At 35.1% G+C, this 72,089-nt stretch overlaps 4 protein-coding genes and 1 long non-coding RNA gene across 15 annotated transcripts; 3 read left to right on the top strand and 2 right to left on the bottom strand.

Moving 5' to 3' along the window:
- Nucleotides 1-39,648: 39,648 nt before the first annotated feature.
- LOC107630730 (uncharacterized) lies at nt 39,649-42,344 on the bottom strand. The gene is made up of 8 exons (XM_016333948.3): nt 41,908-42,344; nt 41,643-41,812; nt 41,438-41,540; nt 41,145-41,261; nt 40,887-41,057; nt 40,618-40,741; nt 40,411-40,533; nt 39,649-40,106 (listed from the first exon to the last, which is right to left on the bottom strand). The coding sequence occupies exons 1-8, from the start codon at nt 42,184-42,186 to the stop codon at nt 40,084-40,086; spliced, it is 1,110 nt and encodes a 369-aa protein (XP_016189434.1). The 5' UTR covers nt 42,187-42,344; the 3' UTR covers nt 39,649-40,083.
- Nucleotides 40,067-40,804, top strand: LOC110270247 (uncharacterized). The gene is made up of 2 exons (XR_002359560.2): nt 40,067-40,195; nt 40,286-40,804. It is a non-coding gene; the product is annotated as an uncharacterized LOC110270247 (long non-coding RNA).
- Nucleotides 42,345-43,177: 833 nt separating the features above from the next.
- LOC107630735 (uncharacterized) lies at nt 43,178-48,648 on the top strand. 10 transcript variants are annotated; one of them, XM_088507806.1, is made up of 12 exons: nt 43,925-44,207; nt 44,638-44,716; nt 44,826-44,897; nt 44,964-45,116; nt 45,397-45,438; nt 46,074-46,141; nt 46,259-46,371; nt 46,977-47,190; nt 47,450-47,495; nt 47,602-47,929; nt 48,025-48,112; nt 48,286-48,648. In XM_088507806.1, exons 1-4 carry the CDS (start codon nt 44,110-44,112, stop codon nt 45,075-45,077), a joined length of 363 nt encoding a protein of 120 aa, XP_088363932.1. In that variant the 5' UTR covers nt 43,925-44,109; the 3' UTR covers nt 45,078-45,116; nt 45,397-45,438; nt 46,074-46,141; nt 46,259-46,371; nt 46,977-47,190; nt 47,450-47,495; nt 47,602-47,929; nt 48,025-48,112; nt 48,286-48,648. The 10 variants fall into 10 exon arrangements, 8 of the variants coding, with proteins under 8 accessions (XP_088363928.1, XP_088363932.1, XP_088363931.1 ...); XM_088507802.1 differs by adding an exon at nt 43,178-43,522 and having other exon boundaries at nt 44,014-44,207; nt 46,977-47,929; XM_088507805.1 differs by having other exon boundaries at nt 47,450-47,929.
- Nucleotides 48,649-59,056: 10,408 nt separating this feature from the next.
- Nucleotides 59,057-60,451, top strand: LOC107633413 (uncharacterized). The gene has a single exon (XM_088508852.1). The coding sequence runs from the start codon at nt 59,412-59,414 to the stop codon at nt 60,288-60,290; it is 879 nt and encodes a 292-aa protein (XP_088364978.1). The 5' UTR covers nt 59,057-59,411; the 3' UTR covers nt 60,291-60,451.
- A 1,129-nt stretch (nt 60,452-61,580) lies between these two features.
- Nucleotides 61,581-63,990, bottom strand: LOC107630732 (V-type proton ATPase subunit E). Of its 2 annotated transcripts, XM_016333949.3 has the most exons (6): nt 63,610-63,990; nt 63,425-63,525; nt 62,747-62,903; nt 62,425-62,621; nt 62,085-62,184; nt 61,581-61,926 (listed from the first exon to the last, which is right to left on the bottom strand). In XM_016333949.3, exons 1-6 carry the CDS (start codon nt 63,709-63,711, stop codon nt 61,891-61,893), a joined length of 693 nt encoding a protein of 230 aa, XP_016189435.1. In that variant the 5' UTR covers nt 63,712-63,990; the 3' UTR covers nt 61,581-61,890. The 2 variants fall into 2 exon arrangements, with proteins under 2 accessions (XP_016189435.1, XP_088364977.1); XM_088508851.1 differs by having other exon boundaries at nt 63,425-63,861.
- Between the last annotated feature and the right edge of the window lie 8,099 nt (nt 63,991-72,089).

Below are 72,089 nucleotides of genomic sequence, written 5' to 3'. Positions count from 1 at the left end.
TCCGATCTAAAATGTCATGAGATAGAAAATAAATCTCTAAAAGTTGTTTAAATACTAAACTAGTAACCTAGGTTTACAGAAAATGAGTAAACTATGATAGATAGTGCAGAAATCTACTTCTGGGGCCCACTTGGTGTGTGCTGGGGCTGAGACTAAAGCTTCTCACGTGTCTGGGCTGTTTTGAGTGTTCAACACCAGGTTGTAACCTGTTTCTGGCGTTGAACTCCAACTTGTAACCTGTTTTTGGCGCTGGACGCCAGACTGCAACATGAAACTGGCGTTGAACGCCAGTTTACGTCATCTATACTTGAGCAACGTATGGACTATTATATATTGCTGGAAAGCCCTGGATGTCTACTTTCCAAAGCAATTGGAAGCGCGCCAATTGGACTCCTGTAGCTCCAGAAAATCCATTCCGAGTGCAGAGAGGTCAGAATCCAACAGCATCAGCAATCCTTTTGCAGCCCGAATCAGATTTTTGCTCAGCTCCCTCAATTTCAGCCAGAAAATACCTGAAATTATAGAAAAGCACAAAAACTCATAGTAAATTCCAGAAATATGAATTTTTCCTAGAAAATAATGAAAATATACTAAAAACTTAACTAAAACATCATAAAAACTACATGAAATTAACCCCAAAAAGCGTATAAAATATCCGCTCATCAATAGTCGTGTGTATGCACGCACCAAAAAGATTTATCCGAGTGTATGTACGGATGACGATGTGCGTACGCACGTACAAGATGGTTTTCCCGGCTTGTGCGTATGCATGATGTTGTGGACACGCACAACTTGCAAATTCCCAAGGTGCGTACGCATGATAGCTTGTGCGTACACATGATGTTGTGCACAAACCAGAGTTTCTGGCTCTCTGCAACTTTACAGAATTCAGGTTTTTGTATCTAACTTTCAATGTTCATAAGATCCTCCATAAAACTCTGATTTTCCTCATCTTTATACCATTTTAAAGCTCTCACAAGCATCTTTAATTTTAGACGTAGTTCACTCAATTCCAAACTTTGAGGGTGATGTTATGGCTTGCCGAATTTGGTTCAAATCATGATTTTACCAATTTTGCAAATTCTCTAGTTTTCCAAACTCATAAGTCTTATTTCAATTCAACATACTCAATTCCAATCCTACTCATTCATACACATTACCAATTACACTTCCATCATTGTTCAACCATACAACACCTAACTATTTAGTTCCAAATCATCAATTCTTTCCACAATTTCCACTCATAAATCACCATTCTCAACAAATAAATCACATTTACACTATTCCAAAACCATCACAATCATTGTTGATCAATTTATCATTATCGATTCACATAATTCTCATCATTTATCATCAACATCAATAACCATCATCAATCATCAACAACATCATTAATCATCATCAATCATCAACAACATCATTAATCATCATCAATTCAATCTTATCCTAAGGTCTACTAGCCTAAGTTGCCATAACATTACATATTATTTAAAAGAAATCGAAACCATACCTTGGCCGATTCCCACACAAGCACAAAAAAACCTCTTCCACTAGCTTTCCAAGTTCAATCAAGAAACCAAACTTATCCACCACTTTAACTCATATTCTAAGCATACCAATAATCAATTCCACTACAAACAACATCAATTCAAGCTAGCTATCATACAAACTACTACAAATCAATCCTAGGGTTTAATAAATTGACAAACCATAAAGGTTAAGAGCTTTCTTACCCGCACTGTAGATTGGGACAAAACCCAATAATTTTTCAATGCTAGATACCACCTAAACAACTAAAAACACAAAATTCTACTTAACAACCAAACTCAAAATGAAAAATCTATAAGGGCAGTGAACTGGGCAAGAAATTGAGAGTTTCTTACCACTTTGTTTTGCTAAAAATGACGGACTCGGTGAGAGTTTTACGTGGCCACAAACGGCACGCAAATCAGAGCTACATAGCTCAAGTTATGGCATCTATAGGAACTTAGAATTCAGATAGTGTTATTGATTCTCCTAGTTCAGTATGTTGATTCTTGAACACAGCTACTTTTATGAGTCTTGGCCGTGGCCCTAAGTACTTTGTTTTCCAGTATTACCACCGGATACATAAATGCCACAGACACATAATTGGGTGAACCTTTTCAGATTGTGACTCAGCTTTGCTAAAGTCCCCAATTAGAGGTGTCCAGGGTTCTTAAGCACACTCTTCTTTTTGCTTTGGACCTTGACTTTAGCCGCTCAGTCTCAAGTTTTCACTTGACACCTTCACGCCACAAGCACATGGTTAGGGACAGCTTGGTTTAGCCACTTAGACCAGGATTTGATTCCCTTAGGCCCTCCTATCCACTGATGCTCAAAGCCTTGGATCCTTTTTACTACCCTTGCCTTTTAGTTTTAAGGGCTATTAGCTTTTTCTGCTTGCTTTTTTTTTTGCAAGCTTTGTATTCACTGCTTTTTCTTGCTTCAAGAATCATTTTTATGATTTTTCAGATTATCAATAACATGTCTCATGTTCATTATTCTTTCAAGAGCCAACATATTTAACATTCAAGAACATCAAATTCTAAAGACATATGCTCTGTTCAGGCATTCATTCAGAAGGCAGAAAGTATTGCCACCACATGTAAACAATTAGAATTTGTTTTATTAAAAATTCGAAAAATATTGCCTCCTTATTCTAAAGAAAATCTTCTATTTTATTCATGTTTAATGATGATGAGAAAAATAAATTATAGCTTAATTGGAGATAAAATAACTACTAATTACCACTATAACTTCTAAGGTAAAACTAAAAATAAGAACAATTATCACAGAGTTAAGGTTAAGATTAGAGCTCAACAACCTTGAGTTTGGGATGTGGATGTTCCTCTAGTCTGTGGGGTGCTTGGTCCTTCAAGAGATAACTTCTGACGCTTCAGTTCCTTTAAGTCACGCCCTTGCTCTTCTTATTCTCTGAGCAGTTTGCAGAGCATACTGTTTTAATTTTGCTGTTCTTCCTTTATTTGGTCCATAGATTCTTGCAACTTGGTGACAGATGCTTCAAGTTGTTCCCAATATTCAAATTGAGGGACTTCCGGGAGGAATTCTTGCGCCCTCCTCTTGATGGGGTCATCCTGCATTTGTTGTTTTTCCATTGTGGTTTTAGTGATTGGTTGCTCCACTGAGATGTACTCCGTTATTCCCATCCTTACTCCAGCATCTTTGCAGAGCATAGAGATTAGGCTTGGATAAGCCAACCTGGCATCTTTGGAGTTCTTGTTTGCAAGTATGTAAAATTCAGATGGAATCAGTTGATAAACTTCCACTTCTTTTTCCAACATAATGCAATGGATCATCACTGCTCTTTTGTCGGTGACTTCAGAACGGTTGCTAGTGGACAATATAGAACGCCCAATGAAGTCCAGCCATCCTCTGGCGACTGGTTTGAGATCTTCTCTCTTGAGTTGATTTGGGACACCCTTGCTGCTGGTGGTCCACCTGGCTCCAGGGATGCATATATCCTCTAGAATCTTATCCAGGCCCTTGTTTATTCTCATCATTCTCCTATTGAAGGAGTCTGGGTCATCTTTCAGCTGAGGTAGCTTAAAGATCTCCCTGATTTTGTCAGGGTGGATGTGAACAATCTTTCCTCTGACCATAGTCCGATAGTCATAGAGGGCAGTTCCAGATATTCTCTACCTGTCTGTTTGCCACAGATTAGCATAGAACTCCTGAGCCATATTCCTTTCCACTTTTGTTTTAGGATTAGCTTGGACTTTTCAGTTCCTGTTTCGAATCTGCTCTTGGATCTCCGGATATTCATCTTCCTTCAGATCGAACTTGACTTCCGGGATCACTGATCTTAAGACCCATTATTTTGTAGTAATGGTCTGAATGTTCTTTGGTTAAGAACTTCCCTTGATTCCAAAGTGGTTTTGGAATACTCTCTTTCTTGCCTCTTGGAGTGGTTTATTTTCCTTTAGGAGCCATGATCTTAGTGGGTATAATTTAGTGATCACGGATAAACACACCAAACTTAGAGGTTTGCTTGTCCTCAAGCAAAAGAAAAGAAAGGAGAGGGATAGAAGGAGAGCTAGTGTCGAATGGTGGATGAGAGGAGGGAGGCCGAATGTGGATTTAAAAGGGAGGGGGGTGGGTTTTCGAAAATTAAAAAAAAAAAGATAAGATAGAAGATATGATTTAAAAAAATAAGTATGATATGAAAAGATGTGATTTAAAATTGAAAAGATATGAAAGATATTTGAAAAAAGATAAATTTGGATTTTGAAAAAGATAATGTGGAGATTTGAAAAAGATATTGATGAGTTGAAAGGATTTTAGAAGGAAAAGAGATAGATTTGTTTTGGAAATTTTTGAAAAAGAGTTGGATTGGATTGAAAAAGAATTTGTGTCTATGGATTAAGATACAATTGCTATTTTTAAAGTAGGGTTATTAGAAATTAGGGATTTTAGAAATCAGGGTTTGTAACATGTTTATGCAAGAAATCATGAATTGAAACATGAAAATTAAAATTAAAATGAAAAATATGAAGTAAAAACGAATTTACCTCCTCCCCACCATCCTGGCATTAAACGCCCAAACGCTGCATGTTTTGGGCGTTTAACGCCCAATTGCTGCTTCTCATGGGCGTTCAACGCCCAGCTGTTGCTTCTTTCTGGCGTTGAACGCCAGGAACTCCTTTGTCACTGGGCGTTTTTCTGAACACCCAGGACGCTGTAAATCTGGCGTTTAACGCCCAGATAGCTATCCTTACTGGCGTTCAACGCCCAGTGAATGCTTCTTTTGGGCGTTGAACGCCCAAAACAGACTTTTACTAGCATTTTCTTGCCATTGAGCTCTCTTTCTCTATTTTGTGTGCTGAATCCTTCTGTAACCCTGTGAACTTATACAATTGACTCTTTACCTTAGTAGCAATGAACTTTATATAAACAAATAAAATCAAGAATAGGACAAAATAACAGAAAAAGTCTTCCCAATGGCTGGGTTGCCTCCCCACAAGCGCTTCTTTATTGTCTTTAGCTGGACCTTGCTGAGCTTTTAATCTAACTTCAGCCTTGAGCACTCTTGCTCAACATTGCCTTCAAGATAGTACTTGATTCTCTGTCCATTAACAATAAACTTCTTATCAGAATCAATGTCTTGAAGCTCCACATAACCATATGGTGATACACTTGTAATCATATATGGTCCCCTCCACCGGGATTTCAGTTTCCCTGGGAATAGCTTGAGCCTAGAGTTAAACAACAGAACCTTTTGTCCTGGTTCAAAGATTCTAGATGACAGCTTTCTGTCATGCCACCTTTTAGATTTCTCTTTATAAAGCTTGGCATTTTCGAAAGCAGTGAATCTGAATTCCTCTAGCTCATTCAGCTGGAGCAATCTTTTTTCTCCAGCTAATTTGTCATCAAAGTTTAGGAATCTGGTTGCCCAGTAGGCCTTATGTTCCAGTTCCACGGGCAGGTGACAAGCCTTACCATACACAAGTTGGTACGGAGAGGTCCCTATAGGAGTCTTGAATGCTGTTCTGTAAGCCCACAGAGCATCATCCAAGCTTCGTGCCCAATCCTTTCTATGGGTACTTACAGTCCGTTCCAGGATTCTTTTCAGTTCTCTGTTAGAAACTTCAGCTTGCCCATTTGTCTGTGGATGATATGGAGTTGCCACCTTGTGGCAAATCCCATACCGGACCATGGCAGAGTAAAGCTGTTTGTTGCAGAAGTGAGTGCCCCCATCACTGATTAGTACCCTAGGGACACCAAACCTGCTGAATATATGTTTCTGGAGGAACTTCAGCACTGTTTTAGTATAATTGGTGGGTGTGGCAATGGCCTCTACCCATTTTGATACATAGTCAACTGCCACCAGAATATAAGTGTTTGAGTATGATGGTGGGAAAGGCCCCATGAAATCAATTCCCCATACATCAAACAACTCAATCTCCAAGATTCCTTGTTGAGGCATGGCGTAACTATGAGGCAAATTACCAGCTCTCTGGCAACTGTCACAGTTACGTACAAACTCTCGGAAATCTCTGTAGAGTGTAGGCCAGTAGAAACCACATTGGAGGACCTTGGTGGCTGTTCGCTCACCTCCGAAATGACCTCCATATTGTGACCCATGGCAATGCCATAAGATACTCTGTGCTTCTTCTCTATGCACACACCTACGGATTATTCCGTCTGCACATCTCTTAAAGAGATAGGGTTCATCCCACAAGTAGTACTTTGCATCAGAAATTAATTTTTTCTTTTGTTGCCTGCTGTACGCCTTGGGTATTAACCTTGCAGCTTTATAGTTTGCAATGTCTGCAAACCATGGTGTTTCCTGAATGGCAAACAAATGCTCATCCGGAAAGGTTTCAGAGATTTCAATAGAGGGAGAGGGCTGACAAACCCCAATTTGACGGTTTATTTTGTATTGATTTTTGGGGATTTTATCACCTTTTACCCATATTTATTCAAGAAATAGCATGGTTTTGTATATTCTCCTTTAATTGTGCTTGAATGTGAAAACATGCTTTTTAGGACTCAAAATAGCTAAATTTAATTCACCTTGATTCTATTAGATGCCTTGATATGTTTGTTAAGTGATTTAAGGTTTAGGAGGCAAAGATTGGATCAAGGGAATGAAGAAAGAAAGCATGAAAAGTTGGAGAACTCATGAAGAAATGAAAGAACTGGAAAGCTGTCAAGCCGACCTCTTTGCACTTAAACGACCATAACTTGAGCTACAGAGGTCCAATTGATGCGGTTCCAGTTGGGTTGGAAAGCTAACATCCGGGGCTTCGAAACGATATAAGATTTGCCATAGTTGCTACACATATGGTGGCACGCACGCGCAAAGTACGCGCACGCACCGTTGCTGCCACCTAGTTCACTTAAAGAAAAACGTGGCCAACGAATTCTAAAGCCTTGTGGGCCCAATCCAACTCATTTCTGATGCTATTTAACCCAAGGAGTGAAGAGGGAAAGGGGGAGTTAGTTACCAATTAGCTTAGTTTAGCTTTGTAGTTAGTTTCTAGAGAGAGAAGCTCTCACTTCTCTCTAGAATTAGGATTAGGTTTAGTTCAATAATGTTAGATCTAGATTTTAATTCATGCTTTCACCTCCTTCTATCTCTCAATTCTTTGTTGCTACATTCATCTTCTTCTATTCTTTTATTGTAATTTCCTTTATGTTGTTCTTATATTTTGTTGTAGATCTAGTATTGTTCCTTCTACTTTCTTCCAATTCAATAAGAGGTAATTCATAATAATTGTTCTTCTTTGCTTTTCTATTGTTGATCTCTTGCCTTTGTAGTTGTAGATTCCTTTAATTCTTGCATTTAATAATGTTTACTCCTCTTGCACTTTATGTGTTTGTTGAAATGCCTCTTTTAGTTTTAGTGTAGATTTTGTTCCTCTTGGCCTAGGTAGAGTAATTAGTGACACTTGAGTTATCTAATTCCTTTGTTGATTGATAATTGGAGAGATTGCTAATTGGTTTGGAGTGCACTAAAGCTAGTCTTTCCTTGGAAGTTGGCTAGGACTTGTGGCTCAAGTCAATTCATCCACTTGACTTTCCTTTAATTAGTAAGGGTTAACTAAGTGGTAGCAATGAACAATTCTCATCACAATTGAGAAGGATAACTAGGATAGGACTTCTAGTTCTCACACCTTACCAAGAGCCTTTTATAGTTGTTAGTTTATTTTCATTGCCATTTATCTTTCATGCTTCATATCAAAACCCCAAATATAACTCACAACCGATAACAAGACACTTCATTACAATTCCTAGGGAGAACGACCCGAGGTTTGAATACTTCGGTTTATAAATTTTAGGGGTTTGTTTTAGTGACAAACAACTTTTTGTATGAAAGGATTAGTGATTGGTTTAGAAACTATACTTGCAACGAGATTTCATTTGTGAAATTCTATACCATCAAAAATCCATTCGTCAAAATGGCGCCGTTGCCGGGGAATTGCAATGGTGTTATGTTATTGGTTATTGTACATATGTGAATAGTGTGAATATCTTGCTTTTTTGCTTTATTTGCTAGTTGTAGAATTTTGTTTCTTTTGTTTTCTATTAGCTTTTGTTTTTATTTTATCTTTTCACCATGAATTCTCATTTTGGCTATGAGTGTGATTATAACTATGTTGTAGGTGATGGGAGCTACAATGAAGATGTGTGTCAAGGATGGGATAACCAAAGGTGGGAAGAGCCATATGCTTATGATCAATCCTCTTGGCAACAACCTCCACTAATGCACTATGAAGAAGAGCCATTCTATGATGCATATCAATCCAATGGCTATGGTGAATCTCCTTGTGACTTTCAAGAACCACCACCATATGCCTATGAGTCATATCCTCAACATGAACCTCAACCACACTCACAAGCCTATTTTCAACAAACACCTCCATATGACCATGATCCTTACCTACCATACCAACCTCCTTTTGAACCATATGAGCCATACATGGAACCACAATTCCAAGATTACTACTCCCAAGAACCACCTCAATACGCACCACCACCTTACCAAGAAGAACCACCTTCCTATAATGAACTCTTTCTCCAAGACAATGAACCCTCTTATCCACCCCAATTCTCAATGGATGAAACCCTTAGCCTTATACTTCAAGGGCAAGGAGAAATGCTAAGGGAGACACTAGAATTTATGGCTACCTTGACCAAGGTAGTAAGCATTTTAGCCTCCCAATGCTTGAGCACTCAAAGCACTCCCATGGTCACATGTGGAGAACCAATTAAAGAGCATAGCATGAAGGAAAGATTGGAAACTCCGGTGGAAAAGGAGGAATGCTACTTTGTGTTAGAACAATTAGAGGAGCCTATGATTATTAAAGAAAAGGAAGAAGTGGTTGAAGACTTAGGAGATGCGGAACCTCCATGGGAAGCTAAAATCAAAGAAAATCCTTCCAAGAAGAGTAAATTTGATGTTGAGGAGGAATGTGCACAACCTCCGAGGCATATTCTATATGAAGACTTGGAGAGAATGAAGCAAGAATTGAGTTCCCTTGGTGATGAAGATCATGCACCCAATCTTCTTGGTGAAGAATCCTTTGAATTTAAAGAACCTTCTCCCAATGAATTTAAAAGTGATGTGGAGGTAGATTTCTCTCAACCTCCCATTTATGACTTGAGTGATGTTGAAGAGTTAGAGGAAGTTGATGAACAAAGGATTGAAAATGAAGAAGTTTATGAAGAGGTGGAAATTAATAAGGAAGAACACAAGGGAGTAAAGCTTGTTAGCACGTTAGAGATACCTCTCCCCAAGCCACCACCATCCATTCTTTCATTCAAGTGGGTAAATTTCTTATACTCAAGCTTTATTATTCCCCTTGAATATGGTTTGCTTGAGACGGATGGTCAACTTAGACATATTTGTGGCTTTAAAAGCAAAAAGGAAATGGCTAGTGGTTGGAAACATTATTCTAGGCTCATTATGGTTGCATGTTCAAAGCTTAATTGCACGGTTTGGTATGGAGCTAGATTGTTTGGGTCTAGGAGAATGTTTGGTCACTTTATTGAGAATTCTAATGTCATGCCACCCAAATGGAATAATGATAATCAACTTGAAGATGGGTGTGGAAATAAGATATGGGATTCGGGAATATATGAGGATCAATTTTGGGAGCCCATGGTTTGTGAAGAACTCCATCAAGGCTTGAAGATATTAAAATTGAAGAATGGAGCTTATTGGAGATTCAAGCATTGGTGGATGTTCAAGGATAGCTTCAAGCACAAGCCACCTTGAGAGGAGCTCCCCATAAGTCCAACTTAAGGACAATAAACAAAAGTGCTAGGTGGGAGACAACCCACCATGGTAAAATTCTTTCATTTTCTCTTTTGTATATATTGGTAGAATTAGTTTAATTTCATATTTTGTTTAGTTAGTTAAGTATGTTTGGTAGTTTAAGTATGTTAAATAAGGTTTTATGGTGTTTTGGTAGCTGTTTGGAGGTTTGGAATGCTTGGATTGGTGCAAAAACATAAAAAAAAAAAAAATTGAAAAACAGAGCACCATCCACGCGTACGCGTACATGGCGCGTACGCGCACTTCCAGCATTTTCGACCATCCACGCGCGCGCGCCAATGCGTGCGTACGCGCGGATTGAGAAGTTCCAACCTCCATACATTTTCCAGAGAGTTGTGCCTGCGCCGCGCCAACGTTGCGCCTCTGGCACAAACCCCACTTGCGCACACGCGCACACGACGCGTACGCGCCACTACCGAAATAAGCCAACGACGCGCGCGCGCCATGTGTGCGTACGCGCGGATTTCTTTCTCCCATCCACTTTTCTTTTCTTCTCCTCTTTTCAATTCTTTCCTTCAACTACGGTCCTTTCTTCTTCCCTTCTCCTACCCCTCATCCAACACTTCCAAACACCATGGATAACCATTTATTTTAGTTAGTTAATTAGTTCGTTGGTTAGTTGATTAGCTAGTTTTAGTTTAGTTTTCATTTTATTTTCTCTCTTTTCATCATAAGTGTTGGAGTATTGACTTTGTTTACTATACATTGCTATATCCCTTATTGCCTAAATGCTATTTTAGCATGAATGTTTTCAGATAATCTTTGTTGGATTCTATGATTGAGGTTATATTTTGTTACTTGGTTTTGAGTTCTTCATGCTTACCTTTTGAAAAAATACCAAGTGATGAGAATTGTCTTCGAGCTTATAACTCTTTTGAATTGCATGTTGTAGCTAGCCACCATGTGATTTGGATCCTTTTCCCTCGATTAGGCAACCTCTTGATGGATGATGTTGTGCATTTACCTTAATGCATTGTATTTCATGATTATATCCATCCATATGCTTTTAGCTTGAATGCTCTCATGCTTCTTTAATGCTTGTTTTACCTTACAAGTTTACTTAAAGCATCTCAAGCACACTAGGATGAGTGATGTACATGCTTCTTTTGTGACATAACTTTTTATGCTAATGTGTGTTCTAAAAGGCGCCTAATTTAGAACTCACATCCCTATTCTCCTAATATCACACTAATTCACTCACTCAATTCTAGTGATTAATACCTCATTCCAACAATGTATGCTTCCTTGTTTTTGTGTTCTCTCATCTTATGGTGTTATATTTTTGTTTTTCATAAATAATGCACTGCAAGCAGAATTGGAAGCAAGAGAAAGAACACACAGCAATCCGGAGAGTCGCCGTACCCCCTTGCTCATCTTTGAGTGCGCCGAGGACGGTGCAAACTTTTAAGTGTGAGGAGGTCGTCCAACCGGTCGGCGATTTTGGGTGACAAATTTCTAATCCCAACACTTTTGCATTTCATTTTAGGATTTTAGGATTTTTACTTGCATTTTCTTATTTTTGCATATGTATACACAATAAGCTTAGTCAAAATAATGAAATTTTTCAAATAATGAAAATTTTCAAGATTTCTATCTATAGGGCATCTCAATTGATTTGAGTGAAACTTTTCATAGAACTTGCTTGAATTATATATTTTGTGGAACATGATTTTTGAGCTAAGAACACAAGCTTGTGAGACTTGAGCCTAATGATGTGGTTACATCTTATAACCACTTATTTTTCCTTCTTGTGTGCATTATTCTCTTTCTATGATTGTAATCTTTGATTTGTTTGATTCTTTATGTCCATTATTTTGTGTATTCATGCATTTATGTGATTGAGGCCATCATTTCATTTAGCTCACTTACCCAAATAGCCTACCTTTTATCTTCCATTGTTAGCCAAATTTGAGCCTACGATTAACCCACTTGTTCTTAATTTAGCACATTACAAGCCTTAAAGCGAAAAACAATAAATGTCCTTATTTGGATCTTTGATTAGCTTAGGCTAGTGTGTGTGAGTATCATTCAAGTGTGGGAACCTTGGGACATTGGGTGAATAAAAGGGTATTTTGTATTGTTATTGAAAATATTGGGAATTGGGTACATACTCATGTATTGATCAAATGTAAAACCTTATGCATTGATGCTCTTGTATATAGAAAGAAAAAAAATGAGAAAAACAAAAGAAAAAGAAAAGAAAAAGAATATGGAAAAGAAAAAAAAATAGAAAAAAAAAGAAGAAAAAAATAATAAAAAGGGGACAAAATGCCCCAAGGCAAGGTCCAATAAAATCAATGCATAAGTGTTGTGAAATGAAAAAGAAAATGCATGAGTATGTGGAAAAGTGAAGAATGGGTAGCTAGATTAGAACTTAATTGTATAGGATGTCATAGGTTAAGTGGGAAGTTTAAGCTTATCAAAGATTCAAATTTCAAGCTCACTTGACCAAATATGCATCCTACCTTGACCCTAGCCCCATTACAACCAATGAAAAGACCTCATGATACTTGTATGCATGCATGAAATAAATGTTGATTGTTAGAAGAAAAACAAATCTTGGAAAGCATGAAATAGAGGAGAATTGAGTGAATCAACCCTAAACACTTGAGCGAATAGAGTGCAAACACATCCGGTGAGGGTTTGATGCTCAATTACATGTTTTCACCTATGATCATCATTCTTCATGCAAGTTTGTAAACATATTTAATAACTCAATTCAATTGTGGATTAGACTTGCTAGTCCTTAGCCCTTGTGCATATATGTTTCTTGGGAATTGATTTATTTTGACCAAGCACTTGCATTCATTTAGATAGTTGCATATAGGTAGATTGCATTTAGTTAGTTTCCATTGAATAAATGCCATACCCTTACTTCATTCTTGGTTTAAGCATGAGGACATGCTTGGTTTAAGTGTGGGGAGGTTGACAAACCCCAATTTGACGGTTTGTTTTGTATTGATTTTTGGGGATTTTATCACCTTTTACCCATATTTATTCAAGAAATAGCATGGTTTTGTATATTCTCCTTTAATTGTGCTTGAATGTGAAAACATGCTTTTTAGGACTCAAAATAGCTAAATTTAATTCACCTTGATTCTATTAGATGCCTTGATATATTTGTTAAGTGATTTAAGGTTTAGGAGGCAAAGATTGGATCAAGGGAATGAAGAAAGAAAGCATGAAAAGTTGGAGAACTCATGAAGAAATGAAAGAACCGGAAAGCTGTCAAGCCGACCTCTTTGCACTTAAACGACCATAACTTGAGCTACAGAGGTCCAATTGATGCGGTTCCAGTTGGGTTGGAAAGCTAACATCCGGGGCTTCGAAACGATATAAGATTTGCCATAGTTGCTACACGTATGGTGGCGCGCACGCGCAAAGTACGCGCACGCGCCGTTGCTGCCACCTAGTTCACTTAAAGCAAAACGTGGCCAACGAATTCTAAAGCCTTGTGGGCCCAATCCAACTCATTTCTGATGCTATTTAACCCAAGGAGTGAAGAGGGAAAGGGGGAGTTAGTTACCAATTAGCTTAGTTTAGCTTTGTAGTTAGTTTCTAGAGAGAGAAGCTCTCACTTCTCTCTAGAATTAGGATTAGGTTTAGTTCAATAATCTTAGATCTAGATTTTAATTCATGCTTTCACCTCCTTCTATCTCTCAATTCTTTGTTGCTACATTCATCTTCTTCTATTCTTTTATTGTAATTTCCTTTATGTTGTTCTTATATTTTGTTGTAGATCTAGTATTGTTCCTTCTACTTTCTTCCAATTCAATAAGAGGTAATTCATAATAATTGTTCTTCTTTGCTTTTCTATTGTTGATCTCTTGCCTTTGTAGTTGTAGATTCCTTTAATTCTTGCATTTAATAATGTTTACTCCTCTTGCACTTTATGTGTTTGTTGAAATGCCTCTTTTAGTTTTAGTGTAGATTTTGTTCCTCTTGGCCTAGGTAGAGTAATTAGTGACACTTGAGTTATCTAATTCCTTTGTTGATTGATAATTGGAGAGATTGCTAATTGGTTTGGAGTGCACTAAAGCTAGTCTTTCCTTGGGAGTTGGCTAGGACTTGTGGCTCAAGTCAATTCATCCACTTGACTTTCCTTTAATTAGTAAGGGTTAACTAAGTGGTAGCAATGAACAATTCTCATCACAATTGAGAAGGATAACTAGGATAGGACTTCTAGTTCTCACACCTTACCAAGAGCCTTTTATAGTTGTTAGTTTATTTTCATTGCCATTTATCTTTCATGCTTCATATCAAAACCCCAAATATAACTCACAACCGATAACAAGACACTTCATTACAATTCCTAGGGAGAACGACCCGAGGTTTGAATACTTCGGTTTATAAATTTTAGGGGTTTGTTTTAGTGACAAACAACTTTTTGTATAAAAGGATTAGTGATTGGTTTAGAAACTATACTTGCAACGAGATTTCATTTGTGAAATTCTATACCATCAAAAATCCATTCGTCAAGGGCGCCCCTCCTACTGGCTCTATTCGGGATATATGATCAGCCACTTGATTTTCTGTCCCTTTTCTGTCTCTTATTTCTATATCAAACTCTTGCAGAAGCAATACCCATCTTATAAGCCTGGGTTTTGAATCCTGCTTTGTAAGTAGATATTTAAGAGCAGCATGGTCAGTGTACACAATCACTTTTGATCCTACTAAGTATGATCTAAACTTGTCAATGGCATAGACCACTGCAAGCAATTCCTTTTCTGTGGTTGTGTAATTTTTCTGGGCATCATTTAAAACACGGCTAGCATAATAAATGACATGCAGAAGTTTGTCATGCCTCTGCTCCAGTACTGCACTAATGGCGTGATCACTCGTATCACACATTAATTCGAATGGTAATGTCCAGTCTGGTGCAGAGATAACTGGTGCTGTGACCAGCTTAGCTTTCAGAGTTTCAAACGCCTGCAGGCACTCTGTGTCAAACAAAAATGGCGTGTCAGCAGCTAGCAGGTTGCTTAGAGGTTTTGCAATTTTTGAAAAATCCTTTATAAAGCTCCTATAGAATCTTGCATGCCCCAGAAAGCTTCTGATTGCCTTAACATTGGCAGGTGGTGGTAATTTTTCAATTACCTCTATTTTAGCTTGATCCACCTCTATTCCCTTATTTGAAATTTTATGCCCAAGGACAATCCCTTCAGTCACCATAAAGTGACATTTTTCCCAGTTTAAAACCAAGTTGGTCTCTTGGCATCTTTTCAAAACCAGTGTCAGGTGATCAAGACATGAGCTGAATGAGTCTCCATATACTGAGAAGTCATCTATGAAGACTTCCAGAAATTTTTCCACCATATCAGAGAAAATAGAGAGCATGCATCTCTGAAAGGTTGCAGGTGCATTACACAGCCCAAATGGCATCCTTCTGTAAGTAAATACTCCAGATGGACATGTGAATGTTGTTTTCTCTTGATCCTGGAGATCTACTGCAATTTGGTTGTAGCCTGAATAGCCGTCCAAAAAGCAGTAATAATCATGACCTGCTAGTCTCTCTAGCATCTGGTCTATGAATGGTAAAGGAAAATGATCCTTCCTGGTGGCTGTATTGAGCCTTCTGTAGTCAATACACATGCGCCACCCTGTAACTGTTCTTTTAGGAACCAGTTCATTTTTTCATTATGAACCACTGTCATGCCTCCCTTTTTGGGGACAACTTGAACAGGGCTCACCTAGGGGCTATCAGAAATAGGATAAATAATCACAGCCTCCAGTAATTTGGTGACCTCTTTCTACACCACTTCCTTCATTGCAGGATTTAGCCGCCTCTGTGGTTGAACCACTGGCTTAGCATTGTCCTCCAATAAAATCTTGTGCATGCATCTAGCTGGGCTTATGCCCTTAAGGTCACTTATGGACCACCCAAGAGCTGTCTTGTGTGTCCTTAGCACTTGAATTAGTGCTTCCTCTTCCTGTGGATTTAAAGCAGAGCTTATGACCACTGGAAAAGTATCATCTTCTCCCAGAAATGCATATTTCAGGGATGGTGGTAATGGTTTGAGCTCGGGTTTAGGAGGTTTTTCCTTTTCCTGAGGAAATTTCAGAGACTCTTTCAATTCCTCTGAATCCTTTAGATCAGGCGGAACATCTTTAAAGATGTTTTCCAGCTCTGATTCGAGACTCTCAGCCATGTTGATCTCCTCCACCAAAGAGTCAATAAGATCAACTTGCATACAGTCTTTTGGTGTGTCTGGATGCTGCATGGCATTGACAGCATTCAACTTAAACTCATCCTCATTGACTCTCAGGGTGACTTCCCCCTTTTGAACATCAATGAGAGTTTGTCCAATTGCTAGGAAAGGTCTTCCTAGAATGAGAGTAGCACTCTTGTGCTCCTCCATCTCCAGCACTACGAAGTCAGTGGAAAAGGCAAATGGCCCAACCCTGACAATCATGTCCTCAATCACGCCTGATGGGTATTTAATGGAGCCATCTGCAAGTTGGAGACATATCCAGGTTGGTTTAACTTCTTCAGTTAAACCAAGCTTTCTGATAGTGGATGCTAGTATTAGGTGGATGCTTGCCCCAAGATCACATAAGGTTGTCTTTGTGCAATTACCCTCTAATATGCATGGTATCAGAAAGCTTCCGGGATCTTTAAGCTTTTCAGAGAAGCTTTTCAGAATGACTGCACTGCATTCTTCAGTGAGGAGAACTTTTTCAGTTTCTCTCCAATCCTTCTTATGACTTAAGATCTCTTTCATGAACTTGGCATAAGAAGGTATTTGCTCAAGTGCTTCTGTAAATGGAATCTTTATTTCAAGAGTCCTGAGATAATCTGCAAAGCGAGCAAATTGCTTATCCTGCTCCTCTTGGCGGAGTTTTTGAGGATAAGATATCTTGGCTTTATATTCCTCAACTTTGGTTGCTGCAGGTTTATTTCCTACAGAAGTGGTTGAAGAAGCCCTTTTAGAGGGGTTGTCATCAGCACTTGTGTGTGTTTGATCCCTCACTGGCAATTGAGTGCCAGGGTTGGAAGCGGGAGTGATGTTAGATGCCAACTCCTCAGCTATTCCTGGCGTCTGAACACCAGAACTGTGCTTCCTTTGGGCGTTCAACGCCAGTTCCTTGCTTGTTTCTGGCGTTGAACGCCAGTCCTGAGCATGGTTTGGGCGTTCAGCGCCAGCCTTCCACCCAATTTCTGGTGTTTTAGTGCCAGAATTATTTTTTCCCGGGCTCTTACTGTCCTCAGATGGAATTTGGGTAGTTTGTTCATTTCTTGGCTTCCTGCTGCCTTGAGGTGGGGTATTTAATGTTTTCCCACTTCTTAATTGAACTACTTGGCATTCTTCTGTTATTTGTTTTGATAGCTGCTGCTTTGTTTGCTTTAATTGTTCTTCCATATTTATATTTACCATCCTTGTCTCTTGTAGTCTCTCCTTGAATTCGGCTAACTGTTTTGTTAGAAAATCCAATTACTGATTGAATTCAGTAGCTTGTTCAGCAGGACTGAGTTCAGTAGTCACTGTTTTAGCCTCTTCTTTCATGGAAGGTTCACTGCTTAGGTACAGATGCTGATTTTTGGCAACTGTATCAATGAGCTCTTGAGCTTCTTCAATTGTCTTTCTCATGTGGATAGATCCACCAGCTGAGTAGTCTAAAGACATCTGAGCTCTTTCTGCAAGCCCATAATAGAAGATGTCTAGCTGAACCCACTCTGAAAACATTTCAGAGGGGTATTTTCTTAGCATCTCTCTGTATCTCTCCCAGGCATCATAAAGAGATTCATTACCTCCTTGTTTAAAGCCTTGGATGTCCAGCCTTAGCTGTGTCATCCGTTTTGGATGAAAGTATTGATTCAAGAATTTTTCTGACAGCTGTTTCCATGTCCTTATGCTAGCCTTAGGTTGGTTATTTAACCACCTCTTAGCTTGATCTTTTACAGCAAATGGAAACAGTAATAATCTGTAGACATCCTGATCTACTTCCTTATCATGTACTATGTCAGCAATTTGTAAAAACTGTGCCAGAAACTCTGTAGGTTCTTCCTGTGGAAGACCGGAATACTGACAACTTTGCTGCACCATGATAATGAGCTGAGGATTCAACTCAAAGCTACTGACTCCGATGGAGGGTATACAGATACTACTCCCATATAAAGCAGTAGTGGGGTTAGCATATGACCCCAGAGTCCTTCTGGACTGTTCATTTCCACTTAGATCCATGATGGAGAAAGGGAGATGATGTGGCTTTATTTTATTTATTTTATTATATTAAAAAAAATTCGAAATAAAAAAAATTGAAAATATTTTAAGAGGATTTTCGAAAAAAATGAAGAGAGAGAATAAGTGGTTAGGAGGTTTTGAAAAAGATATGATTTTTTTTAAAAAACTTGACAACTAAGATATGATAAGATAAAATTTTTGAAATTGAAATCTGAATTTTTATGAAGAATTTCGAAATATTAGCTTAAAAATAGTTAGAAAAGATATTTTTTTTAATTTAATAAGGAAAGAGAAAAACAATAAAATAGCACAAGATTTAAAATTTTTAAATCTAATGCTCCTTGTTTTCGAAAATTTTGGAGGGAAAACACCAAGGAACACCAAACTTAAAAATTTTAAGATCAAGACACAAGGAAAAATCAAGAACACTTTGAAGAATCACAAGAACCACAAGAACATGAAGGTAGAACACCAAACTTAAAATTTTTAGCAAACCAAACTAAAATTTTCGAAAATTATAGAAAGATTAACAAGAAAACACCAAACTTAAAGTTTGGCACAAGATTTAATCAAAGAAAAATTATTTTTGAAAAAAAAAAGATTTTAACAAGAAGATACCCAATTACCAAGAACATAGACCAACGCTCTAGCCAATTGGGCAGTAAATGTAACACTTGTTTTGAAGAAGTATTTTTAATAACTAAAAAAAACTCAATTATTAGTTAAAAAAAATTTCGAAAAATTAAAAAAAAAGAGAAAATAAGGATTTAAAAAAAATAATTTCAACCAAAAACAATAATAGAAGATTCTAAACCAAAAAGAAAAATTTTTCCTAATCTAAGCAAAAAAATAAACCGTCAGTTGTCCAAACTCGAACAATCCCCGGCAACGGCGCCAAAAACTTGGTGAATGAAAATTACTTCACACTATGTAATTCCGCACAACTAACCAGCAAGTGCACTGGGTCGTCCAAGTAATACCTTACGTGAGTAAGGGTCGAATCCCACGGAGATTGTTGGCTTGAAGCAATCTATGGTTATCTTGTAACTCTTAGTCAGGAAAACAATTCACTTATCAAATTGAATTACGAAAAATAAGAGAGTATGAAATAAATACTTATTATGCAGTAATGGAGAATATGTTGGGGTTTTGGAGATGCTTTGTCTTCTGAATTTCAGCTTTTCTCTTGTATTCCTCTTCCCTCATGCATGCAAAAGTGCAAAGTTCCTTGCATGGCAAGCTCTATGTAAGGTGTCACCGTTGTCAATGGCTACCTCCCATTTCCTCAGTGAAAATGGTCCAAATGCTCTGTCACAGCACGGCTAATCATCTAGAGGTTCTCGATCATACTGGAATAGGATTTACTATCCTTTTGCGTCTGTCACTACGCCCAACACTCGCGAGTTTGAAGTCCGTCACAGTCATCCAATCCCAGAATCCTACTCGGAATACCACAGACAAGGTTTAGACTTTCCGGATTCTCCTGAATGACGTCATCAATTCTAGCTTATACCACGAAGATTCTGATTATGGAATCTAAGAGATACTCATTCAATCTAATATAGAACGGAGGTGGTTGTCATGCACACGTTCATGGGTTGAGGAAGGTGATGAGTGTCACGGATCATCACCTTCTCCATAATTAAGCGCGAATGAATATCTTAGATAGGAACACGCATGTTTGAATGAAAAATAGAAGTACTTGCATCAATTCATTGAGACGCTGCAGAGCTCCTCACCCCCAACAATGGGGTTTAGAGACTCATGCTGCCAAAAGGTACAAATTTCCGATCTAAAATGTCATGAGATACAAAATAAATCTCTAAAAGTTGTTTAAATACTAAACTAGTAACCTAGGTTTACAGAAAATGAGTAAACTATGATAGATAGTGCAGAAATCCACTTCTGGGGCCCACTTGGTGTGTGCTGGGCTGAGACTAAAGCTTCTCACGTGTCTGGGCTGTTTTGGGCGTTCAACGCCAGGTTGTAACCTGTTTCTGGCGTTGAACTCCAACTTGTAACCTGTTTCTGGCGCTGGACGCCAGACTGCAACATGAAACTGGCGTTGAACGCCAGTTTATGTCATCTATCATTGAGCAAAGTATGGACTATTATATATTGCTGGAAAGCCCTGGATGTCTACTTTCCAAAGCCATTGAAAGCGCGCCAATTGGACTCTTATAACTCCAGAAAATCCATTCCAAGTGCAGAGAGGTCAGAATCCAACAGCATCAACAATCCTTTTGCAGCCCGAATCAGATTTTTGCTCAGCTCCCTCAATTTCAGCCAGAAAATACCTGAAATTACAGAAAAGCACATAAACTCATAGTAAATTCCAGAAATATGAATTTTTCCTAGAAACTAATGAAAATATACTAAAAAATTAACTAAAACATCCTAAAAACTACATGAAATTAACCCCAAAAAGCGTATAAAATATCCGCTCATCAATAGTCGTATGTATGCACGCACCAAAAAGATTTATTCGAGTGTATGTACGGATGTCGATGTGCGTACGCACGTACAAGACGGTTTTCCCGGCTTGTGCGTATGCATGATGTTGTGCACACGCACAACTTGCAAATTCTCAAAGTGCGTACGCATGATAGCTTGTGCGTACGCATGATGTTGTGCACAAACCAGAGTTTCTGGTTCTCTGCAACTTTACAGAATTCATGTTTTTGTACCTAACTTTCAACGTTTATAACATCCTCCATAAAACTCTAATTTCCCTCATCTTTATACCATTTTAAAGCTCTCACAAGCATCTTTAATTTTAGACATAGTTCACTCAATTCCAAACTTTGAGGGTGATGTTATGGCTTGCCGAATTTGGTTCAAATCATGATTTTACCAATTTTGCAAATTCTCTAGTTTTCCAAACTCATAAGTCTTATTTCAATTCAACATACTCAATTCCAATCCTACTTATTCATACACATTACCAATTACACTTCCATCATTGTTCAACCATACAACACCTAATTATTTAGTTCCAAATCATCAATTCTTTCCACAATTTCCACTCATAAATTACCATTCTCAACAATTAAATCACATTTACACTATTCCAAAACCATCACAATCATTGTTGATCAATTTATCATTATCGATTCACATAATTCTCATCATTTATCATCAACATCAATAACCATCATCAATCATCAACAACATCATTAATCATCATCAATCATCAACAACATCATTAACCATCATCAATTCAATCTTATTCTAAGGTCTACTAGCCTAAGTTGCCATAACATTACATATTATTTGAAAGAAATCGAAACCATACCTTGGCCGATTCCCACACAAGCACAAAAAAATCTCTTCCACTAGCTTTCCAAGTTCAATCAAGAAACCAAACTTATCCACCACTTTAACTCATATTCTAAGCATACCAATAATCAATTCCACTACAAACAACATCAATTCAAGCTAGCTATCATACAAACTACTACAAATCAATCCTAGGGTTTAATAAATTGACAAACCATAAAGGTTAAGAGCTTTCTTACCCCCGCTGTAGATTGGAACAAAACCCAATAATTTTTCAATGCTAGATACCACCTAAACAACTAAAAACACAAAAATCTACTTAACAACCAAACTCAAAATAAAAAATCTATAAGGGCAGTGAACTGGGCAAGAAATTGAGAGTTTCTTACCACTTTGTTTAGCTAAAAATGATAGACTCGGTGAGAGTTTTACGTGGCCACAAACAGCACGTAAATCAGAGCTCCGTAGCTCAAGTTATGGCGATGTGAAGAGGGAGGTGAATAGTAAACCCTCACCTCTTTTTTTCTCCCTCTCTTTAATGTTACCCTCACTCTCTTGCGGAATGAAATGAGCTGAATTCTCATTAATTGGAGTATATGTGTGTTGGGCTTGGGCCCAACTTAGGTCCGGTCTAACCGGTTTGCGTTTTAGGTTCGTTTGGTCCAACTTTGGGAAAAAACCTTTAAAATTAGTACCCGGTTTTCAATTCTAAATATTTTTCTAAGTTTTTTTCTGTAGCTTTATTTTCTCATTCACATTATCGGACAGACTTAAACCGGTACTGCTGACTAAATCATCAGTACACTTTTTTCACAATTTTTTGCATAAAAATACGTTTTTCCCACTCAGAAAAATCTGCTGAATTCAAATTTCACCTTTAAATTTTCTAATTAATATTTCTAAATTTTTGAACTTATTCAAGGTAATTGAATTATTATTTTATTTTAATTAATCGGTTAATTAATTTTTCGATTCTTTCAAATTCTAGCAGAAAATCTCAACATACAGAATGCCATGATTGAAATAGATTGCTTACTTTTAACTTAAACTCTCAAATCAGGAGGAACTATTTGGGAAATAGACCCAATCATCTAGGATATAAGAGTAATCCAAAGGCGGCTTCCAACATGTGAATTCTCTTGGACACCTTGAGAAGGAAATTGCTTGGCACATACGCTGGCCTCCCTGAAAAAGCTTCTCAATTCATGGACAACAATTTCACCTCCTCAGATTACCAAAATCATATATAAGGAAAAATTGGGCTTACTCCATAACTCCAATCGCCGTCGCAACTGAAGCCTGTAGCATCTCCTAGTATCATAGCTTGCTCTCTGGGCAAGAGTGGTAACCGTTTGATTCCCAATCGCAGAAGCCTGAAGCATCATCAACATCTTTGCAAACTAGGTTGAGGTAGTCATTTTGTTCATCTTGAAGCTTTATCCCAAGACCGTCAGTTGTAGCTCATCAGCCCCAAAAAATTGTTATATTTCAACAACTTAAGAAGTGCCTTTTTTCCATGATTCAAAACCGATTTGAATTGTTTTTGCTTCTTGAGTGTAGGAAATTGTTCTATTTCAACCACTTAAGAAGTGCCTTTTTTCCATGATTCAAGACCAATTTGATTTTTTTTTTTTTTTTTGCTTCATGAGTGTAGGCGTTCAAGTACAGGGGAGAATGGAAAGAATTAATGTGGTAGGTTGAGTAATTTCGAAGGGGTTTTGAATAAGGCTGCATATGGATTGGACAATATCCACATATCCGCAGTAATTATCTACATCCAATCTGAATTTTGTGGATATTATCCAATTCGCAAAGTCATCGGATCGGATCAAATCTGATCCGCACTAATATTCGTAAATCTGATCCACAAATCCGCAGATCTGCACCTATAATATAAATAGCATAATTTAAGACACCCAAACCCTAATGGCCTAACCCAGACACCCCCTCTTACGATGTTGCTTTCCCTTTCCTCTCTCACCCATACTCAGTTCACTCACTGTCTTAGATTCGCCTTACTTCTGACCGCCTCCTCCTCCATCATTGTCGTTCACTCTGTCAGACCGTCACCGACGCTCGTTCATCATCATGTCTCATCCTTCATACATCATCCCAGACTCGCCTCTCTTCTTCTCTTAGGCTTAGAGCTCCCTCTCTCAAAGATCACTTCTGACCTTATCCATCACTGCTATTCATCTCCGTCACCCAGTCACCTCACTTCGCTCCTCCTTACCATTGCTCCTCACCATTTGCCGCTGTTAGTCGTTGCTTGCTGCTGCCCCCTCGCGCCCTCACCGCTACTCCTCGCCCTCCTCGTCACTGCATGTGCTTCTCTAGTGCAGATCTGCTGCTTCTCTTTCACTCCTGCTTTATTTCACTTTTAAATTAGGGTTCCAATTCTGTTTTTGTATTTTAATTTTGTTGATTATTTGATCCTTGAAATACATATCTGTTCCTGGATATTTTTGCTTGATTCATTTCAATTCTGCTTCATTGCTTCTGTTACTACTTTTAAAAAAATTGTTTTTAATTTTTGAAATGTATATCTTTGTTATTCTTCTTATGGTTGTAATTCAATGTAAATATTGATGCTACATTAGGGTTCTAATTCTATTTTTTAAAATTTTTGTTGATTCTTTTAAAATTCAAAATATTTTTTATTTTTGTCGATATATTCAATATCTGATCTGATTCGAAAATGTGCGGATAGGATCAGATCAGATTCGAGCATAAAAAATGCGGATATTGGATCCGATCCGATCCGATGAGATTAGTGCGAATCGATCAAAATTTTAGCCTTATCTGATTTGATCCGATCCATATGCAGCCTTAGGTTTGAGTTACTTGTTTTGGGCTTGGACTAGTGCGGCTCGATTTTTTCGACCCGTGCCCCCATCCAAAAAAAGGAACAAATTTAGAGGCCAAATTCATTCCAATTTCACATGTCTCCATCCTAACCGTCACAATAGACACCACTTTTACTTAACCACAGAAAACCACATTTTAATTAGATAAAAATTTACATGCAGTTATTTTTATATGAAGTTGATAATTAAGAATCATTAGATTTAAATTTAGTCAAACATGTCAAATCATCTAAGGATTCTTAGCTATTAACTTCACGACAACTGAACGTGAGTCTCCACCTTTTAATTATCATATATATCTCCGATACATGGAAATAGGATTTTTCTTTTTGAAAATATATGAAAAAGATTAATTTGTAAAATAAATTAAAAACCCATCATTTTTCAAATTTTTTTTTGTATTTTCATAAAATTCACTTAACAAATAGGAGAACTTCAGCAATATACACAAAATTCACCCAATCATATTGACGAAATTGCCTATTTACATCAAATTCATCATGGATTCAGTGAACTTGCTTACGTTTTGGTAGAATTTAAATCATATTGGTATATTTTTACTTTTACAATTAATTCAATTTTATTCAAATAATTTAAAATTTAAAATTATAAAAATTTTAATTTAAACTTTAAATAGATAGAATTTAAATTATCAATTTAATTTAATTTAATTTGATAAAAAAAATAAATATACTAATGTTATCGCACACATGATTAATTATATTTATCTTATTTAAAAAAAACTGTTTAAAACTGTTAAATTTTAAATTAAAAAATAAATACACTCGTATTATTTTTATATTAAAAGAATACATTCATTAAAATAATATGAGTATATGTATTTAAAATTTTAAATAATTTTACCTGTATTAATTTTAAAATTATTTAAAATAATATAAATATATTATTTAAATTAAAAACTTTTAAAATAATAAAAGTACGTTTTTTTAAAAGTTTTAATGTATAATTTTTAATTTAAAAATAATACAAATTTTTTTTTTAGTTTAAAATTAACAATTTTAAACCGTTAATTTTTTAAATCAAATAAATATTATGAATCATATAAATACAATAATAATAATAATACTTTAAACTTTATTAAATTAAATTAAATCGATAATTTCAATTATATTTATTTAAATTTTAATTTAAAAAATTTATAATTTAAAATTTTAAATTATTTAAATAAAATTAGATTAATTGAAAAGAATAAATATAATAATTCAATTCAGATCATACCATGCCAAATACATAGAGGAACGTGATATAAATAGGCAAGTTGGAAATGGACGAAGTTTGTGCGTATTATTAAATTTGTCAATATGTGAACTATGTGTATTACTAAATTTGCCAATCTGTTAATTCTTTTCTCTCAATGTTTTTGTTTAGTGTAATTTTGAATCAATACTCAAAATGACCCCTGAAATTTAATTTCGATATAATTTAGTCTTCAAATTTTTAATTGAGAATAAATTACTATTTGTACCCATAAATTTCGTAAATACCGACAAAAGTACCCATCAAACAAAGAAATTAATCTTGTACCCATGAAAGATGGGTTTCATGTAACAACAATACCCAAGTCCTAATTTTTTGTTAATTTTTTAATAAAAATTCCAAATTACCCCTGCTTTTTACCTTCTTTCCCAAATTTTAAATTTTCACAACCCTTATTCTTCTTCTTTCTCTGTTGCCGCCGCCAGCCACCATCCTCATTCGGATGCAAACTCTTCATCCTCCATGATGAGCGAATTGTTGTGATGGTATAGAATTTCCTCAAATGAATAAATTCTCGTTGTAAGTATAGTTCTACACCAACAAACAATCTTCCCAATAAAAAATTTGGTTTGTCACAAGTACAACCCCAATAAGAATTAACCGAAGTATTTAGACTCCGAGTCGTCTCACAAGGAATTGCAATGAAATGGTCAATTATTGGCTATGAAGAATGAGGGGTTTGGTTGATAAAAGGGGCAATGAAATAAATGACAAGAAAAGTAAAGAGAGCAATTAAAGAAAGCAATTAAATAAGAGAGACATTCATGGTAAGGTTTGAGATCATAGGCTTTCTATCCTAGTCATTAATCATAACAATACTTAACAAGAATTTATCTTATTTCGTCATCCCCAATGTTGGAAGAAGGTGTAAGTTATCTTCCATTAGAGAAAGTCAAACAAGACTAGTTAATCTCAAGTCAAAAATCCTAATCAACTCACTAATTGAATTAGCAAGAGATTAGAGTCATTGGAAATGATATTAACTAACAACTCTAGATCACCAATCTAAATTGGGTATTAATGACTCAAGATTATCCAATCACTCTTCCCAAGCCAAGAATGCCCAAAATCTACTCTAAAGCCCAACCAAGAATTTTGTCAAACATTTGGAAGGCATAAAGAGAAAGCATAGTAAAAATGCAAGAATAATAAATCTACCAACTACCAATTGCAAGGAAAGTAAATTAACAACTCAATTCATCAATAAAAAGAACATCAAACATTAAATTTTATTCAATGTAAACAAGATCCAACATGAGCATTCATAAACATAAAAGAGACATAAAAGTAAAATTGACAAGAGAACTAAGAAGAATAGAGTAGTAGGAACAAGAAATTATGAAGAAAACAAGATGAGAACATGAAAATTGACCTAGTTCTAAGATGGAAATATCCTAAGAACCCCAATTCTAGAGAGAAGAGGGAGCTTCTCTCTCTAGAAACTAAGCTACATGATGCCAAAATTCTAAAACAATTGCTCTTCCCCTTGCTTGAACTTCAATTCTGCATGAAATACACTCAGAAATAAGTTGGATTTGGGGTTGGGCAGCTCAAAAATCGCCCCCAGCGTTTTGCCTTTAAATGGGTCACGTGCGAGTATCGGTGCATACGCGCCATGTGCGCGTGCGCGTCGATTGGTTATTTCTTCATCCGCGCGTACGCGTCATGTACGCGTGCGCGTCGCTATGCGATGTCTCTTCTGCGTGCGTGTGCCTTGTACGCTTGCGCGCCCATCGATGCATTCTCAATCCTTGTTTCCTCATGCATTCTCCACTTTGTATGCTTTTCTCCTCATTTCTTCCATCCAATACTTGCCTTATGAACCTGAAATCACTCAACAAACACATCAAGGCATCGAATGGAATTAAAGTGAGTTAAAATCACCAAATTAAGGGCCTAAAAAGCATGTTTTTACACTTAAGCATAATTTAAGGGAGAATTACAAAACCATACTATTTCATTGAATGAATGTGGGAAAAGGTGATAAAATCCCCTAAAATAAGCACAAGATAAACCATGAAATTGGGTTTTATCACTCCACAACGAACGCAAACTCGTCATCGTTTCTTGGCCAGGCGCCCAGGCCACCATGCTTCCGGCCACTGCGCCTGCAAGCCAATATTCAACCACTGCGTCTGCAAGCCAGCATTCAGGGTCCCTTAAAGCACAACTTTTTCCTCAAATTTCCAATCGAACAAATCAATGAACTCCAAAATCCGGTGCGATTCTCTAAGCTTCTCATCAATCTCCGATGATCCATTGGCAAAATGGTTAATGTAGATGTGGTGGTGGACGCGGTCACCAAGGTAATCGGCAGAGGAGAGTGAGCGAAGGCAGCAGGAGAAGGAGTCAAGGCAATTAAAGGCTAGGATTTTGATGCTGAAGGTGAAGTTAGGGTTAAGGATTTTCCGAATTAGGTTTTGGAGGGTAAAATTGGGGTTGAGTTCGGGGGCGAAAGGTGGTGGAAGTGAAGACTGGTGAAATGTGTAAAAGATGAAGACGATAACGGAGATTAAGATCAGTGAAAGAAAATGTCTTTTCGGTCCCACTATTTGCGTTAGGGTTTGTTTGGGAGTGAAGAAGTTGCATCTGAGAGTGGCATTGGAAGGATTTCTATGCCTCTGATGACAATGATGAGTTTGCATGTGTCCGAATGTTCTTCAGTTGGTATTATGGATTTGGTTGTGGTTCAAAATTTGGCTTCGTTTTGATTTATGCGAACTGCTGAGGCATGGAAGCGCTGTTCATTGTAGGTGCGGATTAGGGTCTCGAATGAGGATGGTGGCTGGCAGCGGCTGCAGAGGAAGAAGAAGAATGAGGGCTATGAAAGTTTGAAATTTGGAGAAGAAGGTAAAGTGCAGGGGTAATTTGGGACTTTTATTAAAAAATCAACAAAAAAATTAGAATTTGGGTATTGTTGTCACATAAAACCCATCTTTGATGGGTACAAGATTAATTTCTTTATTTGATGGATACTTTTGTCAACATTTACAAAATTTATGGGTACAAATGGTAATTTATTCTTTTAATTGATTTAAATTGTATCCTAAAATTTTGACCTGTGCCTCAATTTGGCCCTTCCGTCGTTTTCCATCACCGAAAAGCTAACCTGACAATTTTAAATGACGCCTAGCACTGTAATGGTTAGATGTCATCTTCCTCTACTATTTTTTCTTTGTCCTTCTTCCAGGCAGCACCTGGAGCATGCTTCAACTTAAATTTCCTCAACCTTGCTGCAGATAGACCACATTCAATATCTAATTCAGTAGAACTATCTTGTGATCCAGGCTTATATAGGTTGTCTTCTGCAGATTTGTAGGAGTCATGTGAGTCACTGTCACTACCATTGCTATCATTGAGGCTTATATAGGCTGTCTGGTTGTCAGTATCCTATTTTTGTCCCACCATTTTTTTTAGTCTAGCAGAGGATCTGGTTGTAGTAGGAATTAATTTGGATGAAGTGGCTTTAGATTTGGGTGCTGAGTTGCGTGTTGGATTGGGCTTGGGTGCTGATTTGGGTGTTAGATTGCGTTTGGATCTGGACTTGGGTGTGGACTTAGTTGTATTCGATGTGGACTTGGGGTTAGGTACTGGTTTAGATGTGGACTTAGGATTAGGTGCTGGTTTGGGTGTGGGCTTAGGTGTCTCCTTAAGTGCTGGTTTGGGCTTAGGTGTGTGCTTAGGTATCTCCTTAGGTACTGCCCTGGGCTTATGTGTGGGTTTAAGTGTTGATTTTGGTTACGGTATCTCCTTCAACGCGGGGTGGAAGCAGATTCAAGTGGGGGATTGGATGCTATGTTGGAAGGGCCTTCAATTGTGCTGTTGATGGTTGATTTACTATGGAAAGGAATGGTTGGTATATCATTATTTGGGATAGGTGTGGTCCCTTTGACATCCTTCTCTACACTAGTGGAATTGGGTGTTAGCTCTATCAATTTAGGTGCTTCTTCATCTACCATGGGTTGGAAAACTCCATGCTCATAGTATATGTGCACTCTTCCCTCATTGTTGTTTGCATAGAAATACATCTCTACCAGCTCTTTGTCATGACTTAGTGCTCACAATCCACTCTTCATAGGTCTACCAGGAACAAGCCACCAACACTCAACGATGTTATCATAACCTAGGACCTTGTAGTAATTTTTCAGTGAAAATACATCTAGTAAATCCTCATCTAACCCAGTCAATTCATCAGTGTAATCATTGTCATAAACCAAACTGCCATTTGGTTTGGTGACAAAACTACCTCCATAATGATACACAATTATTATACCTTCATCCATCTACAAATAAGATTCAAAAAGACACAATGGTTAAAAACCACACTAACTTCAATATATTGAAAACAATAACTTATATTACAGACAATTCAATTGGAGCCTAGCAATCCTTTCTCAAACCAACACAAATTATGTATCAAATATGTAATTTATATTGCCTAAAGTCAAACTCTCATCATGTATGAATATGATTCCTCCCTTTCTTCTTCTTGTTAATCTTATCAGAGCTTCCACCTTCTCTTCTCTATTCAAAGTAATTACTTAATTTTATATTTATTTCTAATATCTGAATATTAATACAGGGCATTTACCAAATGCAATCTAATAATGCTACCACTAACACTTGCTACTTTTAACTGTCATGCTTTAATAATAATAATTATGAACTCTCTTTTGGAATTGCAAAGAAATACTTTGTTTTTGGAATTATTGATTAAATAAATCTAAATAAAGGAGAAAAATTTATAAGGTAAACATAATGAGATATTTGAAAGTAAATTTTTTTTTTGAAAGTTCAGTAAAAGATATCTTATGAGATCTATCAAGATCAAGTTTCTACAATAATAAGAACTCTCACTACTGATTTTACCAGGCATATACAGTAATTGTATTAGAGAACCATCAACGAATAAGATTGTCATTTTAAATTGATAGAGGAGTAATACCATTGCTTTAACAATGATTGCTCCAGTAATAAATTGTTTGTAATTTCAGCCAAAAATTCATGGACAAAGAATTAAAATGGGATATGAAGGAATAAGATTGTCATTTTAAAATGATTATGAAGAATCAATGACTGTTCAAATAGACAAAAAATTAAAAGATTCAATTGACCACAACCACAAACATACAAAGAAAAATAAATCCTAGCATGCAAGAATTATACTGATGAACCACTATTTTATGGTTTATCTTATGCTAAATTGAGTGGTTTTTATCAAGTCTTTGCACACTTATTCATACAATTTGCATGATTTTACAATTCCTTCCTAATTCTGTTCTATGATTGAAAACTTGCTTCCTACGCCTTTAAATTGTGTATTTTTAATGTCTTTTTATAACATTCGATGTCGTGATCTGTGTGTTAAGTATTTTCAGGCTTTATAGGGTAGGAATGGATTAAAGAATGGAGAGGAAGCTTGCAAAAATGGAAGGAACACAAGAAACTAAGGAGCTGACCAGCAAGGAACGACGTGCGCGTGACTTAGCGCATTCCATAGCGATGCGTGCGCGTACCTGACGCGTACGCGTGACACGCGAAGAAGACCATCGACGCGTATGCGTGATTGACGCGTACGCGTGACGTGCGCCACGTGCAGAAATAGCAGAAGACGCTGGGGGCAATTTTGGGCTGATTTTGGACCCAGTTTTCGGCCCAGAAAACACAGATTAGAGGCTGCAGAGTAGGGGAATCATTGATTGATACAACTTTCATTCACATAATTTTAGGTTTGAGATGTAGTTTTCTAGAGAGGGAGGCTCTCTCCTCTCTCTAGGTTTTAGGATTCTTAGATTTAGCTATTTTTTAGTTCTTCTCAATTCCAAATTTCTATCTTAGTTTAATTTAGTTTTCTCTTCTACTTTTATTTATTTTAGTACTTTAGTTTATTTATTTCTCTTGTTGATTTATTTATTCTCCAATTTGGTTTATGAACTCCATGTTAGATTCAATTTCTTATTAATGCAAGTTGAGGTATTTCATATTTATTGCTTCTTCTATTATTTGTGAGTCATTGATGTTTGCAATTGGTCGTTTAGATTTAATATTCCTTGCTAGTTTTCTATATTTTTATGTTATGCCTTCCAAATGTTTGATAAAATACTTGATTGGAATTTAGTGTAGATTTCTCTCCTCTTGGCTTTGGTTGAGTAATTGGAGACTCTTGAGTTATCAAACTCCTTTGTTGACTGATAATTGAAAGTTGCTAGCTGATTTGGATCCCTCTAAAGCTAGTCTTTCCTTAGGAGTTGACTAGGACTTGTGGAATCAAATTGATTCATCCACTTGACTTTCCTTCATAGTTAGAGGTTAACTAAGTGGGAACAATAGACAATTGATGTCACAATTGACAAGGATAGCTAGGATAGGACTTCTAATTCTCATACCTTGCCAAGAGCTTTCTTAGCTATTAGTTTACTTTTTTGTCATTTACTTTCCTTGTTCCTTATTTTAAAAACCCAAAAAGATACAATTTCATAACCAATTATAAGTAGCACACCTCCCTGCAATTCCTTGAGAGACGACCCGAGGTTTAAATACTTCGGTTTAATTTTATTGGGTTTGTTTTAGTGACAACCAAAGTTTTGTATGAAAGGATTATTGTTGGTTTAGAAACTATACTTGCAATGGAAATTTATTATGAATTCTTTACTAGCAAAAATCCGTTCGTCACCTACCATCACCAACAAGGCAACAGCCATAATCAACCAATGTCCACCAAAGATTCACCGATGAAGTAGTGCAAAAAAAAAACGAAAAATAAACCTCAACCAACATTTTGTAAAAAAAAACAGAGCATTGTATGTTGAGAGCAACAATTTTGTTACTAACATGTTTTGGAAGAAATCGTGATTCTCAGGTACTTCGTCTTCACTATAAGGGCGAAACCAGTGAAAAAACTTTCAAACTTCAGTTACAACGACAACAATAATTCTTTTTTTACTGGACGTATACGAGAGGAGGAGGAGGAAGAAGAAGGGTCAATTGGGATTTCGCTTTTGAAGTGGTTAACGTTTGGGCTTTTGTTTAACCCCCTCCCTCATGTCACACGACGTCGTTTCTGAATATTTTTTGCGCCAAGCATTAACGGCATTGTTTAGACAGTGTTAGGCGTCGTTTAAAATTGTTAGGTCAGCTTTCCGGTGACAGAAAATGAAAGACTAAATTGAGGCACGACTCAAAATTTTAGCGTATAATTTGAGTCAATTGAAAGTTTAGAGACTAAATTGCGTTGGGGTCAAATTTTAGGAGCATTTTGACTTTTCGAAGGGAAGAAGCACGTTTAAATTTCTTGAAAGTTTCAACTTTTGGTTTGGCAAATTTTTTTCTCATGAACGCAGAAGTGATTCTGCTGCCAAAACTAGCGTTTACAAGAAGCAACTATTTTTAGCTTCTGCGTTTTCTTAACGGGCTTTTAGCCATAGATACTAACCTTTTATTTACTTTTTACCAACTTTATCCTTTGTATATGTTATTGTATTATTTATAAAATTCTTGTTATTTCTATTTATATGAGTTCTATTTTTCTATTATTTATTATTTTTATTTTTTTAACTATTTGTTTGACATTATACACTTTTATAATCGTGATTTTTGTGTATTATGTTTGTTATTATCTTTTTATAATATGATTTATTAATTCTATTAGGTAAAGTAAATTAAATAAAAAAATTAACTGTAAATAATAATAATAGTAAAAAATTATAACATACTAAAAAAAGAGTACTAAAAATACTAAAAATATATTATATAAAAAGATCATTAAGAACTTTTAGATTTGTTTCAATCACTATAAAGTAAATATTTAATTTTTTTTATTATTTTCAGTACTATCTTTTATAATTGTAATTCTGCTATACTATGTTTTAGTGTAATTTTTTATAATATAGATTATGATTCCATTAAAAAAGATAAATTAAATAAAAAATTAATCATATATAATAATAAAATCATAAACGTTGGATTTCAAATTAATATTAAAAATAAGATTATTGAGAGTACTAGAATAAGAGTACGATGTAAAAAAATACTAAAGTAACATTTTTTTTTTTTGTGACTAAACAAGGAAAGAAACAAAGCAAAAACTATTCTAAATCCGAGCGGATGATTCGTTGGAGATCAACACTAGGCTCAAACCAAATAACATGATTAGAGTTACTCTTGGCACCATATTTAGCCATCCAATCCGCAGCTCTATTTGCTTCTCGGGACACCCATTCAACGTGAACAAGCCAAGGACGACATAAAAGCTCCTGAATCTTGTGAACCAAATCTGTTACTTCAGATGGATACCCACTTGTAAGCTCATGCATGATGGGCAGAATGTCAAGGCAATCTGTTTCACATATAATATCCCTCAAACCGCAATCCCAAGCTAAAACCAGCCCCATCCAAGCAGCAAATAATTCACATCTGATTATAGACCAAGGGGGAATACTTCCAGAGCAGCCCGAGATCCAATCTCCCTTAGAATCTCTAATAATACACCCAAATCCCGCTACATTTGAATCCATATACAAGCTTGTATCACAATTAACTTTAAAACTATTGCCTACCGGTGGTTCCCAACACAGGCAATTTCGGAGAGACCTAAAGGCATTGCTTCGATTCCTGTAAACCTGTAAGTCCTTGGCGGTAATTCTGGCCAAGGCAACAACCTTATGGTCTGTCCAAGGGTTGTCAGTGTTGAATATGTCATTGCACCTATGTCTCCATACTCACCAAAGCCCTGCACCAAAGGACGCCTCATTGTTAGCCAAGGCCTTCCGAAACCACTCTTCAAGAGCAGTACCAGCCGTCGAGTCCAGGATACTAGGATCCAACATATACCAGATTGCCTTTGATCGTTCACAGTCTCTAAGGCAATGCTCCATAGTCTCCTGCGCCTTGTTACATCTCTTACACATATCTGAAGAAGCTAAATGCCGCTTGAATCGAAAGGTCTCAGTTGGTAGAGCATCATGTAAGCTAAGCCACATAGTAAATTTGAACTTCTCTGGAATGTTTGTGTTCCACAACCAATTCCAATTACTGTTGGCATTCCAATTTAATGTTTTCTTTAATAACCATCTGTAACCCTCCCTTGCACTATACTTTTTTGTTGCTGCAGGCCACCACTCCCACTGTGGCTCCAACTCAGTCAAACTAGGATATCTCAGACCACAAATAAACTGCTTAATCTCATGCGGAATAGGCGTGGTAAGACTATTAACCTCCCAAGACACCCCTTTCCACAAGTCAGCCACCATGAAATCTGATTCAGAAATATGTACATAAGGAACAAGGTTGCAAAGCTTACCAAAAGGAGTCCACTCATCATACCAAACTGATTTGTGGACATCTCCAATATTCCAATGAAGCCCTTCCTTGAGATGCTCATAGGCACTAACAATGTTCTTCCAGGTAGCCGATGAAGAATTTCTACTGTTTCCGTTCATACCAGATTGATTCCTGAGATATTTATGCTTCAGAACCTGCACCCATAACTTCTCACTATTATTTAGACAATCCCATACCAACTTTTCCAGAAGCGCCATGTTAGCACAGGAAGTATCCCTAATACCCAATCCTCCTGCCTTTTTAGGAGTTATGGCGACCTCCCACCTGACCAGAGGCAGCCCTTTTCCAGTCGCTTGGCCTTTCCACAAGAATTGTCTCATCAAGGAATCAATTTTATTACATGCATACTTCGGGAGAAGAGAAATTTGCATTTCATAAACTGGGATAGAGGCCATAACCGATTTAACAAGACAAAGCCTCCCTGCCTTATTCAGTAGGCGTCCTTTCCAACTGGAGAGCTTTCTCGAAATTTTTTCAATAATCTCCTGAGCCGTCTTCCTGGAAGCTCTGGCATGACCGATGTTAATTCTCAGGTATTTACCCAAATCATTGCACAACCGGATGTTAGAGACCCCTGAGAGAACCTCTTTTCTCCTCTCCGACACCCTCTTTGAACACTGGGCCTTTGACTTATGAAGATTTACCTTTAAACCTGACGCTCTAGAAAACAAGTCCAAACAATGCATGACCTCTATTACTTGAGCTTTTGATGCCTTACAGAAAAGCAAAAGATCATCTGCAAACATCAAATGAGAGAGTCGTGGTCCATTCCTAGAAACCGCAACTGGGTTCCACAAACCTTGGGAAACTCTATGAGAGATAAAGCAGGCAAGCATTTCCATACAGAGTACAAATAGATAAGGAGACATAGGATCTCCTTGCCTCAACCCTCTCTTCGGATTGAAATTTTGGAGCCTGTTCCCATTCCACAAAACTGCCAACGAAGAGGAAGTCACACAATTCAATATAAGATTAATGGTAGCCTTTGGAAACCCAAACCGGACCAAAGTAGCTTCCAGAAAACGCCAGTCTACCCTGTCATAAGCTTTTTCCAAATCAATCTTGAATGCCATGGTCCCTTTTCGAGACTTGGTGTTCCTCATGAAGTGCATAATCTCTTGAGCAATGATAATATTCTCTGTGGTTCCTCTTCCTGGAATGAACCCTCCTTGCAAAGGACCAATGATCTCCGACAGGAAAGGTCTGAACCTGTTAACTAGAACCTTTGTGACAATTTTATAAATTACATTACATAAGCTAATAGGCCGAAACTCCCGTAAGGAAGAGGGAACTTCCACTTTAGGAATTAGAACAATGAGAGTATCGAAAATAGCCGCATTCAATGGCTCACCCTCAAAGGCTCGCTTGACCAGTCTACACACATCGTTGCTAAGAGTGTCCCAGAACTCTTTGTAGAAAATTGCTTGAAATCCATCTGGCCCTGGGGCTTTAAATGAACTCATGGTCATCACAGCTCTTTTAACCTCTTCAGACGTCACCGGTTCCACTAACTTTTGACAAGCCTCAGTACTAAGAGACGGGCAAGGAAAAGGCTCCATGGCGTCCAGGTCAATATCCTCCCTTGTAGAAAAGAGCTTTTGAAAGAAAGAATTTGCCGCCATTTCTAGAGTCGTAGTCTCCGTGGTCCAAGACCCATCCTCCAAAAATAACCCATGAATTTTGTTCCTCTTTCTCCTGATAACTGTCTGCAGATGAAAAAATTTTGTATTTCTGTCTCCACATCTCACCCATTGTTCTCTAGATTTTTGATACCACAACAACTCTTCTTGAAGAAGGACAGCATTCAGTTCCTGATGCAAAACTTGCTCTTGGATCCTAAGCTGTTGATCCTCCCGACTTTCCAGAGTAATCTGAACGTCATTCAAAAGCCTCTCCAACTCCCTTTTTTTAACAAAAATATTGCCAAAAACCTTTTTATTGAAGCTAGTTGCATCTTTTTGAACCTCCAACAAACATTTAACTACATCCGGAGCTCCTCTATTCCAAGCTGTATCAACAACATTCCTAAAAAGAGGATGAGTCATCCACGCAGCCTGGAATCTGAACGGACGATGGCCCTTGGTAGCCCTCTTTGCCATCTTGCACCTAGTGAATAATGAGCAATGATCAGAGTGAAGGCACGCCAGCACCTCAGTATAAGCCTCCGGAAACATTAGTCGCCAGTCCTGGTTGATGACTGCTCTATCAAGCTTCTTGGCCACCTGCACCCCACCTTTCACCTTCCTGTACCAAGTGAATCTTCTCCCAATAGCCCCCATATCAAACAGCCCACAATCCTCCAATGTTTCCGTAAATTGTTCTGCTCTGGCAAGTCTAAATTGCCCCCCTCTAGCTTCACTCTGCAACAAAACATCATTAAAGTCCCCTAACACAATCCAAGGTCCGTGGATCATATTAGCAATCCTTGTCAAGTCACCCCACAGTTCTTTACGCCGATGTATATGCGGATTAGCATACACCGCACTACAGTAACTAGATGTATTGCCCATAATGATTTCAAAACTGATACATTGATCAACTACATCCAATACTCTCACAGAAATATTTGAATTAGAACATAGAACCCAGATACCCCCACTATGACCATTAACCTCAACAATACCAACACCCTGGTAACCTAGATTATTCCAAAAAGATTTCATCCTCTCGAAAGCAATATGGGTTTCAAACAGAATGAAAAAAGTAGGATGAAATTTATTCGCTAACTCCTTACTATGAACCCGGGCCAATTTATTAGAGGCACCTCTAATATTCCAAAATAGAAAGCTTAAATCTAAATAATCCATAAAATAATTTGTATTGTAAAAAGGACCAACCTCAGCTGAAGTCCCTAACGAGATGATGAAGATCCACCATCATATCCCCCTGAGCCTTGCTTGTCCTTGTCCGGTTGTTGCCCGGTTTGTCTGTGTCCCTCCACTGACAACCCTTCCAATTTGCCGATTTGCTGCTTGCTGGTGTCGCCAAGGCAGTCCGGAGTCGACGGCGAATTCTGCAAAGAAGAAGGGCGCAACCTCTTGTGTCCATTTTTTATAATGGCAGTGAAAGTCGGTACCGCAACGGAGACAGATTTGCCCTTCACCCCTTGCTGTTTGGAAGATGTCATGCGTGCCTTAGATCCGCTAACCGACCCGGTCTTCACCCCTGATTCGGCTCCTCTCATACGTAGCCCAAAGTCACGGTTCTGGTCCAATTTCTGATTTGAGCGCACCGGCATTTTATCTTTAGATGTTTGTTGGGCTTTGTTTGATTGACTCAATTTTCCTCTCCTTTTACCGCTGACTTTGGTCCAGCCAGCCTCATTTTCCAAATGTTGGGATCCCACTTCCTTCCCATGCAACGTATCATCTAATTCCTCCCCAATTTCTGTAACTATCACTGACTCTTTGGGATTGCATCCAAATTCAAAAATTTTCTCTTTTGAAGCTTCCTGTGGCTGCACCACCCGGGCCGCCGTCTCGGTCACTGATGTTTCCTTTCGATCCACCCTTTCCGAATCTATTGGGGTCATTCTGCAGTCAGTTGCTGGATGCCCGAAACAATTGCACTTGTCACAAATAAGGTGTAAGCATTCATACTCCACCTTATATTCAAACTCATCGACAATCACACTCCGGACCACCGGCAAACCAAGATTAATTTGCACGCAAGCCCGAGCAAATCTTCCCCTTTCCGCCAACTTAGTAGCCAGATCCACCTTGACTGGTCTTCCCACAGCAGAAGCGATTCTCATCATGGCTTTATCCTGATAGTACCATATGCTCAAACCAGATATTCGAATCCAAACCATAGTCTCCCCGAAAGTGTCCTCACAAGGTTTAAAATCCGGTGTCCATGGCTTGACCGCAATATAGTGACCGAAGATCATCCATGGCCCCCTAGTAAAACCTTCTCTCGATCGTCCATGCGATCAAATTTAACGAGGAAGTACCCAAAACCCACATCCAAGATTTCATATCCACCGGTGATCCTCCATACCCCTTTCAATTTGTGAAACATGGCCGTGTAACTAAGGCTTTTTCCAAGAACCTTAATCACAATTGCTTCCTTGTATGGTTCAGAAAGGATGTTCCTAGCCTCTTCGGAGAAGTAAACTCTTGGAGGCATAGGATCTCCTTGTTTTCCAGTGACCACTGCCATGGAATCCTCATCTAGAGCTTCAGCCCGATTTATCCATGTGGCTACCGTAGAACCAATAACCTTGTCACGGAACGAAATCTTGGAAGTCACCCTGGAAACTAAGGTCGCCCTTACTTGATCCCTCCTTCACACCTGATGCAAACCCTCCCACACTCTCCCCCTTATCTCTTTCGATGGCATGACCATCTTCTTCACCGTGTTTCACCCTCAAACGCTCTCTCCCGCTCTCTCCTTCTCTCATTCTCTCTGAGTACGTACTCTTTCTCTGCTAGGGTTTTTTTTATTTAAAAGTTTATTACTAAAGTAACATTTAATACTTAAAAAATGTAACATATTTGATTATATATATATATATATAAAATTTTTATTTTTATTTAAAAATATATTTTGTCTATTTTTATATGTTATTTTTATTTTAGTAAGTAAATATTAATTTTATTATAAAATTAACTAATAAAATCTATTTAAATATCTAAATTAAAACAATAAGATAATATAAAAAAATCTAAGTTAATGTTCATTTTAGTAATTTTTTATTTAAAAATAATTTTAAATGGTATAAGCCAAATAACATTTATTATATTATAATCCATTTTGATACAAAAATTACCAAACATAAATCACTTTAACACAAATCTACTTTTGACCAAAATCAAATTTGCAAAATCAATTTTATGCAAACTCCTGTTTGCAAACTGTAATCCAAACACACACTAACTCGTATAATTTTACACCATACGCTTAAAAAGTGGACTAAGAAAGAACACGAGAGAAAATATTAGATGGTGAGAAGATCTATTTCCCCATTGTGTCAAGTGGTGATAATTTGAAGTGTAACTGTAACAGAGGAACAGAATCCATCAGAGGTTGATGGCGGCGTCGTTCAGGTGGATATTGCAACTGCATAAGGACGTTCCGAAGGCTGCGCGGTTCTACTCCGAAGGGTTGGGGTTCAGCACTAATGTGTGCACTCTCCGCTGGGCCGAACTTCAATCTGGTCCTCTCCACCTCGCCCTCTTGCACTCACCCAACCCCAAGTACTTTCTTATTTTTCTCATGTCCTCCTTCTGTTTGATCATTTGTCACCTTCTAACCATTTCAACAACCTCTACCACTTGGCCACAACTGACCAAGTCGTGCAGATGCATAAGGGCTACTCTTCGCTTCTATCATTTACTGTAACAGACATCAACACTACAGTCACTAAATTAATGGCATTAGGAGCTGAACTAGATGGCCCTATCAAATATGAGATCCACTGAAAGGTAATGAATGATCCATTTAACATTTAAATGTTCAAAGTTTTCGATGTGTGAATAATGAAACAAGGTTTGTTGTCATTCGCTTGTGATCAGGTTGCAGCTATGCGGTGTCTTGATGGTCATATGCCGGGCCTCTATGAGCCGGTATAACAGAATCTCCACTAACAGCTTCATCTATTGCAATCCATATCATAGTTAAATTGCATTAGGGTGATCACCATGGCAACGTTTGATAGAGAAGACATGAGAAACATCTCTTTTTTTAGGATTCCCTTCAATAATAGATAGTGTTTGTTCGTCCAGATCAATAACAGCAGTGCAGAGCGTGTGAAGCAGTGGACCTGAGAAGATAATAGCATGGGGGAAATTTTATAGTTAAAAATAAGATTTAAAGAGAAAGGATTCAGATTTTCGTCCGAAACTACCTGTCATGTAAATGGGGTATTTTCTGTCATCTGCATCTCCTAATAGTGACAGGAAATCCTCTTTTGAGTTTTTGGGCAGGGCAGCTGCCCTTTTCTGCCTGCTGATTGAGTTCTCATCATGTACCTTGAATTAAACCCAAGAATGTATTTACTCGCTGAATTAAGAAATGTTCTACTGATTGAATTATGTATAATATCTTGATATGCGAAATTGCAAACTAGTAATTTGTCTGTGTTTTCTGATTTGGATAATTGTGTGTGTCAGTTACCTGATTAATTTGTAGGTGGAGATACATGTTTGCATGGAAGAAAGGTGGTTCCCCCACCTCAAAAACTGAATCCCGCTTCCTAGAGGCAGTTTCTACATTGAGTATTCTGCGTGTACTTGTTTCAATTAAGTTGTAGCAATGCCCCACAGAAATTTCTGATGACCGGATCCGCTGAAGAAACCAGCGTCACAGGAAGACATTAGACTCATCATGAGCTCATAAAGATGAAAAAACGAAAAAAGGCTGCAAAAGCTTAACACTGATGGCATCCTCTATGCATGTAGCTTCAAGAATGTCTCGAGAGATGAAGTTGCGACCTATGCCACCGGCCACGACCTCATCTTCAGCCGGCGGTACAGAATCCAGAGTGAAGGCCTAAGAGGATCACAAAACAGTTTTGTACTTAAGTAACATTCTTGGCTTGAATTACACCTCTTGATAAGGTACTAGAATTCTCGAGAATCTTCATTTAGGATGTTATCACGGGATAATTTCTTAAGTCCAGGCATGTATATGTATAAATTAACTTGGAATGAGGAATGTTAGTTTACCAGTCCATGGCTATTGAAGCCAAAGGCACAGCTTGGAAGCTCTCCAGCATAAGTGTAACCAACGAAGAACATTCCATCCGGCAAGATTCCTTTGATTAAATAGCTGCATATTTGATTGAAGTCCACAATGAAAATTGAAAACAACTCTATTCGAATGCTGAAGCTAGGGCAATAAATAACTGAAACATTAAGCATTTGAGCTCACGTGTGGCCAACAAGCGCAACATTTGCATCCTCATTGTGCGCCGCAATGGCCATAGATTCGCCCACAACAAGAACATCAGAGCAGTCATCCAAGGTATCTGCACTGGAACTCTTTGCTCCTTCTTTTGGAATGAACGCAAGAATCTCCTTCCTGAAGTTGATAAGTAAAATCTGCACAACCAAAATAGATACCATAAATTTGATATTTGATATTACTGTTAATAAAGTAGCAGCATTTGACTCCGGCATGAAAATTTCAGAGTTACATGAAGAAGAGGCACTGCGCTGCCTGCTGCAGTACCCAAGAGTTCATCCCAATATCTTGGAAATTTTCTTTGATTATTATCGAAAAGGGTTTGGAGGAGTGATTGGGATTGAAGGGTATTATTGGCAAAAGGTAGAAGCTGATTATGAAGAATGAGGTCAGTAGCGAGCCTAGTCTTTATGAGTTTGGAGAATCTTTTGCCAATTAAAATTCCGAATTGATATGCATCTTGGCATGGTCCAACTTGAAACATCTCTACCTTTTTCCCATCTCTGTTCATATCGGAGCTTCGCGTTTTTGCGTAGCTTCCTCTCCTCTGCAGTGTCTGCCTTACCTTATCCTCTTTTGCACTTTTCTGTCACTTCACCTAATTCTTTTCTTCTTGTCAGTTATTTCCATGAGAACATTTATATAACATTTTTTAATAATATAAAAACTTGAACATATATCTATTATCTATCTCTCTATATATAATAGGAGAGCATTACATGGTTCATTATTCGACAAGTGTATAAGGAGTCATTGCTTAGTCAAGCATGTAATGCATTTATAGTGATGAATAATTATGTCATTGATCTATATTCCTTCATACTTTGTAGGTCTTGAAGTGTGGGTCTCTCTTTGCATCCAGCCAATATTTCCAAGTTTGACATTTTTTTAATTGACCTTGAGATATGACTGCATGATGTAATATTGCCAATTTATAAGTGATCCTGTTTATTTGAAAGATTTTTGGTTTATTTTTAAAATTAATTGGCTTAAAATTGGGTCGTGGTGTGTAATTTACATTTGTTTTTCCATGATTATCTGATTTCTTCTGGGCACATGGTAGGTTTGATGTGTGTGCTTGGTTATGTTTTTCTTGAAAATCTATATAAACTTTAATTCTATTCAGCCACACCTCAATGAGAAAGATATCAACAATAATTGAGAGAGTGGGAAGTAGCCATGAGCAAGAATAACATTCCCAATTCTAATGGATGCCTGGACAATTTTGCAACTTTGGAGAAGAAACTTTAATCAATTTATTATTATTTGGCATTCGTAATAAGTAGTACTCAAATAATATAAGACATAAAAACAAGAGTAAATATTTGCTGGCTTTAATTTTTGTTTTTGGAATTACCTGATTTTTTTCATTGGTCTATTTATATAAGTTGTTGCATTGGCCTCTCTTCCTTAATTAGTTTCTTAAAATTTAAACATAATTTTCAATGTGTTGATAATTTGTGTTTTGTTATTTTTCAACTATTTCTATTTTATGTTATATTTACACAGCCTTCCAAAAAGAACTAATTCAAAGCAAGCATTAGATTCATCCTATAAATTCATCCTATAAAGAGTTTTACTCGCCTGTGATATGTTTTGCTAAAACTATAACTAAGATTCACATTATTATCTCAAATTGCTTGGGTTGTTGACATCCATGTTGCAATTAGGGATTTAGATATATTTTTCTTTTAGCAGTGACAGTGATTACAAGTAGAAGATAGTTACTTGAAAGTTTGTCTTAAGGCTTCTCTTATTGATAGTGTCTTAAGGTGGGATGTCAAGGTTTTGGGGCTTAGTTCGGAGTTGGAGAGGAAGGGGAAGAAAATGGGCAGCTCACCAAGGAGGTATTTTATTTTATTTTATTTGAATACCAATAAAATATAAGTGAATATAGGTAGGTAATCAGAAGTTCTACAATTCCAATGGAATGATAACTGGAATTCAAAATGATTTGAAATGTTCAATGAATATTGGCATTGTTGTTTTGTCTTGCTGGAGTTGGAAACTAACATTTTTTTTGGTTTTCTATGGAGAGTAATGGGGCATTTTCTACTAACATGAAACTTCTTCATCCTTTTGGCCTTAATGCTTATGTTGTCTAGATTTAACTTTTGAAATTTGAAATTAGCTGAGCATAAAATTTCCCAACTACATTCTATGACACAACTACATTCCCTTCCAATTCTCATTTCACTTTCCCTTCTTTCATCTCTCTCTTTCTATTTCCATTTTATTATTATTTTGTTTCTTAGAATGCCTCGCCATTTGAGTTTCACATTCATTTAAAGGTTCATTCTTTATTTTTTAAATCCCTTCTTGGAAATACTTGTTGAAGGAGGGGAATTTTTGTTTTGGAAAATGAAAGAGGATGTGGAACTGGTATTTGAGATTTGTGTGGTGATTCCGAAGAGAGAGGCGATTCTTAAAGGAGATGAAGACTTTGATTGCGGCAATGTCTTTCCCAAGGAGCTTAAGAATGCAGGCTTGGTTGTTGAGAGAGTTATTGGCAATTCAGATGAGTTCTTCAAGGTTACACCAATTTCTTCTCAAATTTCTTAATTCTTCATATATATACTGTGGCAGAATATCATTATTTTATTTTCTTTTTTTGTTCTCTGTTATTTTCTTTTAACGATGAAGAACAGCGCAGGTATGTGTCATCCTACATGTGGATTTTGTTATTGGCATTGTAAATTGATTCCATTTGTCTAAGCTTTTCCTCTGAACTTACACTGCACCTGGTTTTATTAGATTCATGAAGCGGAAAATTTTACTCTCATTGTTTTAAATTTGTTATGCATAGGATTTTCTCAATCTGTTTGTTTGACTTTGTCAACTGTTTTTTATTTGCACAAAATCAGAACATCTACACCATCAAGGCATATAGTAGTTTATATGATTTAACATTAAATTCCTTTATTTTCATTATAGCATGATCATTTTTTCATTGCCACTGCAGGCAAGAATTGTTGCAAGCACGTGAAAAGCATAAAGAAGAGCAAGTGATTGCTTTGAAGCAGTCTATGCAAAGTGGAATGGTTAGTTTTTACCAGATTGCTTTTTTATGTTGATGTGGCTCCTATTCTTAGATTATTTTGTTGATGTCAAGGTCCTTTTCTTCTCACACTTCTAGGCTGTCATTTACAGGCACAGGCAATGAAAGAGCAAGCTCAACTGAGGGAGGAAATGGCATACCAATACAAGCTTGGTAACTTTGAGGTGAGAATCCCAAATTAAACTATTTGAGGCTCTTTGGTTGGTTTTAATGGCTCTTTGTCACTATAGGCTGCTGCTGCAATCCAGCGAAGGTTGGATATAGCTTCCATGAATAAATATCGAGAAAAGAGCTTTCTGATCAAAGAATTTGGTGACAGTTTCATGGTGATCATGCCTTCATGACAAACATCAATGTAGATTATGAATTGTTATGGTTATCAGGTATGAGATATGCCTGGGAGGTGGGGATGGATTTTATTTGTTCCGAAAGTTTAGTTAAATGCTCACTGTTTTGTGACTCATTTTTGCTTACTGCTATTTAGAATTTTAGATACTAGAATTTTGTAGAGGTTCTGCTTTTTAGCATGAAGTTAAGGTGGAAAAATCATGTTGTCTTGAACCGTAAATCTAAATATAATTTGGCTGAACGTATGAGATATTTTTCTATATCGAACTTGCATGCTATTATTCTCAATTTTTGTATTTTTCATTGATCTTGCAGGAGCGCCATCTTGGAGATATGAATAAGCAACTTAGGCTCAAGGTTTTGAAATATAACATACACCAAACATTTCAGCATAGGAATTATTATTGCAACAATTCTAGCTACGGAGGATACATGCCTGTTGTCATATTTGTTTAATTAATTTAATTAATGAACACATTTTTAAATTAATTTATTTTCTTGAAAAATTAAAATTCAATTTTCAGCTTGAGGCAAAAGGGTTCAATCTAAAAGCTATGGAAAACCCTATGGATTGTCAACCTGAGCCTTTCTTGCAAATAGGGTAAATGAAATTTCCAATTTAATTTTAGTGATGTGTTCATAGAAATAATTAATTAATGACCTGATTAAGGTATTAACACTCAAGTATTAATTAATGGTTTTTTCTTGGACTGAAACTTGGGTCAAGTATTATACTACTGGTGTCAATTATTTTATAAAAGCAATTTAAAAATCATAGACTATATATATATAGTAGGGATTTCTATCAATAGTAACTGACATTTTAGCTTCATCTAATGTTGCTTTCTTAGTTTCTTTCAATAGGTCACTTTCACACTATCATGCGCATATGATGAGAAACCTTGAATTTGATGTTAATTTGAACGGAGTCATAGTAGTTTTCATTCTTATTTTATTTTGTTTTCTCCCTCAACGCCAAAATTATCTTTCAGTCTGAAGAATCGTTGGTGGAGCTGCTGCAAAATCTCGCAGACATAGATATTACATTCCAAGGTTGAAGGTAATTTAGCATCTTTTTTTTTTTTTTTGAATTAATTTTATTTTCCTGTATAACGGGAAATAGTTTGAAGACTAAGGTTTAGGAAGCTCACTTTGATGGCTGCGTTTTATATTATAGATTAACAATCAGCACATACAATGTTGTCTAGAACCACCTCTCTCTTTCCTCCTGTTCGAACCATAGAGACCTGGGCATCCTTCTTTCCAGGTTTTGGTTGTCTCTGCTTCCAGGTTTTGGTTTCAAAATTCTTTTAATTTCTGTTGAGTTCAATTAATTTTGTTTGGTTAGTTTGATTTTAGTAATTATTTTAGTTAGATTTGTTTTCTGATTAGTGGATTTTTAGGTTGTTAAAATAGGATTAGATTAGGTTTTGATTCTGAATAGCTGAGAAATGTTTAGATTGTTAATCTGGATTGCTGAACATTGCTGAACATTGTTAATATGAGCTTGATGAATGTTGTCTAGAACAGAAATTTAATTCAGTTAATGGCTTCTTCTCTGGTAATGCTTCTTCTCGGTAATAATCTGTAATTTCTATTGATCCTTCTTGGTGCTGTGGTGGTTGTGATTGAGATCTGGAATTTGATTCTTCTTCTTCTAATTCTTCTCTGCTATGTTGTTCAATTTCTATTTTGTGCTTAATTTCTTCTTCTTCCTCTTTTCTTTCTTGAATTTCTGCTATTGCTGCTGCGATTTTCTTGTTTGGTTGATGGCTCAGATTCGATTGATTTTTTATTAATTTGTGACCGCTGTTGTTGTTGACCGAGATTTAGCCTAGCCTTAATCTCTTCCCATTCAATTTCCCATTCTTCTACTTCTTTCGAACAAATTTCAGGTAGGATTGAGCACATATATGGTTTCCCAATCTGCTGCTGGATTGCGCCAACTCCATAGTCGAAACCATGTCAAGGCTCGACCAGTTAAACCCCTTTCAACTTCTAACAATATCTGCTCTTCCGTGGTGCCTCTAGCATCTCAAAATTGGCCGGCTAAGATGGACCACCAATAACCATTGATTCCATCAAACATAGGAATTTCACTTCTGAAAAGTTAAGTTTCTTCTACCATGAATGCTCTTTATTATTGTATGATTAACTTAATTAATAAGTATTTGATTTTTTCAGAGGAATTTGAAAGAGGAAGGAGAAGAAGAAGAGTTGACACTGATAGTGATCTTGGGATATTTTTTTACTATTTTGTTTTATTATGGTTTAGTAAATTTGGAGCTTACTTAGATTATGTATCATGCTGTAGTCTTTTAAGATCAAAGTTTAAATGTTTTTTCCCCTTTGATTTCGTGTTTTGTAGGATTCATTTGCTGGTGAAGGTAATCATGGTCAGCCTTCTAGACAAGGTGATATTGATGGTGTTTTTAACTTGTCCTTGCAGTTTTTTTCCCTCTTCCCATCATGTTTGATTCTCTCTTTTGTAATAGTATGAAACTGCATAAACTCTTTTAGTGTCACCGTCTTCATTAATGGTGCGAATGGAGCAAGTCAGAAGAGAACGAGCCACCAATGATGGCAGCATGCGTTCAAGTCTGCTACCCATCTCACTGTGTAACATGTTAAGTGATACTCCAATACACAGTTTGGTCTTAACAAATGAGAAATAAATTAATATAACATGAACGAGGGCGTAGACTTTTATCACATGCTTTCGTCATCATGAGGTATCTGCTTTCGTACTATTCAGCTTCTTAATCCTATGCTATATAAACACCATTCATGAATTTGCCTCATCAAAAAATTGTGAACGCTAAGAGAACAAAGAAAACTTATTAACCAGGTTGGTTCTTATTAACTACTTCTTACTTGCCTTATAAATCCATGTGTAAGACGTTTCAAGAAAATTGAAAAATAATTGTGTTTATGGTGAAACAGAGAAGAAAACAATGAGTTCAGAAGATTGCCTTGGTTGGGCTGCAAGAGATGCATCTGGACATCTCTCCCCATACAAATTCAATCGCAGGTAATTAACCACACTAACATCTGATTGAACTTTAATTTACATGTTTCTAGTTAAGAGCTGAGATTTTATGATTTGCATTTTATAATTTACATGTTCCTAGTTATATTTCTACCCATATGAAATATTTTGTTGCCTCATTGGTCTTAATTAATTCTCTACTAAATTGGAAGCAGAGATAGACTGCCTCAATTGGATATACATTCGGCGGCAGCATGTTCGAGATAAATGAAGTGAAGGGTGGCAGTTCGTACGGTGCCCGAACTTATGCTGGTGGTGATAGATCAAGACAACCAACTAAACTTGAGTTGGAGCAAGCATTATATTGCCACCATCACTAAGAAGCTCAAGAAAGAATGAAACTATCCATAAATTAGGATATTGAATCTTGATGAGTCCACTAGTAGTTACTTGTCATCTAATGTATTCGGTTTGTATTATGGCATGGAAATAATTGCTTCTTATTATAAAGAAAGCACTTTGTACTCACTGGTGTGTTTTTCTATTTGTACCATCAATAAAAATTTGTATTTATTAAATTTATATTTATTTTATATGAAAACAAATTTATTTTGCAATGGAAAAATCTAAAAAAAAAATTATTTTACTTTACTGATGGATTTACAGACGGATTTTCTGTCTGTATTCAGAGTTTTGGATGATTTTCCAAGGTTCCAATTACCGTCAGAAAATTCGTTGAAAAATCTGTCTGTAATTACAGACAGAAAATTTGTCCGAAAATCTGTCTGTAATTCTCAGACGGAAAATCCGTCGGAAAGTTCGTCGCCTTCGGGAAATGAATGGAGAATTTACAGAGGAAAAATCCATCGGTAACTGGTAAAAATTCGTCGATAACCAAAAATCCGTGTGTAATAAAGACTAAATCTGTCTGTAAATTCGTCTGTAATAACTAATGTTTTAGTAGTGCTGATAGAAATGTCTACATCACAAATTTCTTCTCTCCGGCAGATTCTATGATAAAAATGCCACGTCATTAACATTTAATGTTCTTGCGGAGCTAATTGAGGTTTGTATTTGTGTTGAAAATTTAATTCAAATATGTATATATATGTTTTTACATGTAAATGTAAAATTCCTTTTAAGAAGCTGTGGTCACTAGGCACCATCCTCTTTATATCTTTTCTATAGCAAGAAATACTTTTGTATTTTGTAGGAAATGCGAACCAGGTCATGTTCTATTGTGTTTGTCGCATTTTTTTGCTGAGTCAAAGGCCTATCCGTACAAGGTATTTTATGTAAATTTTAGTCATCTGATCTATCATTGACATATAAAGATTTGATTTATGACCTATTAAAATAGATGTTTCCATTGCAATGACTTTTACTATTGAAGTAGGACGTGAAACTCCAATCCACATGGTAATTCATCTTTCTTTTTATCTTTATCTTAGGCTAACTATGAGTTTTTAATTTTTCAAATTCCGTGCTTTCATCTTCGATCGATGATATCTTTTACTGTAGGTTTTTTTAATACTTATTGGTTTATTTTTTTATTGGAAAGCTTACATATTCCTTATCATTTTAATTGTTCTGTTGTTTCATTATAACATTTGTGCATTGAGTTGTTCTATTGTCTATATGCGGCAATTTCAGGCTATTGATACATTTCTTAGATTTTTTATTAAATTTACAAATCCATTTTCTTGGGTGGTTGGATAATTTTTCAGATACATTTCTTGATTTTTTAGTTTTTGAGAAAGAGAAGGCAAAAAATAAGTGTTTAATTTTAGCTTTGTTTCATGTTCTAAACTCTTAATGCATGCTCACTTTTGTTCTTCTCTTTTTAGCCATTGAGAATGCTATGACTAATATTCCAAAGGAAGACGCAGTTTGTAAAATTTGTGCTCATTATAATAAAATATGTTTTACTGAGTTTTATAAAATATTAGAGGTAAATATTAGGTAAAACATCAAAAACTTACCCAAAAAATGATGCTTTCTTCGTTGATGGATTTATTCCTCTGTTTTTCACCTATTCTATTTTTTATTTTTTTTCTTTTTTAGTTACAATATTAATGCTATTTTTTAATCAATTTGATACAGGATTCAAATTTTCTACTATTATGGACTGTTACTATTTCGTGATGAAATTTTTTACTAACAATTTTATCTTGGTGATTCTATTTTTTGAAAAGCTTTCAAGCTTAACGGGTCATCAAAATTTCTATATTTGTTTTTTTTTGTGCTTTTCATTATAAGAAGATTATTAAGTTACTTAAAGATCTAATTAGGAATTTGATCCCTCAAAAGTACACTTGACATGAGATTAAAAAAAATTGTGGTATTTTTAACCTTAAAATGCATTTCATAGTTCATCTTATAAAGGTGTTATATCTATTTGACTAAATTTGGGATTTTAGACATAAATATACTCATTTTGTAAAGGTTTTCGACATCAATTTTTTTTTTTTTTTACTTATATAAATCTCTATATATTAATATTATGTCTTTTTAGCAGCAACAGTAAAGACAAAAATTCTAACAAATGAGTAAGAGGACCAATTCTAAGAAATGAGAACTTGCTTCTTTAATGATAGAAAAGCAGGCAGTCTCTTAGCAAGTAGGGTAATCTCCTATGTTTCTCATACTGTTAATGAAGGGTCTTAGATAAATACTTTTTTCTTATCTTACTTTTGATTTTTTGGGGACGTTTTGTGCTCTTTGTTGTTATTGCTTATAAAGTGTTTTGAGTTTTATTATTTCATTGTACTACTTTGAAGTTGAATCATTCCAATTAAAGTAATTTTAGCCCTAAAAGCATGAACTACGAAATGGTAACTTAGAAGTTTAGGATATGTATGTTATGCTTAGGTTCGATTGATAAATATGCATTTGTAGGTCACACCAAAGATAGGTTATGGTTTTGTATTTGTTATTGGACCTATAAAAGTAATAGAAGGTTGAGGATAACTCTTTGATTTTTGTTTCCATGAACCCATGTATTTACATACCAAAAGCCATAGATTATTTTCATAACTTCATTTTCAATTGATTTCGGTTAAGCAACAAGTCATGTAACTTCTGTTGAGATACTGATAAATCATGTTAAATGTGAAGGCCATGGTTTTATTGAATGAATAAATTCTTTGTTTTGGTGTCATTTTAAATGTAAAGGCCATGAGAATTTGGTTTTGATCATTATATATTTTTCTGCTGATATTTTCAGTATGTTATGTAAAATACTTCAGTTATTGTTAGAGAAAGTCAATCATGTATTTTATTACTAATTTATAGGCAAATGAGTTTTTTAAAGAAAAATCAATTGGGTGTTTTATATGTGAAAGTAATTTGATGATTTATAGTGTTTTAAATTTTAGAATAATTTTTTGCTATAATAATTAAAAATTTTGACATTTTGATTTAATAAAAAATGTTTGCATGAATAATAAATTCTTAGAATTTAAAATGATTAAAACAATTAATAGACAAACGTATTAGATTTTAATTGCATATACTTTTTTTTTATTAATAAAACAAAGACATCAAGTAATAATTTAATTAAATTATTAAAGTTTTACTTAAAGAAATAACACGAATAATAAATAAAATTTAAAATCTTAAATAATATATATTTTTTGTTTGAATTTTACATAATGAAAAAACTCTATTTATTAAAAAATAATATATAATTGTTATAATAATGATAAATGAATTGATTGGGTTATACATATACATCATGGATGAAGAAGAGTTCACTAGGTGTCATGATATTAAAGTATTTTCTTCAAATAATATACTTTTAAAAAATTTGCTATTTGAATATTTTCTATACTCTATATTATTATTTATCATAAAAAGAATTGTGTCTAATGAAATAGAAACAAATGAATTAAATATGTACTAAATATTATGTTGGAATAGTCTTATAAATAAAAAGAGATAATCTAAATATTATGTGGAATAGTTTTACAAATAAAAAGAGATAATCTAAATATTGGATGAATATAATTTTTTAATATATAGGAGGAACAATTTCAATAATTGATGTTATTTTTATATAACAAATTTATTCACTTATTTAACTTTTTTTATTAGTTAAATTGTGCTCTAAAAATTATTCCAATTTTTAAATATTTATTTTTTATAATATCATTAAATATCAATCAATTATGTTATATATATGTATATCAAAATTAATTATCAGAGTCAGCTAGCTATTAGAATAAAATACATGTTGGAATATAAATATATATTAAAAATAAATTAAAACATATATATATATATATATATATTTATATACAAATATATTAATGACTAATTCTATTGTACAAATAGTATTTTTGTATATCAATATAATAAAAAGAGATTAATCTCTCATTTCGTATAACGTGTAAAAATTTTATCGTTCATGTATAAAATTCTTTATCCATAAATAAAAAAATTAAACGATGAAATAGATTTATAAAAACAGCCCGCGCTTCACGCGGAAAACACACTAGTTAATATATAATAGGAGTGTAGTAGTGGTCTTTGGTTGACATGTGGATCATCATTTGCTTGACAAGTGTATCTCTTAATCTAATGACATCTGGTAATCTAATACAACACAGTAAAATGAGTCAATATGTAGAGTAGTATACCAACCCAGCCCGTTCTCAATGGATATAAATCAAATATTTCAAATTATAGTATAAAAGGTAGTGAAATACTTTCTCACCAATAAACACAGAGCAGTCTAATTTTTTTCAAACCTGCGTAAAAATGTCTGAAGGGTATGATATGCTAATGAATGTCAATGCCAAGATACTTGAATGGAAATTTCAGGTGTATGTTGTTCATATATGGAAAAATTCAAATAGGTACAACCAAAAGGAAGTTAATAGCATAGAGATGGTACTTCAAGATATTAAGGTAAGCTGTTAACTTTATTTACTTCATTTCAGTTCGTTGTTGATAAATGAGATTCTTATAGCAAATGGATTTTTTTCTAGGAAGGAAGGATCTAAGCGTCAATCAATAAAGGTTTATTCAAGAAGTGGAGGGGTTTTTTTTTAGGAGTTTAAAATGTACACTATGAGTAACTTCATAGTTGTGGATAAGATGGAGAAGATTAAAACAACAAGAAATCGGTGGACTTTGAACTTTTCCCACAGAACAGTTGTTATTTGTGTCCAAGTTTTCCTCTTGAACCCTTCTGCTTGAAGCCTATCCCAGAGCTCCTTGCTGTTGAAAAGCTTGATGATTCTCAACTATTGGGTAAGCAACTACTTTGTATGTTTCTTTAGATAGTAACCATCCTTTCCAGTATCATTGATATTATGACTTATTTGGTATCATTCATTATTCGTTAGACATAATCGGGGAGGTTTGTTGGGAAGGAGGACCCAAGGGATATAATCACAAGCAAAGAAAAGGAAACAAAACGTATGGTGGTTGTGATAGCAGACCTAGAGTAAGTTTCTTGAATAAAATAGACAAGTTTTGTGTTGTTTGAAATAGTATACATCAGTTTAATGTGGATTTGTATGGGTTTTGTGTTCGCAGTAACAATAATCTTGATTGTGTATTTGGTGACATGGTCAATCACATACTTTCCCATCTTGAAGATGGCAGGGTTGAACCACTGATAGTGGTGTTGCAGTTCTTTAAACCCAGCCGATGGAATGGTATGAATCAACATGTTAAAATTCCTAACCCACTCCATTAGTAAAAGTGATTTGTTTACTAAAATTGGTATGTGATAAAGCCATGTTTACTAAAGGCAAAACTGATTCTTATTGTTTATGTTTTCAGATAAAGTATCGATTCAGAGCCACTTTGATGTCTCTAAAACTCGAAAAAGGTTAACAGTCAATGTGCTGCTTGCTTGGCAGTGTAAGGTCTAATTCGGTCAGGATTAGTTAGGTCTCTGGTCATGGTGTGCAATCTGGTGCTGCAGAACTGAAACAAGGAGGTGTCATAGTAAAATCAATAGAAGACGCACTCAATTCAACAGTGGTCCAATTAGCTAACACTTTTACTAATAACTAAGTGTATTAGGCATTCACTAAACTCAACAATGATGGTTTGATACTTACACCTTGACTTGGTGCAAAAAGGTCCTATATGGATTGGCGGAACCGTTATCTCTATCAATGCTGGCAACAACGATTAGTTTTACAAATCGTGTAGCAAGTGTCCAAAGAAAGTAGAAACCCCGATTGAAAATCGATATAAATGTTTCAAGTGTGGTCATACACATGGCAGTGCATCCCTTAGGTATGAGACAAGACTTAATTTGGATGCCTCTAATAGATTTCAAAGAATAATGTTTTCAAGTGACATTTCAATGCAATTTAATTAACATTAACTTACTTGCATGAATTGTAAAGAATTGATCCTATTTTATTGGTCTATTGAACTATTTGGCAGGGGAATTTATTAAGAGAAAATCCTTTTTGACAATTGGTATTGCATATTTTATAATAGGTACAAGGTTGAAGTTATGGCCTATGATAGAATAGGAAGTATAACTATGCTAATGTGAGATAGGGAAACAACACAGCTTATAGGGAGGTAAGCTGAACAAATCAAGGATGAAGATGTTTGTTCAGCATATATCCCTTTCAGATATCAAATTTTTGGAATGATTAGTGTGGATTGTGAATTAAATTGAATGATTAGTGTGGATTGATTGAGAAATGCTGGAGGGACAATTGGTATTGATTTGGTTCTAGTTAAATTGATTTAAGATTGAGGATTTTGGAAAATTTTAGGTTTGGTGTTTTGGGGTAAAAAACTGATTTTGACCAACTTCGTCAGACCATAACTTGGCTTATGGACCTTCAAAATTTATAAATGTCTTGAATGAGATTTAGATCCGTGAAGTTTACAACGTTAAAAGAACGGACTAAAAATGATTTTTAACGAAAAAGTTATGTGCATTCGAAGTTGGGTGTATAAAAAACTGATTTCTGCAGACTTAACAGCTTTTTTTGGAAAAACACAAGGCATGCGTACACAAAAATATGCATGCGTACGTGAGAATCCTCTTTATTCAACACACTCGCATATGCATGAGGTGGATGCGTATGCAACTCTGTCAATTTTCACGTTCATGCGTACGCATGAGGCATGCGTACGTGAGAATGGTCAAACTTTGAATGTGTGCGTACACGGTGGTGTCTATGTGTATACGAGCCACCCCCTCTGTTTTGAAAACCCACATTTGCGGAGGGTGCTCGCGTACCCTATTTTGAAAAGGTTGTATTTTTTAGATTTAAACCTATTATCTAGCTTTCCAAACCTCTTTAACCCATATTTAGGATCCGTTAGCGAGTTTTTAAGATTTGGAATAGAGGTGAACATGTTGAATAAGTTAAGTGGATAGTGAGAAGGATTTGCGAAGTGGATAACTAACTAATGAGATGTTGGTAACACTAAATGAAATTTGGCAGAGTTAGAGAAAAAAAAAAGGAGTCAATTTCACGCAGCAAGATGGTGCCAAATTTCATCTAGCTCAAGTTTAGCGCTAGGATCACTATAAAGCTCCAATTTGTTGCGACCATGGTGGCGCCAAATGCTAGGGCTGGGCAAAAAAATTCAAATCTTGGATTTTAAACCCAATCCAAACCAAACCATTTTAAAAAAACCAGTTTTTAAAAAAAATCCAAACCACATTGCATCAATTTTATGGTTTGGTTTTTTAATCCAAACCATTTAACCAACTTAAATCCAGGTCTGGATCCAAATCCGAATTAGGATCCAAATTTGGAAAAACCCTAATTCGGTGAACCAGTTCACAATTCACACCACGCACAAATCAACTGTGGCGTCGTGCTTTTCCTTCAACTGTGGTGTCGCGCTTCTCCTTCAGCGCTTCTCCTTCAACTGTGGCGTCTTCTCCTTCGGCGCTTCTCCTTCGGTCTTCTCCTTTCTCGTTCGCCGTTGTCATTCTTTGGTTTCACCGTCTCCGTTTCGCCAACTTGCCGTCACAGGTGTGGGCTTTCCATTCGCCTCTGCTCGTGCTTCTTGCCAGCGGGTCATAGCGTTAGTACCATTACCTCTGCTTGTTCTTCTTCTAGTGGAATTTTGGGTTGTCGTGTCTGATTTTGCAATTGATTGCATTGTAGATTTTGTTTTTCTACCCAGGAGTACAACAAAGTTTGTGAAACTGAACCAGAACAAGCAGAACAAGCAGTAGCCCCTGTTCTAGTTCTCTGTTTCCAGGATGTGTACCATGTAGTCGTCAATCTAGGGATCGATCAAGCCTTTGTTTTCGGTGTCGTTGCTATCCTTGACTACATTTACGGTGAATCTACTATCTGCCCATCATGAATCCTAATTTGAATTCAAATGTACACTCATGCATTCCTATTTTCTAACACCAAATTACAGATTAAGTATTCTTTTGAATGAGAAGAACATGATCCCATGATGGATTTCTCTTACTTTACTTGTTTATATATTTAATTTGCTACTTTGATTTATATGATGTGAGTAAGTAATATTCTATGTATGGCATGGAGTGAAAGCTTTCTATTTTGATTAGTTAATCTATTTTTAAAGAGTGGCTGAAATGTGAGTGAATATATCTAACTAACTAGAGATACTTTGGTGATGGAGGGATGCTCTACAATCTATAATTCTATATACATGCATGCATTTTTCTCATTCGTTAAAATTAGCATAGTAGTGATCATCACCAAATTTAACTCAATTCAATTTGCTGTGAGACTCATATTGCATGGGGAAAATGCAACAAGTATATAAATTATTGCAAAATTGCTGAAATTGTTATTGAAACTGGGCTGTTTTGATAAGAAACTAGGCTGGGATGTTTTACTTTTATGTGGTTGCTAATTTGTGCTGAGAACCTTGTATGATTTGAATGCAAGTTCATTTTTTCCTTATTATTTTGCTCTTATCTAAGATATTATTTTGCTCTTATCTAAGATATTTCCTTATTATGCAAGTTCAAGTCTTGTCTATACTATATATAATCTTTGTAGCATTCCCTCAAATCTAATCTGACTCGCACTCTATGAGTAGGATTGGTTGAATCTTGTTCTTCGCATGTGAGTGAGTGAGTCTTGATAAATTTGTTGAGAAAGAAGATAAGAGGAATAGTATGATCAAGATTTTGAATTTTCGACACATAATACAGTGGTGACAAGCTAACATTTTAATTATGTGTTTTATGGTTACAATCACAACATATCTCTACCTCAAAAGGATATGTAGATATTTCTTCCCTTGTAGTTGAGCAAGGAGTAAATATCAATTTACCAGGTTAGCTTTTGAACTTTTTCCATTTTAAGGTGATTGTGGACAATCTTTTTATTTTTTGAATGTGTTGTATTGAAGTCAAAATATTGAGTTTGGTTTAAACTTTAAACAACCATCTGCATCAGATAAATTTGGGGCTACTCCCTTACTAGAAGCCATCAAGAATGGACATGAAGACGTACCTACTTTACTAGTTAATGCAGGGGCTACTCTCACTATTGATGATGCCGACAATTTTCTCTGTGTGATGGTTGCTAATTTGTGCTGAGAACCTTGTTTTCCATCCCCTTTTTTTTTAACTCAAGACTATTGAATTTTTTGAAGCTTATTTGAATATTTGTATCTCTCATCCAATCCCATATTTTTGTTTTGTCCCTTTTTTTTGTATTCTTTTTCATTCTCATGTGGCTGGGGATGAAAAAAAAGTTATATCGAAGCTTTGCTTCTACTTTGAGGGAGTGGCTTTAGTCTTTGGCAGGGAAAGGTTGCTAATAAGACATTTTGTTGCAAAATTTAATATTAATGAATCTATACACTTTAAAATAACTTTAGTATTAATTTTACTTTTAAAAATTATGGTTTGAAAATTGAATTTTTTGTTAAAATATCTGGTTTGAAAATTGAATTTTTAAACACTAGTTTTAAAATTGGATTTTTGGTTGAAAAAACTGATTTTAAAACTGGATTTTCAAAAATTGGTTTTAAAACTGGATTTTATAAAAAAATCAGATTTTAGATTTGGATTTTAAAAAAACTGGATTTAAATTCTAAAATCGGTTTAAAATTGATTTTTTTTCAAACCGGTTTAGAACCGATTTCTCTCTTCAATCTAGTTCTGGTTTGGTTTCATGAACCATAAAACTGGTTTTGAAGTGGATCCAGTTTGGATTTATAAAAATCCAAACCATGCCCACCCCTACCAAATGCCATATCCCGGCGTTTGGCGCCAGGAAGGTTGGAATGCGTGCGTCTTCATATAAACGTGGTGTCAAACTTTACTCAGTTCAAGTTTGGCGCCAATGTGCTGAAAGAGTAAAGCTTCCACGTGAATTACATCAAATCTTTAGGCTTTAATTCAATCTTTTTTTGTGTTTTGAATTAAGAAAATATATTTTTAGGTTTTAAAAATTTTATTTAACATTAATTAGGATTAGATATAAAAAGAGAAGATATCTTAGCCTAGGGTCCCTTCTTCTCTCTTTCGCATTTTACACTTTTCTCTACTAAAATTTTTCTGCACCATGAACAACTAAACCTCCATTGTTAAGGTTAAGAGCTTTCTAAACAAGTAAATAGAACTATATGAGTTTAAACTATAAAAATTAAATCCTAAATTCCATTATGCTTGAAATTTTAAGGGGCTTTATTTTTATTTTGGACTAACAGGGAGGTTTATAAGGTAGTAGGGTCCACTGATGTTGGGTTGGATCCGTATATCATTTGGGTCAATAGTCGAAGCTTATTTCCTGTGGTCTGGGCCTTCATTCTTGGACCTGGATACCTTCATGATTTCATCCATGGAAGAAGTTCTACGAATCATGGATTTTCACAATGGGCCAAACTTCACGGCTTTATTTTTCTTTTCTTTTCTTTTTCATGTTGCTGAGTGGATTTCATCATTAACCATTTAATTTTCATGATATCATAGGCTAAATTTGCGTCTGAGTGAGGAGTGAGGACCGAGGAGATAAAACGAGGCATCAACGCATGCCTAAAGTAGCTTCTCACATTCTTGTGACTTGTGAGTAGTGATACCAAAACAAGTAACAAAGATTCTTTCTCAAACTCACACAGAGACAGGCGCCACGAGCCACTAAGCACAACACCCTTAAATCATCACTGCCACAAAGTTAATCAAAGACTTTTGAGTCTTCTCTCTCTCTCTAGACTCTGGAGTCATGCTTGGGACCCAAACCTCTGCATGCTTTCTTCTTTGTGGAAAGCAACCATCATTGGACTTGGTGCTCTATTTTCCATTAACATCCCCACTTACTCATTCATTAGACCGTCTTTGCCTTAAAACACTTATCTCCATTGCTTCTTTGCTCTTTTCGGTGGCTGCATATAGTGTTGAATGGGATCCTTCATCTCGTTCTTGATTTTCACCTTGTGTTGCTCCTCGTCCTTCTCATTGGTGCATAGCTTCGACAACACTGCGAGCGACTCACTCAATTCATTAGTCCAAGATTTCGCTTTACGATCATTCATCAAACACAGGCACCGCCATCAAACCGGTGCCGTCTACGATGCTCTTCTTCCTCGGAACCTTTCCGGCATGAATGCATCGGTGGTTCGCCTTCGAAGCCGGAGGCTCTGGAGCAAAGGTGCGAACTTCGGTTACTTTAGGATCCCACCAAAAACAGCGTCCATTCCCCATGTGAAGAGGTTAGCCATTGTGTACCAAGACTTTGGCAATTGGTCTTCCCGCTACTACAATTTGTCAGGCTATTCACTGGCCTCTTCTGTTGTTGGATTCATGGTTTTCGATGCATCAAATGTAACGGACACAAATGTGAGGAACCTCACTCTCAACACAATGGGGAAACCCATATCTGTTATATTCCCCAATGTTACTTTCATGGGTGGCGTCATTTCAAGGGCAAGGTGTGTGGCCTTCCTCTCCAATGGAACATTCCATCTTACCGAGATGGGCTCCCATGGCGTGTGTTACTCGAGAGAGCAGGGTCATTTCTCAATTGTTCTGCCTCTGGAGAAGAAGAAGCGGCCATGGTATCTGTGGCTGATTGGCTTTGTGGTTGGGTTTTTCGGGTTGATTGCAGTGGTTTATGTAGGGGTTCTTTGTTTGAGACTTGTGAAGGCTAAAAGAATTCAGGACATGGAAAGACAGGCCAATGAAGATCTGGTTCTTGAAAGTAGATGGGTTGGCAACAGTAAAATGCCTTCTGCAGCTGTCACAAGAACTCAGCCAGTTCTTGAGAGTGGTGTTCAGTAGTTTTTGTTTTTGTTAGTATTGGTTCAATTACTTTACTGCTTTTCTCTTTGATAAACAGGGATCTTCTATTATTATAAGCAATGAAGAAAGCATTTGTATCTTCATCATAACATGAAATTCCGGTTTTCTTTTTATACTAAGATCATACTACCTTGTTATTACTCTCTTCACTGTCTGGCACTATACTTATTTTTCGCCATGATAAACATGTATTCGATCGTCAAGGAATCATCAACGCCTTTCCCCTTCACATGAACCAATTTTTATCTTATCAACCAGTCTCATCTCAAATAATATGTAAACTGTAAGTCATCAAATTTAATAAACTTAGAAAAGGAATGTAAAAACTCCAATTCAGATACTACCTAGCAGAAGAAACAGTCAGAAAAGCAGTCCTTGCCACCTAAAAATTGCCCAAAGAAAAAGTAGCTGAATTTTTTTTTTAAAAAGAATCAATCTTGCCCAAGCATGTGATTTTGGGCAGAAGAAAGCTGAATTTAGACGAGGAGAGGAGCATGTGCACAAGCAGCTCAATTTTTCTATGGAAGCGAATCAAAATAGTCCGAGAATGCAACAATTTTGTGTGTTTATTGGTACAGTGTGGGTCCCAACTCCCAAATATGTATATAATTATATGAATAATATTATACATCCAAGTCTTTTTGTTAACGAAGTCTAACAAAATTAGTCTAATATAACAAAAATCAGTTATAACTAACTTTATTCTAAGTCTTATTGTTTAACTTAGTTGGACTTTGGTTCGTAAAAAGACTTGGATTTGAAACATTATTATAACTATATATACATGAAGAACTTGTTCTTCTATATTGTAAGTTGTAACAAACTACCTGAACAGTACTAACTAACTAACAGACTAAACAGCTAACCAACTTAAATTTAATACATATCTTCATAATAAACACATTCTTAGTCGTTTCTCTTTCAAACATTTATACCTCGTCAATTCAGATATCATGTGGGTGTATATTTATCAAACAGGAATACTAAGATTCAAGCAACTATACTATTCGTTTTAGAAGTGTTTAAGGCACCTAAACAGTAATGCTTTCTTGCTTGGACATTGACAACAACATACTGCACCTGCATTCTACATTAATGATATGATGTTAAAAATGACGACAAAATAAAATAAAGAACGGACGTGATATTAATACTGGGTTGATTTCTGTCTCAGTAATACTTTATCAGCATCAGTGTATATAACTAGTGCCATGTTGATATGATAGAAGTGGGGGCAAAAGCACAAAAGTTGATGATGTATTTAACATGCTTAGATTAACAAAGGTTTATTCTACCATGATATTTAATAGATTGATGACTGATTTTTTGTGTACATATAACATGATTAAATTGTCATCAAAATAGTTTATTGATGTTTCTAAAATGGCAAACAATATGGGGACAACAGTACTGGTCAAAGAAAGATTTTATTTAAAAGACTAACAATAACAATAATAAGTTTGCAGAAGAACCAATGGCACGGTAGATACTAATGTCGAAGACAATCTCAATCCAGAACGGCAGAATATATATATATATATATATATTCAGGAGCAACGAAACAAAACAACCAAAGTCTTCAAGCAGCAACTTGTCCAAAGAGTAGCTTTCGGATCTGCAATAAGGAGCAAGAATATTTATTAACTGTTGATTAAAAAACAAAGAAAAATAAATTACAGTTGATCTATTTCTATTTGTGTGTGGGGAAAATTTGATGATAGGCTACCACGAGATGTACTGAACATAAGACCTTGAGGAAGACCAAATAACTACCTCAGGAAGCTTCTTGCGGAATACCACATCCAGTCGTGCATCAAGTGTATTTTCACACACAATCTTTCCATCTCGAGAAGCTAACACCACCCCACCAGAGCTGAACACCAAGATATACAATTAGGATCAGGTATATTGAAACTGATATCTCAATATCAAAGTAGAAACATAACTAATACAATTTTACTTTTAGGAACCATCCTCAATAAGCTACAATTATAGAAAAAGTAAAAGCAGGCCTGACGTCAAGAGAAAGAGGGAACAATATGGAAAAGAAGAAAGGACCTGACTGACAGAGCAAGACAGTTATTTGGGATGTTGATTATAAATTGAACATTACCAATAAGGTTCATGGGCATTGTGATGGCTGGGTGCAGGTGGAAGATACACCTGGTTGTCAACAATGATCTCCGGTGGATGAACTTTTGCTTTGTCAGCATACTCCTGTGCAGCTGAGTCCAGTACATTCTCCACCAAGTGCTCATCTTCTTTCCGACATCTCAATAAGACAGAAGGTTCTTTCAGCCGTAGCAAACTCTGTCACATTCACATACAGTGCTTATATTATATTTGCACTCGGCATACTTGCATCTATTAAGTATCCAATAACATAACATTGGATTGGAATATGTAAATAAGCAGGACATGGAATTTAAGCTAACCTGAACAATGAGTTCTTTCAGAAGGTTTCTATACTCATGATGATTGCGACTCACACTTAAAAGCTCCTTGGATGCAGAATCTTTCATGGAACTAACCACATCATCTTGAGCTTGAAGAACTTTGATCCGAGAAGCATTCAGCTGCATTGAGTACTCACTGCAACAAAAATATTGTGCCACATCTTAAACCATCCCAACTAGCACTAATTTTACAAGTCAGAATAATGGCAATACTGCAGGATAGAGTACATTAGAACCCCAAACAAATTGCGCCACCAAAACTAAAACCCTCAATCTCGCCAATTTTGCTACAATTTCTCTCCTTCATATATTGTCAGCAATAGCCTCGAATTCAAGTAACTAGCCCCCCAAAACAAAAATTAAAACAAACCTCTAGCTGTATTATTGAACAAGATCAAAATGGAGGTAATGTTAATTATTGATGTCACTGAATAGCAAGACAAGGATCTACTATGGGCATAAATCAAGCTTTAGCAGTAATCAATATGGTTAAGCATGGTGGAATCATAATGCAAATATCCTTAATTAATGTGTTAACATATAAATTAGGGCGAGAATTGCTCTCCAGAATTGAATAGATAATGACAAGAGACGAAAAAATCATAGGGATCGAGAGAAAAAAGAAAGAGAGGGTAAAAGTTATGGGTAGTTAGTTACATCTTCTTGCGAACTTCGACTTGCTTCTGTTTGCGCTCGTACTCTTGCCTGATCTTCTTCTTCTCTGCTTCAACTAACTGCAGCTTCTCGATGTTGAATTCCTGCAAGGGAAGAAAAGGAGTGAAAATTGCGATCGAGTAGGAAAAGCAGAGAAAGAAGCAGAAGTAGGGTTTTGAGGCGGTTACTTCTTCGGCGGAGACAGAGATCTCGTTGGCTTTCTCCTCAGCTTCCTGACGGATGAAGCGGACCATCTGCTGGATTTGCTTGGAGACATCTGCGTCGTTCATTTTCGCTCACAAGTCACAACCTACTCGATGCTTCTTCCAATTCTATTGATACGCTCTCTCCTTATGTCTTATCCTTCCTTCTTAATAATTGGGACACCCTCTCCTTCTCTTTTTAACTCCCTACTATTCCAATCACAATCTTCTATACACTTCAACAACTCAACTTATCAATCCCTCTAAAATAGTAATATTCAAGTTTGGGCGGATTGGAAATCCACGCACACATTTTAAGTATTTTCTCAACAAAATTATTTTTGTTTTTTACTCTTTGTGTGCTGTGTGGATATAATTTTACAAAAACCTTTTTTATTTTCATTTTTCTTAAAGTGGTTTTTGTTTTCTCTGGGTTTAAAATGTAATTCATTGTTAAATACTTCTTTTTCTTTTTTTCCTCCGGGTCTTGGTAGTTATGTTGAAGCCGTTGGGATTGGAAATTTACGTCTCCGAGCATTTCAATCTATTGCACTTGCTAGGGGGCTACGGTGATCAGAGGCATATCTCCAATGCTTGGAGTGATAACAACGGAGACCGAGTTTAAAGCCTAAACAAAAAAGGCTTCCTTTCATTTTTCGCAATGAAGAATGCATTTGTGATTAGACCATAGTACCTTTTTCGGTTTTTCCTCACTAGTATCTAGCATAGTAGTATTAGACTATTAGAAAAGAGATTGAGATCGATACTATTATATTATATTTAGTGTCAGTAATTTAGTATTATATTTAGTTTAAGATAAACATAAAAATTAAAGAGTAGTTTTAAAATTTAAAAAGTTAAATAAAAATATTTTTAAAAAAAGAATGTTATTAAAATTTCAGTCCTTAAAATTTTTAGTATATATATATTCTTATTTTTTAAAGATATCGATGAGACTGAAATTTTGTATTTGGACTAAAATTTTAATTCCAAATTTTAATCACGAAACATAATACTATTTTATCTTTTAATTCTCTAAAAAGGGTGAATACCTATTTTAGTCGTTGATAATTTTTTCGAAGAATTACGACGTCCCAAGAAAAAAAAAATCATTTCGACCCTTGATAATTAACTTTGTGAGACTGGTTAGTCTCTCTATCAGCTATCTCTCTCCAAAACATACTTATGTGACTACTAATACTAATATATTTTTCATTTAATTTTTATAAGTAAACAAATTTAAAAATTACTAATATTTCTTAGTTTTATACAATAAATTTAGTTAATAAATTTGAAAAAGATAACCAAAAAAATTAAAAAAAAAACTAACAATTACTCTTAAAGTAACAAGACTACTAATAAAAAAGAATTTGTTAATTTTAGTTGGCTCTTAACGAATAAATCAATAGTTTAATATGCTATGTAAACTTATTCCGTTAATAGAGAGAAAAAATATTGACAGAAAGAACAAATAATTTTACAAAAATAAAGTTTAAGAACCGAAAATGATATTTTTTTTTTATTTAGAATATCGTTATCTTTTGAGATAATTATGAGACCATAGTTTAAAGTTTTTTATCTAAAATCCTACCTAAAGATCTCTGGGGCTTATGGTTTTTGGTCATTAGAACACTGGTCTTCAACAACACCAAACTTGTTTTTGGACAGAAACATCACCAAAACTTTTGAACTACCATATTAATTGATTTGGGCTTCCCCTATGAGACCCGGTTATTCTTAACATTTGTTTTATAATATAAGCCCATTACCAAGAAGTTACTTAATTGTGGCAAAATGAAAATCGCTAATATCGGACCTCCAAACAAATTTTGTACAGTGAAAATAAGCGGTAAACTATTGAAATGGTATTTGAAAAATTTTGCTTCCACAAAAATTACTTTAAAATATGTGAATAACAAATTAGTTTTAGAAGATTATTAAAGTTGATAAAAAATGACCAAACGTAAGCTATCTATAAATAAAAAATGTTAACTAATGAAAAAGCTGAAATGATAAATTTTGATGAGGATTTAGGACTTGCTTGGGTGTTATTTTTGAAAATTTTTTTTTTAAATAATATTTTTTTTAAAAGATTTTTTATAAAAATAAAAATAATTTTATGTTTAGATATCTCATGTAAAAATATCTTTTTATCTATCAATTATGTTTGGATAAAATAAGATAAAAATATTTTTTTATTCATTTATTATGTGAAAAACATCTTTTTTTTTTTTTAAAAAGATCTTTTAAAAAAAGATGTAAATAGTAACTTCTCAAAAAAGATGTTTTTTTTTTAATTTTTCTAGTGTTTTTATTTTTATTATTCAAAATTTGTTAAACACACAAAAATAAAAAAAAATATTTTTTTATTAAAAAAATATTTTTTATGGATCGAAAAGCAAACACTTAATTATGTAACATTATTAATTATGCTTAAAAAGAAAAAAGAATTTACCAAATCAATTTCTTGAAAACCCTAATTTAGTACCCTTTTCTCTCTGCATATTCAAATCTTTTGCCTTACTAGTTACTACTACCACCACTAATTCCATCCTCAACTCCCTCCTCTTCCCACTCTGCTCCTCTTTAGCGAAAACATAGTATTAAAACGAGATGGTTAGCTTCTTGCATTCACATTATTATCTGCATATATATGCCTAACCTTTATGTAATAGATATAACTCTGGAATTGGTTGGGTGTATGTTGTTCAAAACTAGCAATGACGAAGCTGTGATTTGGAAATAACCTTTTGGAGATATTTGCAAAAATATTTTCTCCATACATCTATGAAAAAATCCAGTTATCATTTTGGAAACGATGGCTTATACACATAAGCAAATTAAGAATAGAACTCTTAAATTTGATTTCAAAAACTGATACTTCATACTCATCAACTTTCATCATAGGAATAATTTGGTGGTTTGGCTTCATTACACAAGCTAAGAAGCATAGAATGAGATACAATAATGTTTACAAGTTTGGAATAATAATAGATAAATAGGTGTGCCTAGGAGAACACGAAGCGATGGATGATTACAGATTTACAGCTCCAATGGGTGTGATGGGAGGTGGTGGACTGGTGGTGCTGAGGCAGAGAAAATCGAAAATGCAGAGTGAAAGAGAGAAGGGTATCCAAGTTAGGGTTTTCAATAAATTGAATGGTAGATTTTTTATTTTTAAACATAGTTAATAATGCTACATAATTAAATACTTATCAAAGTTTGTCATTTCAATTCTCCTTTTCTGTTAGTCAGCTAAGTAATTTTGGTTAACACAAACGGTTTCAGTTAATTTTAATCATTGTTATTAAATTTATTAATTCTTTAGAGACTAATTTATTTTTTTACATTTTTTTAGATTATTTTTGTTAATTTAAATTTTTTAAGTATTGTCATCGTCTCAAGTGGTTTGGACATGTAAAAAAAAGACCGACAGAATATAGTCAAGAGGGTGAATGAAATGGAAAATTGACGAAAGGCAGAAAAAGACCTAAGAAGATCATTCATGAGGTGGCCGTGGTCAAACGAAATCTACATGTAAATAACACATGATAGAGTTTAATAACATATTCATATAGTCAATTCCACTTAATAGGACAAGACTTTATTATTATTATTATTGTTGTCATTTTTAATAATTTATTCTTAAAATAAATAAATAATAAACAGTATTTTTATTAGCAGCTCTTTATAATAAAAAAAATTAATTAAAAGGTATATTTAATTAAATTATTTAACATAATATATGTTTATGTGTTAATTATTATTTTTATACAAGATATAAATAATTACTTTATAAACAAAAATACTATTTATATAAAAAATGATATCATATATTTATGTATAAATATATATATATATATATATATATATATATATATATATAATATAATTTATTTTTAATATATATTTTATACTGGTAATTAATTTTGATATATACCTAATATTAGTTGCTTTATGAAATACACAAACGATAAGTTCGATTCCAAACTGCTGGTAGATTTGGGTCATATTCGTTAATGCAGCATGTATGTATTATATGTGTGATATACAAATATCATGAACTAAACATATTTTTTCTTAACAGTTTGTTATTGCAAAGTTATTTGGAACCCTTGGCACAAAATAACCAAGGCATTAGTTGCTTGGAATAGGGATGACAAAAAATTTCACTAGAAGGGGTATTGGGAGATAATTTATCATGGGAACAAAAACGAAAATCTGTGAAGTCTCTGCCGGATATCCTCGATTTTATTTATATAAAATCCTAAAATCAGAATTTTAGTTGTTATTAGTTTTGTTAATTTTGGATGCAGACAATATTATCATAAAAATGAGATAAATAATATATGAATAATTTTATATATTTAAAATAATTTAACTTTAATTAAAATAATATAGATGAACTTTGTATTTTAACTTTATGTTATGTATTTTCATGAATAAATTATAAATTTTTATCTTTTAAGCTAGATTATATTTAATTATATTATATTATGTTTATTATTTATATTTTTTTGAAAACTTTTAAAATAAAATTCAGTTAGTACCAACAAACATTTACAGAGATTCGTCTTCCCTACAAATATTAATATATAAATGAGGATTCGTAATAAAAAAAAATAAAAAAAATTTTCTTAACAAAAATAGAAGATAAAGAAGAAGTATCTATTTCAAAAAAAAAAAAAAAAAAACTTTATTGACATCTACCTGAATTGTATGTATATCCGTTTTTCATCTTAATATAAAATTGTTCGAAAATAGTAAATGCTTAACACTTCAATCTTGTAGATTAGTGTTATTTACTTTAATTTAAAATTTAATTGATAAAGTAAATGGTTATAACTTACAAGTAAGATTTTGTTACAAGATTCCCTTTTTTAATTAAAAGAGTAAAGATCTAATTCGGTTCTTATCCATTTTTATGAAGGAGAAAGTGATTCTTATAAAAAAAAAATACTTCGACTTTCAATCTTTTTATTTTGAGACAATATGATCATTTTGTTAAAAAATTTATTAAATAATAATAAAAATTAGTTTTGTGGGAGTTTAATTTGTATTTTGTGGGATTTTAAATCCCACAAAAGTCTTTTCAACAATATAACCAATTATTACTACTACTATCATTATCTTTTTCATCCTCATTATTATCACTTCTACCTCTATTATTTTTATTGTGTAACCATACTTTATCATTATCATTATCTCCTATATCGTCATCAACACCAATACCAATATTATTAACATTAAAGTTCTCTTCTTTCATTTTTTATTCGATGTTATTTTTTTCTATTAAAAGGTATTGTACTATAATTACTTTTTTTTGTGGCATCATTTTTATCAATAGTTTTTCTTCACTTAACCACTATTGATGAAAGGATTTTTTAAAAATAAAATTATTAATAGTTTGTAAAAGTTTAAAATCTCCACAAAATATAAATAAAACCTCAACAAAATTAATTTTTATTATTATTTAATGAATTTCTTAACAGAAAGACTATATTGTCCTAAAATAAAAAAGTTGAGGGTCAAATTATTTTTTTTTTGGACAAAGATCATTTTATCTTTCGTAAAAATAGAGAAAGACCGAATTAGATGTTTAATCTAATTAAAATGGTTACAAGAATTCATATAAGATCTCAAAGCATAAAGACAAAAGGTGAAGGTGAGCTACCAAAATCCTAGTATATGTCATGGAGGGAGGGAGAGGGAAGTAGGTACAATACAACAGGTGTGTGGAATATGTCACCACGACATTACACTGCTACCATCTAAGCATATATAGGCACAGACGTATAACGGTAACCCAGCCTACTTCAATATTCCCCACCAAATTAGGCATATATCAAACTATCAAATTAGGCATATATCTTGTATTATTATTTGTATTCCAACACCTTTCCTCCGTCTCTTGCAACATTCTTTTTTGTTTTTTAGATAGGAAATTCGAACTCGTAATTTTTTAATTGAGTATGGAGAGATTATGTCATTTGAGCTATTACTTATTGATATCTCTTGCAATATTTTTATTACTAAAATGTTATGCTTCTGATTGTATCACTCTGATAACAAAGACATTATAACAATATTCATATATTTAATAATAAAATAAAAAATTTTTAAAACTTAAATTCAATAAATTATTTTTTAAAAATTGAAAATACTTTTTTTTTATAAAAATTATTGATTTAAAATTCTTATAAATATGACGTGAATGTTAATTTTGGATAAGTAAATATGGTGTTTTTAAAATTATTCATAAGACAAATGAATATCACTATTTTTGCAATTCATTATTTTATTTATACATATTTTTTTATGACAATTCTAAATCTCTTTGGTGAGACCGTATGGTTAGCTTCTCATCCTCTACAGTCTTATCTTCAGAAAATGGAAGAAAAAAATTATAAAGAATTTATTGTATTTTTGTTTATACGATGTTGTTGTATTAGCCTATTTAATTTATTATTTTTTTTCTCACCATTAATATAATACTTTTGTAAAGAGGGATATAAGTCATAATTATAATGTTTGTACATTATTATTATTATTATTATTATTATTATTATTATTATTATTATTATTATTATTATTATATATGAAGTGATGTGATTGATTTGTATGTATGTACGTACGTTTTTATAAGAAAAAGTATTTTTGATTAAAAAAAAAAAGTTTATCCGAATTCGAGTTTTAAAAGGCTCCTATCTTATTATTAAATATATGGATGTTGTCTTATCTTTGTTATTAGAGTGGTACAACCGAAAATGTGACATTCTAATAGTAAAATTGTTACATCTTCACTCACCACACAATAACTACTCATGGCTCTCCTTCAACCTAACTAGGGCACGGATTCGATACCCAGGAGACGTTTGTGTACCGAAACGCTAAAAATTTGTTTGACACACCGATGAGCCATAAAGTACCAAATAAAAATATTTGTTTTTTCGAGTCTTTTTTGGCAATTCTTTATAAAATAAAGAGTCAGTTTTTTAATTTTTTAAGTGAATATATTTAACTTAATTATTAAAGTTAGTTATACTCAGAATTTAATTAACTATTACTATCGCTTCTCTCTTCTTCCAGGTTCTCTTCTTCCCTTTTCTCTACCGTCGGAAACACCGCCCCTTCCATTATTTCTCTGTTCACTGATAACGACTGAAACCTCCCCACCGCCTCTCCTACTCGCTCTGTCGTCACGCTGCCAACTCCTTTCCCCTACTCAATCATGGTGGCTTTGGCTGCGTCTTATCCGGCACGTCCGATTCAGGCCGCAGCCGCTGCTGCCACTCTTCTAGGCCGTGAGGAGGAAGAAACAGAAACAGCAGGGCTCCTCCTACGGTGGATCCACGAATTTTCAGGAGCAGGTGTTCTCGAACGGCGACGTTTACCAGGGACAGATAAGGAAGGGGAAGTGTTGGGGAGTGGAGTTCATTATTATAGTATGAGTGGAAGGTATGAAGGGGATTGGGTGGATGGGAAGTATGAGGGTTTTGGGGTAGAGACATGGCAAGAGGGAGCAGGTATAAAGGGCAGTTTAAGATGGGATTGAGGCACGGTTTCGGAGTTTATAGATTCTACACTGGGGATGTTTATGCCAGGGAGTGGTCGAGTGGGCAGAGCCATGGCTGTGGAGTTCATACTTGTGATGATGGGAGCAAGTATGTTGGGGAGTTCAAGTGGGAGATTAAGCATGGTCTTGGACACTACCATTTTAGGAAATTTCTTGAAGGAGTTGAAGGTGTCTTTAACATAACAGGAGATACTTAATTCTAATTAATTTAAATTAACATATTTCTAATATTTTGATATAAACCCACATATATTTTTGATATAACAACAATAACCATCAAAAAAATAATATTTTTAAAGTAATTCTCCTGACATAAAAATTGCAAAAAATTATTAGCTAGCCAATCACATCAAATTATATTTAGAATGATTTTGACCGTTAGACTAAAAGATATAAAAGATCTAACGACTTCTCAATAAAAAAACGCACCAATAAGCTAAATAAGTTTTCGCGTTTCAGTGCCCAAAAGAAGGCCGACGTACCGAATTCGTGCCCACCTAACTAACTAACAAGTACTAAAGTCTCTCCATATACACAGTTCAATACTAGAATTAGAAACCATCCATATTATTTTGGAAAATATGCAAAACCTAATTCATGACTGGTACCTAAAAATGTGTGAAATTGATTGCTAGCCACTGTTACAAAAATTTAAGCTTACCTGATATTTCTTATTTGTAAGGCTTTAACACTTCAAAATTTGCTAAATCGATCCAAAATTTACGCATCTCTTTAGGCACTTCCCCATTCTCATTAGATGCAACACCAAGTCATCATAAATAAGCTGATTTCTAATGCAACCCAAAAAAAAAAAAAAAAAAAAACTGATCAATTTGATACTCATTATCAGTTTACCAAAATCAATCGCGATTATTCCGATCTTAATAAA

The sequence above is a fragment of the Arachis ipaensis genome, chromosome B3, assembly GCF_059453495.1.
Source record: "Arachis ipaensis isolate K30076 ecotype BB chromosome B3, ASM5945349v1, whole genome shotgun sequence".
NCBI lineage: Eukaryota > Viridiplantae > Streptophyta > Magnoliopsida > Fabales > Fabaceae > Arachis > Arachis ipaensis.
Note: the sequence above shows the minus strand (reverse complement) of the source record. Positions and strands in the feature narration are given on the sequence as shown.

Excerpts from the sequence above, each read along its gene's own strand:
- LOC107630730 (XM_016333948.3), bottom strand. The coding sequence starts at position 42,186 with ATGAACAGAGATGGGAAAAAGGTAGAGATGTTTCAAGTTGGACCATGC. Across the intron at positions 40,742-40,886 it reads TCCACCTACAAATTAATCAG|GTACATGATGAGAACTCAAT; the intron begins GTAACTGACACA and ends GTTTAATTCAAG. Across the intron at positions 40,107-40,410 it reads CTCTATCAAACGTTGCCATG|TAAATGATAGAAGCGAAGAG; the intron begins GTGATCACCCTA and ends TGTCTGTTACAG.
- LOC107630735 (XM_088507802.1), top strand. The coding sequence starts at position 44,110 with ATGAAGACTTTGATTGCGGCAATGTCTTTCCCAAGGAGCTTAAGAATG. Across the intron at positions 44,717-44,825 it reads AGTCTATGCAAAGTGGAATG|GCACAGGCAATGAAAGAGCA; the intron begins GTTAGTTTTTAC and ends TGTCATTTACAG. Across the intron at positions 44,898-44,963 it reads ACAAGCTTGGTAACTTTGAG|GCTGCTGCTGCAATCCAGCG; the intron begins GTGAGAATCCCA and ends TTGTCACTATAG.
- LOC107633413 (XM_088508852.1), top strand. The coding sequence starts at position 59,412 with ATGGGATCCTTCATCTCGTTCTTGATTTTCACCTTGTGTTGCTCCTCG.
- LOC107630732 (XM_088508851.1), bottom strand. The coding sequence starts at position 63,711 with ATGAACGACGCAGATGTCTCCAAGCAAATCCAGCAGATGGTCCGCTTC. Across the intron at positions 62,622-62,746 it reads TGAAAGAACTCATTGTTCAG|AGTTTGCTACGGCTGAAAGA; the intron begins GTTAGCTTAAAT and ends TGAATGTGACAG. Across the intron at positions 61,927-62,084 it reads TCCGCAAGAAGCTTCCTGAG|ATCCGAAAGCTACTCTTTGG; the intron begins GTAGTTATTTGG and ends TCCTTATTGCAG.